The sequence below is a fragment of the Salmo trutta genome, chromosome 15 (assembly GCF_901001165.1).
Source record: "Salmo trutta chromosome 15, fSalTru1.1, whole genome shotgun sequence".
Taxonomy (NCBI): domain Eukaryota; kingdom Metazoa; phylum Chordata; class Actinopteri; order Salmoniformes; family Salmonidae; genus Salmo; species Salmo trutta.
The window spans coordinates 54,988,091-55,060,179 of NC_042971.1; the positions used below are offsets into that span (position 1 = coordinate 54,988,091).

General features: G+C 42.9%; 1 protein-coding gene across 1 annotated transcript; it reads right to left on the bottom strand.

Moving 5' to 3' along the window:
• Window positions 1–25,530: 25,530 nt before the first annotated feature.
• Window positions 25,531–41,691, bottom strand: LOC115149371 (uncharacterized). The gene is made up of 5 exons (XM_029692185.1): window positions 41,650–41,691; window positions 40,850–41,012; window positions 37,857–38,095; window positions 34,294–34,438; window positions 25,531–26,860 (listed from the first exon to the last, which is right to left on the bottom strand). Exons 2-5 carry the CDS (start codon window positions 41,002–41,004, stop codon window positions 26,746–26,748), a joined length of 654 nt encoding a protein of 217 aa, XP_029548045.1. The 5' UTR covers window positions 41,005–41,012; window positions 41,650–41,691; the 3' UTR covers window positions 25,531–26,745.
• Window positions 41,692–72,089: the final 30,398 nt, after the last annotated feature.

Here is a 72,089-nt window from a genome sequence, read left to right on the forward strand (position 1 = left end):
ACAGTAAAGGGAATAGGGTGCCCCTTGGGACTTGACACATGTGTGTCAGCAGCACACCTCTTAGCGGTTTGGCTGTGTGCCATCCAGTGCCCCATTCTCTGCTCCTACAGGCCTCTTAAGTCTGTTTCCTCGGAGGAGAAGACTATCACTTACATAACTGGATACCTTTTAGAGGTGGACCCCTCACTCTATGTGTTTCACCCAGTCATCTTAGTAGCTCCCTCCCTAGCTCCATCTCTCCACTATACTTCAGTCGCTCTCTCTCGCTCCATCTCTCCACCATTCTTCAGTCTCCCTCGCTCCATCTCCACCATTCTTCAGCCCCCCCGCTCCATCTCTCCACCATTCTTCAGTCTCTCTCCCTCCCTCCATCTCTCCACTATACTACAGTCTCCCTCCTGTTATCTCTCCACCATTCTTCAGTCTCCCTCATTCTGTCTTTCCCCCATTCTTCAGTCTCCCTCGCTCGGTCTTTCCCCCATTCTTCCGTCTCACTCGCTCTATCCCTCCACCATTCTTCAGTCTCTCTCCCTCCCTCTCTCTCCACCATTCTTCAGTCTCCACCATTCTTCAGTCTCTCTCCCTCCCTCTATCTCTCCCCCATTCTTGTGTCTCCCTCGCTCTCTCTCCCCCAATCTTCAGTCTCCCTTGCTCTATCTCTCCCCCATTCTTCAGTCTCCCTCACTCTATCTCTCCCCATTCTTCAGTCTCACTCCCTCCCTCCATCTCTCCACTATACTATAGTCTCCTTAACTCTCTCTCCACCATTCTTCAGTCTCCCTCCCTCCATCTCTCCACTATACTACAGCGTTATCTCTCCACCATTGTTCAGTCTCCTTCCTTCACTCTACCTCTCCATCATTCTTCATTACAAAGTCTTACAAATGAATGAAAAGGGGCAGTTGTGAACTTTTGAACCTGGATGCGATACCTTAATCCATCCTTTTTCTAACACCATGCAAGAAATTCTGACAAACAATAGACTGAAAATAATACAAATTAAACTTAATAGGCTGCCCAGTTTTTACTTAATTAAATCAAAATATCATTGTAAAATGGTATGACTAAGATTAACTAGTGTTGAGAGAACTCAGAATGTCAGTTCTAAGTTGTCTGGCACCCTAAAGTGAAGATAGCTGAATGTGAAAGCTCACAGATTGAACCAGCCAGATGAATTAGCACTAAAGACTGCGTGGGGGTTATCTGCAGTGCAAAGAGCAGGCAGAGGTGTTTTTCAGTGTCTTTTGAACCGTCTGCGTATATGAATAATTTTGGGTAGTTCTATGACTTCAGTATCCAGATCAGTTCTGCATTGATACAGACTGAGACTGAGACTGTCATTTATTTTCCCCCACAATAACAACATGGATATTAGTCACGAAGAAGGACATTAATTTCCTCTGACATAAACATTTCTTATGATTTCTGTCATTTTCAAAAAAGAAACCTGAATTGAAATGAACGCCAGGTCTGCTGTTGATAGTGAGAATGGATGAGCGAAACAAATTGAAGAAATTAACATATTAAGCTTATTGTACATGATCGTTTATTAGTTTTGAGCTATATGGGCAGAAAGCATTCTTATTCATAGATAGATAGAAAAGCTTTCTGATTGTTTGAATCAATTTATTCCCAGATAGAAAAGCTATTCTGATTCTTTGAATCAATTTCTTCCCAGTTTAAATGCAGGGAAAGAAAGGTTAATTGGGAGTGCCCAGTCAAATAGAAAATGAACAGGTGGAAAAGAATAATCTCCCATTTTACTAATCTGAAATGTGCAATGAGCTATTGTTGCTCTGGGGTGGTAAACTATTAATGAGCTTATAGAGTGTATAGACAGATAACTCCATAATGTTAGGCCAATACCACTACCAGATGACAATTCATGCATTTCACAAAAACGATCTGCATAAAATGATTGATCTAAAATGAGAATGTCTCGTTGAGGATGGAGCAGGGAGTTTTTCCTGAAGTAACATGGTCAGGGAAAACTCTGAGCCCCTCTCATGATGTAGTGCGAATGGAAGACCAGAGGGTCATGACTTCTCTTGACACCAGGACATCAACAACAGCCATATGTTAGAAGCCATTTTGGGAAAAAAAACGGTATTTCAATCGGATCTTTTTGACTTGGTCCATGCTATCCCGAATCCCTGGGACATCCCTACCCCAATGAAGTTACATTTTAAAATGGTTAAGATAAGGGTTAAGGTTAGGGTTAGGTAAAGGTTAGGGTTCATGTTAAGGTAAGGGTAGCGGTAAAGGTTAAGGTTTAGGGGTAGGGACGTCCCAAGGACCCTTATAGCACTGACCTTTTTGACTCTGTACATGTTCCGTTTCACCTTGTAATTCAGAGTCACCTTGTAATACAAAGTCTCTTTGTATTCTAAGCTGCTAAACAACAGCCCATTGATCAAGTCTCTTTGTATTCTAAGCTGCTAAACAACAGTCCATTGATCAAGTCTCTTTGTATTCTAAGCTGCTAAACAACAGTCCATTGATCAAGTCTCTTTGTATTCTAAGCTGCTAAACAACAGTCCATTGATCAAGTCTCTTTGTATTATAAGCTGCTAAACAACAGCCCATTGATCACATCGCTTTGTTGTCTAAGCTGCTAAACAGTTAATTTATCAAGTGTCTTTGTATTCTAAGCTTCTAAACAACAGTCCATTTATCAAGTGTCTTTGTTGTCTAAGCTGCTAAACAGCAGGCCTTGATTGTCTGTTCGAAGCTTTTCTGCACCAGCACCCAGGCCCCGCCTCTTAGAACTGTGCTAAAAATTATTTTAGGTATAACAACAACAAAAAAGTACAAACAATTATCATCTACCTAGAGCAGTACACGAAACCATTCTGTATTCCAGCATTTACCAAACTCGGTCCTCGAGACCCCAAGGGGTGCATGTTTAGGTTTTTGCGCTAGTACTACACAGCTGATTCAAATAATCAACGATTCATCAAGCTTTGATCATTTGAATCAGTGTAGTGTTAGAGAATTTTTTTTAAAAACGTGCCCCCCTTGCTGTCCCGAGGACCAAGTTTGGGAAAATCTTCTCTATTCTCTTTATGACCCCTGGGGGAAAAGCTGTCCTGCCTGAAAAATTACAACTGTACATACTGCAATGCTGGTTCATTTGGATTAATCCCAATATTTTACAGCTACCGTAGTGCAATGGACAGAACCCTCGTTGGGATAGACCTAGCCTCGTCCCCAGGCTCAACTGCTACCGCATAGAGCTGGCTGGTGGACAAGATTAGGATAGGCCTACTGTATATCACTGTAAAACACATGCAGATGGAGCACGGTATGATGTCGTCAGTACACTGCTGTGACCATTACAGCAGCGTAGAAAATGCTGAGCCTGTTATTAGCAGAGTCGTTAAAAATGTAATAGCAAGTTTTGGTCTGTGGGCAAAAAATTATCAAATTACACTTGTGACAAGAAATTATTCAATTTTTCTAGTGTCTGTCTCCAATGCAAGCATGCAAGAAAATGTTTTGGAAATGAATACTGTAATCACATTAAGGATAATCTAATTATAGGCACCCCGTGGCTAAGTGTGAATTAATGCTCCAGGAATGGAGATACTGGGGAAGCAGTGCAGTTAACATACACACCTTTTGGACTAGGAGATGGACTGTATGAAATAGGTCTACCTACAAGTGCTTTGTTCTCAGGGTTATACTTGATTTATGTTGTGTGCAAATGCTTTGTGGAAAGTAAGGAAACATTCCAAAATGGTGTGGTTGCTGTTCAATTCTCCCAAAGTGTGTGACACATTTGATTTCAGTGGGTCACCGTGCTCAAGCATGGTGCTGGTGTTGGGGCTCTGGCCAGTCAGAGCTGGTTCTGTGTGATGTGAGACAGCAGGCGGGGCAGGAGGGAACATTCGATAGAGTGGAGGAACGGTGGGAACAGAACAGATCTGAGTGGAGTGGAGGAACGGTGGGAACAGAACAGATCTGAGTGGGGTGGAGGAACGATGGGAACAGAAAACAACAGATTTGAGTGAAGTGGAGGGATGTGGGAGTCTAGGAGAGATCTAACATGGAACTGTCAGATAGAATGATAGAGAAAGCTAACATGGAACTGTAGGATAGAAGGAGGATAGATGGGTAGAGGGAGAGATGTTACCGCAAGGTGTCTATGCTGCTTGAACACACTGGGATGACTCGTTAGGAGGATTCACAGAGACCGATCCGGCTGACAGAAACAGCTAGCGGGCAGGTGGACCCACTTTAAAGACAGGTAGCCTTCTTCTCTTCACAGGACACTTAAAGGGAAAGATCATTAAAATGCCTCTTGAACATGTCCAAAGCAGTGCTTGACATCCAGAATTCTCTTTCTTTTACAGACTTAAACATATCTATCAGAAGTACTGGTTGGGACTGATAGAAGTACAATAGGAAGCATATCTCTTTTGTTCTGTTGCTGGGTAAAAAGAAACAGAAAAGTCCTTGTATCTTTGATATTTTAGTCTGCTCTCTTGCACCTTTATTTTTAGGCCATGTTATATAGGTTTGGTTGGTTCTGATGATCTGGTTGCATGGAACAGGCACAGTGAGCAGGTACATTGAAGCCAGGGTCTATTTTAGGGCTACATTTTCTGGAACTATGCTGTTCAGCTTAGGGGTGCACAATATCACATTCAATGAACAGATTTTCCAATCTGGTGAACAACAGTGTGTACCAGCCCTGGGTAAACACACAAAAAATATTAAACTTTTATATTTTTGTTACTACCTGCAGTTTTGTGTTTACCCAGAGCTGGTATACATTGCTGTTCAGAATGAACAAGTAGTGCAACTTTTTTGGAAGCAAAAAAACTGCCAATGCAGATTTTTTTACAAAAGTACATTTTTTTATCCTAGCTCTTTCAAGCTTTTCTATGTTCTCTTCAATAACGTCCAATCTTCTGAGAGGCAATACAAGCTCTTCAATAACATCCAATCTTCTGAGAGGCAATACGAGCTCTTCAATAACATCCAATCTTCTGAGAGGCAATACGAGCTCTTCAATAATGTCCGATCTTCTGAGAGGCAATACGAGCTCTTCAATAACGTCCAATCTTCTGAGAGGCAGTACTAGCTCTTCAGTAACGTCCAATCTTCTGAGAGGCAACGAGAGAGCTAATCAGCAGTTTTGTAGTTCCAAGCACAGCTGTCGCAAAACTTAACGACTCTCTGATTGTTTCATTAGAACCCTACATGACATCAGTTCAAGGGTATATTTTAAAGAAGAGTCACAACTCAGCAGAAACATCTGATGTGAGGGATGCTGCATTTTCAGGCTCCTCCGTTTACGATCCGTAGATCAAGAGGAAAAAGATTATCTTTTCAAGTCAACGCTGCAAGGGAGTCTCTTATCATCTCTTAGCTTTTAAGTGGGTTTAGAAGCATCCCACACACTATGTTTTGGCCTCAATACCCAAGTGGCTGATTGCAACTTTGCTGTGGACATAATTTTTTTCTTGTCTCTGACAGACCCTGTCAAACAGTATACACTTGAAATTAGGACATAATTTGATGTCGGATTTAATTGCACCGAGATAGATGAACACACACACGCACAGACAGACACACATACAAAAACATAATAACAGTCCCACCCACATCGTTTTTCCCCACATAGAAGAATATACAGGAACATAAATTCAGAGACAACCTCAGTCTCCTCTGGTACAATACAGCCTCCTGGGGCATCAGTTCAGTTAACTACTTCCCATGGTGCGCCAACATTACTGTCATATAATGACCTGAACTGTAGGCTACTGTGAACTATCACATGAAAAACATTGAGAAAATATGGAAAGAAGGTGGGGGAGAACCTTTAAGGTATTTCAGAGAAATGCAAGGTATTTTCAGGGTATTTCAGAGAATATTGTATTTATGGAGGATATAGTTCTTTTTGGGATTCACCGGCCTACATTCTCTGCCATTTCATTTTGTAGGCAGTGCAAATTGATGTAGAACTGGGACACAAAGGCTATGGATTGTTCTTTGCTTTGTTCTCTGATGTAGACATATTCAGTACATCCTCATTGTTTGGTCTATTTCACCATCTAGACCTCTGCAGTAGGTTGATTTTATTTTAAAGCTGTGGTTCGTAAGGGATTCACATCAAATCATAAAAATGCATTGGCACTGCCATGTGTTCATGCAGACAGACAGATGTATTTGTGTGAACTGTGAGAGGATTGACAGCCTGTTTACCTACACTTCCTCAGCACCCAAAAAAACGCAGGGGTCCGTGCAGAGCGGAGACAGTAACACTTCTTATCTTTCCTGCTACACCCCGTCTCCCCTCTACCTCCTGTCTCCCCCCATCCCTCCATCTCTCCCACAGCAGCCTTTGTGTTCATCTGATTTCAGGCCCCGCTCTCTCTCTCTCTCTCTTCTCTCTCTCGGCTCTCTCTGTCTGTCCCCTGACACTCGGAGCCGCAGCACATGGAGGAATTCTCTTCCTCTCAGACGACAAATGAGAGTAGAGGCTGCTTCACCTTCTCCCAGTCTCTTCCTCTCAGACGACAGATGAGAGTAGAGTCTGCTGGACCTTCTCCCAGTCTCTTCCTCAGACGGCAGATGAGAGTAGAAGCTGCTGCACCTTTTCCCAGTCTCTTCCTCTCAGACGGCAGATGAGAGTAGAGTCTGCTTCACCTTCTCCCAGTCTCTTCCTCTCAGACGGCAGATGAGAGTAGAAGCTGCTGCACCTTTTCCCAGTCTCTTCCTCTCAGACGGCAGATGAGAGTAGAGGCTGCTGGATCTTCCCCCAGTCTCTTCCTCTCAGATTGTGGTGGATGAGAGGAGAGGCAGCTGCTACTTCTACCAGTCCCCATGCAGTGCTGATCTGAGATAGTTCTGCCAAAACACCTGATATTGGCACTGAGGAAGACAAACTCTCTTCCCGAAGCTCTCCTCTCCTCCTCTCCTCTCCTTTCTCAGTGAAGGAATCAGGCCTGAAAAAAGCTCCTCTATAAATCTCTCTGGAGACAACCATGTATTCTCTGTGGCTATGGCTCCTTTTCCTGCCTGTAGAGACATTTCCTCCTGTTTTGTAGAGGAAATAGACTGTAGAAATTAGACAGCGAGAAGAAGATTGGTAGAATTTGTTTCTGTAAACAAAGTGCTTGTGGAGACGACTGATATTTGTTACCACAAGGTACTGTCTGTGTTTGCTGTCAAGCTCTCTATGGTGTTGTCTGGAAACAGCAGGCACCTCAGGGAAAGGAAAATGCTTGGTTGGCTTTACATGGACACTGCTATATTGACTGTACGTCACTCTGAATAAGACCGCCTGCTAAATGACTAAAATCAAAATGTAAAATGACCATATTGGGGTCTCTGAAATGCTTGTGTAACCGCGTCCACTGTGGAAAGGCAGCTACAGTGATAAAAGTGGATTTGTGGACTGATACAGCATCTTAATATTGAATTATTCCATCTCACTCTAACAACTCATTATACAGTCATTCAAGCAATCTACGTGATGATACTGCTGTCAGTTTACTATCCAATTTAAATACACCACTGAGAGCCAACATCTCTGGTTTCCCCGGTATATATCCAGTATAAATTGACCACTGAAGACCAGAGAGTCAACATCTCTGGTTTCCGGGGTATATATCCAGTTTAAATACACCACTGAGGACCAGAGAGTCAACATCTCTGTTTTCCCCGGTATAAATCTGTAGCTGAAAAAGACATTGCTCACTGATTAAACACATCATATAAAGCTGTTGAGAAATATTTGCAGGCTCAGTGGGCTTCTACTGTAAATGGATGGGAAAAAGTCCCATTTTGTATGATGGTCTGCAGTTTTGTTGTACGAATGTCAGCCAGCAGTTATTAAATCATGGTAATGGCAGTGACCTGGAATTGATGTAGTCTGTTAGGCCAAATGGTAGGCATTTCTGCAACATATCAGACGTCTGCTTTCTCCCAGATGCAGATTTGCCCCCTATAATAATGTCACCATATTTTTGATCAGCTAGCATGGCACACCGCGTGAATGCCTCTCTGAAGTAATGGATATCTAAATCCAAAATGATTACTACGCCACACCAAAGCCACTGTCAGAGTCAAACTCAATATTTGTTTTCTGCTTAGCTATTACATATAACTGCCCATTTGTAATGTAGCATTCTCTTTGGGAATGTGACAGAAAACATTTAACACAGAAAACTCATCAGAAGTGAATTGTACGTACTGTAGCCTGTTCAATGCAGGGGACAAAGACTCACATACACCAATCTAAGCCAGCCTTGAACCACACAGCTGTACAAAAGCAAGTGACTTTATTGTACATAGCCCTGTTGTCGTTTCCCATGTTTAACTAATTATATAGTCTAATTATAAATGATAATCAAACCTGATGCTTTCAGATGGCCAACGTATTATATGAATGACCTATTGTTTAAATCCAGAGTAAACCAGCTGGTGTGTGGGTTACACTACTGGTACTGTGGTACTGCAGTGGGTTAAATATATTATACATGTATATATTCCTCACCTGGTCTCAAATTCAGACTATGTTATTTGCAAATTATCTGATTCCATAAAGATAAATAGCAATGTGCAAGAGGACTATTGTTGAGTTAAAAGAATAGGGTATCAAGAAAGGTCTGAGAATTGTATATTTAATTACACTGTAAAATGTATGAATTCACATATAAGGCATAAAGCTTAAGTTACAAGGCATTACTGTTATATTATTCTAGGTGTATAGATCGGAATCTTACAAGGCATAGGATGAACACAGAGAGGCCTCCTCAGGCCTATTCAGGCCTACTCACAAGGGATACTTATGGATTTTGGCTATGAGGATACCATTTCTATGTCTTTGCGTGCAGTTTCAAGGAAGTTGGTAACTAGTGCTAGAGCAATTGTTATTTAGCATTAGTGCAGTTACTGGAAGCTATGGTATCTGCTAGCATGATACCATAGACTCAATGGTATCTTGCTAGCAGTTATAATAGAGTTCCAGTCATTGCGCTAACGCTAGTTAGCATTAGCACGTGAAACTACCTATAACTAATTGCCAAAATCCCGAAGTATCTGTTATGTCCTGACCAGTGAAGGGGTTATTTGTTATTGTAGTTTGGTCAGGACGTGGCAGGGGGTGTTTGTTTTATGTGTTTCGGGGTTTGTTGGTTAATGTTCTATGTTAGTATATTTCTATGTTCGTTCTAATTTTTCTATTTCTATGTTTAGTTTATTGGGATGACCTTCAATTGGAGGCAGCTGTTCCTCGTTGCCTCTAATTGAATGTACTATTTAGTAGGGGTGTTTTTTCATGGGTTTTTGTGGGTAGTTGTTCCCGGTATAGTGTTGTGCCTTACAGGACTGTTAGCGTCTTCGTCATTGTTTGTTATTTAGTTTTTTCGGTGTTCACGTTTTCTTGTCAATAAATAAGAAGACGAGTTTACACATTCCCGCTGCGTTTTGGTCTAATCCTTACGACGAACGTGACAGAACTACCCACCACCAACGGACCAAGCAGCGGGGTAAGGAGCACGGTGAAGAAGGATGAACATATCCAGGGCTATGGAGGATTTAAGGAAGACCGAGAGGCATCCCCACACACGGGGAGTTGGGCAGAGTGAGGATGGAGACCTGAGCCAACTCCCTGTGCTTATTATGGGGAGCGACGAATGAAGAAGGCACCGAGCTATGCAGAAATGCGCACTGTATTACAAAGAAGCATTCAGAGGCCGGTGCGATCAATAGAAGCTCCTCAACGTGGCCAGGCTATATTGAGCACTCAGCCAGGAAGGGTTGTGCAGGCCGTACGCTCCAGACCTCCAATACGTCTTCAGGGTCCGGTTTACCCTGTTCCTGCTCCTCGTACTAGCCTTAAGGTGCGTGTCCCTAGTCTGGTGCCTCCAAAGCCAGCACCACGCACCAGGCCTCCAGTGCGTCAGCCCAGTCCAGTACGTCCTCTTCCCGCTCCTCGCACTAGCCTTGTGGTGCGTGTCTCCAGTCTGGTACCTCCAGTACCAGCCCCACGCACCAGGCCTCTAGTGCCACAGCCCAGTCCAGTACGTCCTGCTCCTGCTCCTCACACTGGCCTTGAGGTGCGTGTTACCAGTCTGGCGCCTCCAAAGCCAGCCCCACGCACCAGGCCTGTAGTGCGCCTGTCCAGTCCAAAGCTTCCGGAGACAGTTCCCCGTCCAGAGCTTCCGGAGACAGTTCCCCGTCCAGAGCTTCCAGCGACAGTTCCCCGTCCAGAGCTTCCAGCGACAGTTACCCGTCTAGAGCTTCCGGCGACAGTTCCCCGTCCAGTGCTTCCGGCGACATCCTACAGTCCGGAGCCTGCAAAGACGGCCCACAGTCCGGAACCGACAGAGATGGCCCACACTCCGGAACCGACAGAGACGGCCCACAGTCCGGAACCGACAGAGACAGCCCACAGTCCGGAACCGCCAAAGACGGCCCACAGTCCGGAGCCTGCAGAGTCGGCCCACAGTCCGGAGCCTGCAGAGATGGCCTACAGTCCGGAACCGGCGCAGCCAGAATCGCCCTACAGTCCGGAACCGGCTCAGCCAGAGTCGCCCTTCAGTCCGGAACTCCCAGAGTCGCCCTTCAGTCCGGAGCTCCCAGAGTCACCCTTCCGTCCGGAGCTCCCAGAGTGGCCCTTCAGTCCGGAGCTCCCAGAATTGCCCTTCAGTCCGGAGCTCCCAGAGTCGCCCTCCAGTCCGGAGCTCCCAGAGTCGCCCTCCAGTCCGCAGGCTTTTAAATTAGCCACACATTTGTGAATCATTGCATTAATCAGGTGTGAAACACTATGTGCAATATAGTTAGATGAGAAGCTCCTGTATAGTTTGAATTGCTATGCTTATTTTGTTTGTCTATATAGTATGGTATGTACGGTATGCTAATAGCTGCACTCACATGAAGCAGGAATGTGCCTTTGGCCACACCACATCCAAGGCTAGTGTAAACAGAAAATGTGTAAATTTGATGTTGAAGAAAGATAGATCTCACTGGACATATTTTACTAATGTAAATCCACCCTTAGCTTCAGCCCGGCTGGTGTGCAACCATGACAAAATTGGTTTGACTTTGGATAGCCTATCTCCGGGGCTAGTTGTGGCATACCTTTTGGTTCTCATTATATGCTGTCAATATTTTCAGGCCTATATGAATTTCTACAACTTATAATTGGTTCGAGGTTGTCAAGTCATTGAAATTTGGAGCTATTGGAATTTTAACATTTACATTTACGTCATTTAGCAGACGCTCTTATCCAGAGCGACTTACAAATTGGTGCATTCACCTTATGATATCCAATGGAACAACCACTTTACAATAGTACATCGATATCTTTTTTGGGGGGGGGGTGGGTTAGAAGGATTACTTTATCCTATCCCAGGTATTCCTTAAAGAGGTGGGGTTTCAGGTGTCTCCGGAAGGTGGTGATTGACTCCGCTGTCCTGGCATCGTGAGGGAGCTTGTTCCACCATTGTGGTGCCAGAGGTGGATGAACGCAGTGCCCTTGTTTGGGTGAAGGGACTGATCAGAGCCTGAAGGTACGGAGGTGCTGTTCCCCTCACAGCTCCGTAGGCAAGCACCATGGTCTTGTAGCAGATGCGAGCTTCAACTGGAAGCCAGTGGAGTGTGCGGAGGAGCGGGGTGACGTGAGAGAACTTTGGATGGTTGAACACCAGACGGGCTGCGGCATTCTGGATGAGTTGTAGGGGTTTAATGGCACAGGCAGAGAGCCCCGCCAACAGCGAGTTGCAGTAATCCAGACGGGAGATGACAAGTGCCTGGATTAGGACCTGCGCCGCTTCCTGTGTAAGGCAGGGTCGTACTCTGCGAATATTGTAGAGCATGAACCTACAGGATCGGGTCACCGCCTTGATGTTAGTGGAGAATGACAGGGTGTTGTCCAGGGTCACGCCAAGGCTCTTAGCACTCTGGGAGGAGGACACAATGGAGTTGTCAACCGTGATGGCGAGATCATGGAACGGGCAGTCCTTCCCCGAGAGGAAGAGCAGCTCCGTCTTGCCGAGGTTCAGCTTGAGGTGGTGATCCGTCATCCACACTGATATGTCTGCCAGACATGCAGAGATGCGATTCGCCACCTGGTTATCAGAAGGGGGAAAGAAGAAGATTAATTGTGTGTCGTCTGCGTAGCAATGATAGGAGAGACCATGTGAGGATATGACAGAGCCAAGTGACTTGGTGTATAGCGAGAATAGGAGAGGGCCTAGAACTGAGCCCTGGGGGACACCAGTGGTGAGAACACGTGGTGCGGAGACGGATTCTCGCCACGCCACCTGATAGGAGCGACCTGTCAGTTAGGAGGCAATCCAAGAGTGAGCTGCGCCGGAGATGCCCAACTCGGAGAGGGTGGAGAGGATGATCTGATGGTTCACAGTATCAAAGGCAGCAGATAGGTCTAGAAGGATGAGAGCAGAGGAGAGAGAGTTAGCTTTAGCAGTGCGGAGAGCCTCCGTGACACAGAGAAGAGCAGTCTCAGTTGAATGACCAGTCTTGAAACCTTCTCAACCTTCTTTTGAAAATGGTTGACGAAGTCATCCGCAGAGAGGGGGGGGGATTCAGGAGGGAGGAGAAGGTGGCAAAGAGCTTCCTAGGGTTAGAGGCAGATGCTTGGAATTTAGAGTGGTAGAAAGTGGCTTTAGCAGCAGAAACAGAGGAAGAAAATGTAGAGAGGAGGGAGTGAAAAGATCCCAGGTCCGCAGGGAGGCTAGTTTTCCTCCATTTCCGCTCGGCTGCCCGGAGCCCTGTTCTGTGAGCTGTTCTGTGAGCTCCCATGTACATTGTGTAATTTACCGACGGTTCCTAACTAGCCTTATAGGGATATCCAAAGTCAACCCAAATTTACCACAGGCATTACGATCGGGTTGCTTGCAACTGCCATCCAAATTGATAATTACTTGTATGTTGCTAGCTGTGGGCATGTGGGCAGGAATGAAACAAACACAAACTTAATTTACGTTGTGATGCAGTCACAATCACAAGTCTCACAAAACTCTGTTTTGGTCGAAACTGACTTTATGACCAAAATGACCCTATTTCCACTGGAATTTTGACAGTAGAATAAATGCTTCTGACTCATATTGATGCTACATAGGCTTTTTCTAAATGAAAAGTTGGTTTTAGTGGCAGTTGCTCTTTAAGAGTAAATTCTGCAGAGTGGATAGCAGGACAAGAGAGAGAACAAAGACTTGTCATTCTATTTATATGATTTTTAACCCACTACAGTCCTATACATTGTTGTGTTGATTATTTTTTGAAGGGCTCAACAGTACAGTATGACCTTACCCTGCATGTATGAAGCTCTGTAATGCCATCCATCGCTTTCTAGTTCGTCCAACACTTCCTCATCCACACACAGTGTATTTTCCTAACAAAGGCTAATATGCTGTTTCATCCATCCACAGTTCATTTTCTTAACACAGGCCAATGTGCTATCCAATCTCCATTAGCAATTTTATGGACACATTGCCCTTTTAACCAAATAAGAACTCGCAAGCTTTCCATTGGGATATTTTGCCTTTACCCTTTACATTGTGATGGGGTTAGCTTTAAATTAATCATTTGAATTAGTTTAAAGAAAGGTTAATAACTAATTAGATGGAGCATTGATTGTGCTAACTATAAAGAGATTGGGGAATAAACTAAAGGTAGATGGACTAACACAAGACGAGAGATTGCAATTAGTAGCATTTAAAAGATTTCAGCAGATTATCGCAAACAAACAATTGCCTATTTTAAGCTCAACGCTGTGACTCCGCAAGGGGGCTTCACTTTCAACCCACTTACTTTGTACTGCTGTGACATCCATTGAAAATCACTTTTTTCCTTTTTGTATGAAGTCTCTGAGTCTTCTACTGTTTGATAAGACGTGCCGTTTCTGGAGGGAAATACTTCAATCCTTTTTATACGACTCTTAACATTTTTCTCAGCATGTATGCGTGATTAGGGGACTGATAAAAGTGAATATGGCAGCAGGGTGAACATTCCAAGCTTCACTCACCAGACAGCACATGACAAGCTGTGAAGAAATTGGGCAAAATGAGAGGAAACTGTTTAGGGAGGCGGGATGCGTTACAAATGGCATCCTATTCCTTACATAGTGCACTACCTTTGATCAGAGCACTGTCCAATGCAGTGCACTATGTAGGGAATAGGTTGCCATTTGTGAAACCGACTAAGTCAGTGGGGTTAAAAGGAGTGAAATATATGTTGAACGTGACTTCCAAAATGACGCCCTGAGATGTGCCGCCGTCCTCGTCTTCGTTAACCTAATTCCTAATGTCTACTGATAAAGAAATGATTCATGCTTTACAGGGGGAATATTTTTACAGCGACACCCTAATCCAGTTATACATTTGCTCAGCAGAGAAACCTTTATGCATTGGACAAAATGGCAGTTGAAAGAATATTAAATATGGAATAGGGATGATGTACTACCAAATATTATTTCCCTAAAAGGCATTTAAAGTAGCTCTTAGACATTTCTTAATATTTGTTAATATTAACATTAATATTTCCTCATATTAAAAAAGCTCAGGATATTATCATACAAAGAACCAAATGTCCAAATTACCTTACTTTGCTTTTTTTATCCAGTTTCAGGTTCCTTATGAGTCATCTAAAGACTGCTCTAGGTTCAGTGGATGGCCATGGGGTGGAAGAGGAAGGAAGGCTACATCTGCTAACAGAAAGAAGGAGCTAAGGAATAAAGGAGGGTGGAAACGTCCAATCAGGGAGGGACTGGTGTGGAAAGTGCTCAGCCACCAAAGAGGATAAAGAGAGACACTGTTTTAGCCAGTGTCATATGTGCCCTTGTCAAAAGGAGTGCACTGTAAAGGGAATAGGGTGACATTTGAGACAAACACACACACTTCATAGGCCTCAATGAAGACCAAAAAATGTATGGGATCAATAGCCTTCAAAGGCTCTTTAGAGGTATATGCAGCTGGATAGGAGCGAGTTTCATGATGTGTAACATGCAGAGGAAGGGATATAACTACACAGAGCATCACCCAGCCAGAATAATGACTCAGAAAGGAGTCATCCCTCTCGCCCGCTGTGTGGGCACAGACGTCATTTCAACGTCTAGTCCAGGTTGGTTCAACGTAATTTAATTGAAATGACGTGGGGAAAACGTTGAATCAACCAGTGTGTGCCCAGTGGGTTGCTTCCAGAGAGGGGTTAGTTGGAGCGCGATCAAGATGTTCCCCTTTTAACCTAGGGATGTCAGTATTGTAAGATCTTATAAATACCTTTCTTTTGCTACAGCTGGGCAGACAAGACAGATTACAGATAATATAACCTTCACATTAATAGCAGCAGTTGCCACAACAGTCATATGTTAACCTTCAAGTCCTTAACCCAAGTTAAATAGTGCTAAAAGGTTAATGTGGATTTAGTACTGCAGTACATCAAGCGACTGCTAAGTGCATTTTTTCGCCGTTGTGATTTCTATTCAGCTCTAGTCTACACATTTCCATTCATTCTTGTAGCAGTTGTAAAGTATCCTTTACTGGGAGATCCACTGGCTACGCTGCCACTCGGCATCTAGGCCTTTCTAGGCTTTGCCACATACAGTACAGACAAACATAGAGCTTGCGTCATCTAATACCAGACTGGCTATATTTAAGATCCATTGATCACTTTGCTGAAAGCTGGTAATCAAATAGGAGTCTGTCCCACTGGTGTAATGGTGTAATCTCAGAACTCACAAGGTAGGCACAAGATGCTCCAGTCAACAGCAGTACATTTGAGCCCCTCATCTCTGCCTTTAATACAATCACTTTGTGTCACCAGTGTGTTTGAGAAAGTCGCTGACAACCACAGATCTGTGCGAAGCACGCACCATACTCTCAGTAGTAGATCATACCACACATTTCAATTAAGGAACTCATTCTGGTCCTTCAAATTGATCGGGATCAGTACTGAACATCTTAACCTAAGCCAATAATGTAATTTCAAATAATTTTGCCCACTGGGTGTACTTATTCAACAAACACACCCCAAAAATTGCATAAATTATCACTTATAGGTATGTCCACTACAAGTCAGTCTACACTCTAATTTTTCTTGTTTTATTTGCTGGAGTCGATTCTCCTCAGGTAATTAGACATAATCACTTGAACATAATGAGAAAGGTGTGGTTCAGAGAAGCGGTAGAGAACTAATAGAGATTCATATGGGAATCAGGGCTTTCTCCTATAGAGCTCAATTTTTATGGAATGGTCTGCCTACCCATGTGAGAGACGCAGACTCCGTCTCAACCTTTAAGTCATTATTGAAGACTCATCTCTTCAGTAGGTCCTATGATTGAGTGTAGTCTGGCCCAAGAGTGTGAAGGTGAACGGAAAGGCACTGGAGCAACGAACCACCCTTGCTGTCTCTGCCTGGCCGGTTCCCCTCTCTCCACTGGGATTCTCTGCCTCTAACCCTATTACAGGGGCTGAGTCACTGGCTTACTGGTGCTCTTCCATGCCGTCCCTTGGAGGGGTGCGTCACTTGAGTGGGTTGAGTCACTGATGTGGTCTTCCTGTCTGGGTTGGCGCCCCTCCTTGGGTTGTGCCGTGGCGGAGATCTTTGTGGGCTATACTCGGCCTTGTCTCAAGATGGTAACTTGGTGGTTGAAGATATCCCTCTAGTGGTGTGGGGGCTGTGCTTTGGCAAAGTGGGTGGGGTTATATCCTGCCGTTTGGCCCTGTCCGGGGGTATCGTCTGACGGGGCCACAGTGTCTCCCGACCCCTCCTGTCTCAGCCTCCAGTATTTATGTGTCGGGGGGCTAGGGTCAGTCTGTTATACCTGGAATATTTCTCCTGTCTTATCCGGTGTCCTGTGTGAATTTAAGTATGCTCTCTCTAATTCTCTCTCTTTTTCCCTCTCTCTCTCAGAGGACCTGAGCCCTCGGACCATGCCTCAGGACTACCTGGCCTGATGACTCCTTGCTGTCCCCAGGCCACCTGGTCGTGCTGCTGCTCCAGTTTCAACTGTTCTGCCTGCGGCTATGGAACCCTGACCTGTTCACCAGACATGCTACCTGTCCCAGACCTGCTGTTTTCAACTCTCTAGAGACAGCAGGATTGGTAGAGATACTATGAAAAGCCAACTGACATTTACTCCTGAGGTGCTGACCTGTTGCACCCTCGACAACCACTGTGATTATTATTATTTGACCCTGCTGGTCATCTATGAACATTTGAACATGTTCTGTTATAATCTACCCCCAACACAGCCAGAAGAGGACTGGCCACCACACATAGACTGGTTCATTTACATTTTAGTCATTTAGCAGACACTCTTATCCAGAGCAACTTACAATAGTGAATGCATACATTTAATTTCATGCATTTTTATTTTTTTGTACTGGCCCCCTGTGGGAATCGAACCCACAACCCTGGCGTTGCACACACCATGCTGGCGTTGCAAACACCATGCTCTACCAACTGAGCCACAGGGAAGACAGGTTTCTTCCTAGGTTCTGGCCTTTCTAGGGAGTTTTTCCTAGCCACCGTGCTTCTACACCTGCATTGCTTGCTGTTTGGGATTTTAGGCTGGGTTTCTGTACAGCACTTTGTGACATCAGCTGATGTAAGAAGGGCTTTATAAATACATTTGATTTGATTTGAATCTACTACTCTTTCATAGGGGGAAACAATGTGGTCACCAGCCAGATGGTCCCGCTTTAAATGATGTACAGCTTATAAAGGCTTCATAAAGCCATCGTAAAGCCTTTATAAACACTACATAAATGTGTTACAAATCATCTATAACCGTATGTCATGCTTTATAAAGGGTTCATAAATGTCGCATAACTGTGTGACATAACCACCAATGTCAAATGTGACATAACCCACTATGTCAAATATTATGACATAAACCTGTGCTTTATAAAGGGTGACATGTGGAATAAGCCCCCGCTTAATAAAGGCCTTATAAATCATATTAAATTGAGGCTCCACAAATAATATATAACCCTGCCATGCAACTTGGTAGAGAATTGCAACAGCAGGATATTGGGTTCGATTCCCGGGACCACCCATAAGAAACATTTTATATATATTATATTATATTTCACGAAAACAATTATGGAATGGCCCAACCTCTTTCCCTCTCCCTCATAGTCAATATTGGACCTCAACTTCTCCCAAAATGCTGTGCTGCAGGATGACACACACTCTAAAGCAAAAAACGTTGGTAGGGCCTTTCATTTTTTTGTTGTCGTTTTTTCAAATTCTGTTTTCTTGGTTTTGCTTTTCCAGATTTTCGTATTTCCCCCATTTTTCTGATTTATCTCATTTTTTTACAAATTTGTATTAAAAAAACAACAAGATTGTATTTTCTGTGTTTACAACAATGCTTAAACCACATCAGGGGATTACTTTTGAGGTCTGGGAAAAATCGAAGGAACTTAGATTTTTTTGTGTAGTTCCCTTTAATTCAGCATACTGTTGTTTGGTTATCGAGTTTTCTGTAGTGCAGTAAGCGCATGTGATATGATTCGGCGGCCAATGGAATGTGTGGAGTAAAAGTCCAACAACACTCCATATTATTCAGAGCCCCATGAAATGACACCATATATACATTCTACAGACCCTACTGAGTATGCCTTACAATACCTTTACTGTGGCACCCAGAATAGTTCTTGCTCTAAGCCAATATGTATTCCATATACAGTGATTTGCATTGGGGCATTTATTTGACCTTGGAACATGTTTTAATATCGACATTTAAAGGAAATGTCACCTAAATATGAACAAATATGAATCATTGTTAATGTTCAGATAATTATTTTTCTTTCATAGTGAATGGCTATTGACACCTTTCTACTATTACCTGGGGGAATTTTATTTTAAACACTTTTTTTGTGTTGCTGACTTGATGCTGATCATGTGATGAGTTCTTCTGCTACTAAATACAAATCCCCCTAGAATCAGCCATGTCTCATAGTCATGTCATGAGATTTTTAAATAAAAGAAGAATATAAATAAGAAGAATTTAATGGAGTTTCCCATCTCCCCATTTAGAGTTTCTGGCGCAGCACAGAATTGCCCTTTGCCTTCTTCTTAACAGACCTGCTAACTTTCTTTGTTGTTACTTTTAAGGTTGGAACCAACATGCAGTACGTCCAGCAGGAAGAGAGGCAAGAACAATTTGTCCACCAGCTCAGGGACAAGCCACACTATTCACAGCCCTGTGTAACGTTCAATGTAATTGCATTGCTGGACTTTTTGAAACATCATGTATTTGTATTGTTTTAAAAATAAACAACTAAAATGGAATGTATGGTTTAAACATATCTTTAATGTTTATTTGTTTTAGCTGTGTTTACATCACTAAGCCTTAATGTATGTGTTATGAATGACCAAAGACATCTGACTGTCACGCCTTGACCTTAGAGATCCTTTAAATTCTCTATTTCACAGGTCAGGTTGTGACTAGGGTGGGAAATCTATGTTTATATTTCTTTAATGGTTCCCAATCAGAGGCAGCTGTCTATCGTTGTCTCTGATTGGGGATCATACTTAGGCAGCCCTTTTTCCCACTTTCAGTTGGGGGATCTTGTCTTTTGTGTTGCATGTGTTTGCACTCCTAGCTTTACGTTCGTTGTATTGTTTATTGTTTTTTGGTGGTACATTTAAAATTAAGAAAATGTACACCTACCACGCTGCACCTTGGTCTTCATTGAACGACGGGCGTTACAGAAGATCCCACCACCAACGGACCAAGCAGCGTGGTCAGGAGGACTGGATCTGGGAGGAAATCCTGGAGGGAGCAGGACCCTGGACAAGGCCCGGGGAATATCGGCGTCCAAGGGAGGAGATAGAGGCAGCAAAGGAGGAATGGCGACGCTACGAGGAACTAGCACGGCAACAACGGAAGCCCGAGAGGCAGCCCCCAAAAAATAAATTGGGGGGGCACACGGGGAGATTGGTAGAGTCAGGGTTTAGACCTGAGCCAACTCCCTGTGCTTACCATGGGGAGCATGTGACCAGTCAGGCACCTTGTTATGCTGTGATGCGCACTATATCTCCAGTGCGCATTCATAGCCCAGTGCGCTCTGTGCCTGCACCCCGCATTTGCCGTGCTAGAGTGGGCATTCAGCCAGGACGGATTGTGCCGGCTCAGCGCTCCTGGTCTCCAGTACGCCTCCTTGGCCCAGGATATCCTGTGCCAGCTCTACGCACTGTGTCGCCAGTGTGCCTTCACAGCCCAGTTCGTCCTGTGCCAGCGCCCCGCACTTGCTGGGCTAAAGTGAGCATCCAGCCAGGACGGGCTGTGCCAGCCCTACGCTCCAGACCTCCATTGCGCCTCCACGGCCCAGTATATCCTGTGCTAGCTCCGCGCACCCGGTCTCCAGTGCGTCTCCCCAGTCCGGTGAGACCTGTTCCGGCTCCACGTACGAAGCCTCTAGTGATGATCCATGGTCCGAAGCCTCCTGTGATGATCCATGGCACGAAGCCTCCAGTGATGATCCATGGCCCGGAGCCTCCAGTGATGCTCCATGGCCCGGAGCCTGTAGTGATGATCCATGGCACAAAGTCTCCAGTGATAATCCATGGCACGAAGCCTCTGGTGATGATCCATGGCCCGGAGCCTGTAGTGATGATCCATGGCATGAAGCCTCCTGTGATAATCCATGGCCCGGAGCCTCCAGTGATAATCCATGACACGAAGCCTCCAGTGATGATCCATGGCCCGGAGCCTGTAGTGATGATCCATGGCACATAGCCTCCAGTGATAATCCATGGCCAGGAGCCTCCAGTGATAATCCATGGCACAAAGCCTCCAGTGATGATCCATGGCCCGGAGCCTCCAGTGATGATCCATGGCACGAAGCCTCCAGTGATGATCCATGGCGCGGACCCTGTAGCGACGATCCATGGCACTGAGCCTGCAGCGAGCCTGCAACGGTCCCCTGTCCGGAGCCTGCAGCGACGGTCCCCTGTCCGCATCCTGCAGCGACGGTCCCCAGTCCGGAGCCTGCAGCGACGGTCCCCAGTCCGGAGCCTGCAGCGACGGTCCCCAGTCCGGAGCCTGCAGCGACGGTCTCCAGTCCGGAGCCTGCAGCTACGGTCCCCAGTCCGGAGCCTCCAGCGACGGTCCCCAGTCCGGAGCCTGCAGCGACGGTCCCCAGTCCGGAACCTGCAGCGACGGTCCCCAGTCCGGAGCCTGCAGCGACGGTCCCCAGTCCGGAGCCTGCAGCGACGGTCCCCAGTCCGGAGCCTCCAGCGACGGTCCCCAGTCCGGAGCCTCCAGCGACGGTCCCCAGTCCGGCGCCTCCAGCGACGGTCGGCAGTCCGGAGCCTCCAGCGACGGTCGGCAGTCCGGAGCCTCCAGCGACGGTCAGCAGTTCAGAGCCTCCAGCGGGGGTTCCCAGTCCAGAGCCTCCGGCGACGATCTACGTTCCAGTTCCTCCGGCAACGATTCAGGATCCGGAGCCTCCGGCGACGATCCACAGTCCGGTTCCACGGAAGTGGGAGGAGCCGCAAGCAGAGCGGGGGCTACGTCCCGAACCGGAGCCGCCACCGAGGGAGTAGATGCCTTCCCGGACCCTCCCCTATAGGTTCAGGTTTGTGGCCGGGAGTCCGCACCTTTGGGGGGGGGGGGGGGGTACTGTCACGCCCTGACCTTAGAGATCCTTTAAATTCTCTATTTGGTAGGTCAGGGTGTGACTAGGGTGGGAAATCTATGTTTATATTTCTTTGTTGGCCGAGTATGGTTCCCAATCAGAGGCAGCTGTCTATCGTTGTCTCTGATTGGGGATCATACTTAGGCAGCCCTTTTTCCCACCTTCAGTTGTGGGATCTTGTCTTTTGTGTTGCATGTGTTTGCACTCCTAGCTTTACGTTCATTGTATTGTTTTTTGGTGATAGATTTAAAATTAAAGAAAATGTAGGCCTACTACGCTGCACCTTGGTCTTCATTGAACGACGGGTGTTACACTGACTTCATAGTAAAGACTGTTGGAAAAGCATTCCAGGTGAAGCTGGTTGAGAGAATGCCAAGAGTGTGCAAAGCTGTCATCAAGGCAAAGGGTGGCTACTTTACAAAATCTCAAATATAAAATATATTTTGATTTGTTTAACTTTTTTGGTTACTACATTATTCAATATGTGTTATTTCATAGTTTTACAATGTACAGTGGCTTGCGAAAGTATTCACCCCCTTGGCATTTTTACTATTTTGTTGTCTTACAACCTGGAATTAAAATAGATTTTTGGGGGGTTTGTATCATTTGATTTACACAACATGCTTACCACTTTCAAGATGCAAAATATTTTTTATTGTGATACAAACAAGAAATAAGACATAAAACTGAAAACTTGCATAAGCGTGCATAACTATTCACCACCCCGAAGTCAATACTTTGCAGAGACACCTTTTGCAGCAATGACAGCTGCAAGTCTCTTGGGGTATGTCTCTATAAGCTTGGCACATCTAGCCACTGGGATTTTTGACCATTCTTCAAGGCAAAACTGCTCTATCTCCTTCAAGTTGGATGGGTTCCGCTGGTGTACAGCAATCTTTAAGTCATACCACAGATTCTCAATTGGATTGCAGTCTGGGCTTTGACTAGGCCATTCCAAGACATTTAAATGTTTCCCCTTAAACCACTTGAGTGTTGCTTTAGCAGTATGCTTAGCGTCATTGTCCTGCTGGAAGGTACATCTCCATCCCAGTCTCAAATCTCTGGAAGACTGAAACAGGTTTCCCTCAAGAATTTCCATGTATTTAGTGCCATCCATCATTCCGTCAATTCTGACCAGTTTCCCAATCCCTGCCGATGAAAAACATCCCCACAGCATGATGCTGCCACCACCATTCTTCACTGTGGGGATAGTGTTCTCGGGGTGATGAGAGGTGTTGGGTTTGCGCCAGACATTGCGTTTTCCATGATGGCCAAAAAGTTCTCATCACCCCGAGTACCTTCTTCCATATGTGTGTGGAGTCTCCCACATGCCTTTTGGTGAACACCAAACGTGTTTGCTTATTTTTTTCATTAGGCAATGGGTTTTTCTGGCCACTCTTCCGTAAAGCCCAGCTGTGTGGAGTATACGGCTTAAAGTGGTCCTATGGACAGATACTCCAATCTCCGCTGTGGAGCTTTGCAGTTCCTTCAGGGTTATCTTTGGTCTCTTTGTTGCCTCTCTGATTAATGTCCTCCTTAATAATAATGGGTTTAATGGTGTTCCATGGGATGTTCAAAGTTTCAGATATTTTTTTATAACTCAATCCTGATCTGTACTTCTCCACAACTTTGTCCCTAACCTGTTTGGAGAGCTCCTTGGTCTTCATGGTGCCGCTTGCTTGATGGTGCCCCTTGCTCAGTGGTGTTGCAGGCTCTGGGGCCTTTCAGAACAGGTGTATATATATACTGAGATCATGTGACAGATCATGTGACACTTAGATTGCACACAGGTGGACTTTATTTAACTAATTATGTGACCTCTGATGGTAATTGGTTGCACCAGATCTTATTTAGGGGCTTCATAGCAAAGGGGGTGAATACATATGCACGCACCACTTTTCCGTTTTTTTGAAACAAGTCATTTTATTTATTTAACTATTTTGTATGTCTATTACATGAAATCCAAATAAAAATCAATTTAAATTACAGGTTGTAATGCAACAAAATAGGAAAAACACCAAGGGGGATGAATACTTTTGCAAGGCACTGTATCTATATCTATCTATCTATCTATCTATCTCTCTCTCTCTTTCTCTATCTCTCTAATCTCTCTTTCTCTATCTCACTAATCTCTCTCTCTATCTAATAACTCTCTCTCTCTTTCTCTATCTAATATCTCTCTCTCTCTCTCTTTCACTCTTTCCACCTACAATTCATCAGACACTGTTACTGTTAACTGGTTGTTATAAACTCATTTATTTACTATAATTCATTTTAGGAAAAAAATAACAAATCTCATTCCTCAACCCTCATGAAATTACCTTGACTATGACTTTTTAATTGGCAGTGTAGGAATGGTATCAAAGAAAAATAATTGAAAACCGGGATCTCATATACGACATTCCATGTAATGTAATTTTAACCGTACTGAGATATTGCATTCTGTTAAAATGGAACCTTTGCCTATTCTATGAAAAAGCAATATGGTTTGGAGAGGTTTGTTTTGTTCTTTTTGCGTACTACCCTCTGTGCCTCACTGGCCACTCTGTGCTTTTCAGAGCAGTGGACCACCGAGTGTAGGTGACTTACAGAACCTCTCATACCAGAAATCTAGACAAGCCTGAGAAAACAGTGAAAAGCAACAGGATTAGCTAACCTTTCACACCCTGTAATCCACTGAGTGAAGATATCCACGGCTCTGAGGACGTGGCACTGAGGACGTGTGCAAACATTTTGAGATGTGGAATGGGGGCTTGGGAGCCTAACATTTGACAAGACCATTCTTAGCTGGATAGTGTTCATGTAATTAAGGCACAGGATCAAGGACATTCAGGTTTGCCATGGGCCTGGGAGTCAAATCTCAAATATTTGTACTCTAACAAAAACTAACAGAAAGTGAGGTTTGGCAAGGCCATTCATAGCAGGAAATAGTTTGTTGACAGATGCACACTGCTATGAATCATAATCACAAAGGAAACAAAGGAAAAATCACACCAATAAATCTGAAAGTCCTTGGCATTCTGCTTTTGCTTGCTTGTATTCCTCTGGCTAATTATGTTAGCACAGGAGTGAAGGACTCCTGTGGAGAGAGCTGACTGGTGATTAGCCTCATTAACAAACAGCTCCTGTAGCTTCAGACCAGGGAGACAGAAAGACAAAACAGTCACGCTTATTATCAGTCTTCATATTGCTAGCTATTAGAGAGAGAGAGAGAGAGGGGAAGGAGAGAGAGAGAGAGAGGGGGGAAGGAAAGATAGAGAAAAGGGAGAGAGAGAGAGAGAGAGAGAGAGAGCGAGAGAGGAAGGAAAAAGAAAGGGAGGGAAGAAGGAGAGAAAGGGGAAGGAGAGAGGGTGAGAGTGAGAGACAAAGAGGTAGAGAGAGGGGGAAGAAGGAGAGAGAGGGGGAAAGAGAGAGAAAGTGGGAAGAAGGGGACAAAGAGAGAGGGGGAGAAAGAGAGGGGGAGAGAAAGAGCAGGAGAGTGGGAGGCAGAGAGCGTGGGAGAGAGAGAGAGAGAGAGAGCGAGAGAGAGAGAGAGAGAGAGAGAGTGGGATTTTTTTTTTAAATCATCACCAGAGAGACATTGTCCTTAACTAATTTATTGAAAGACAATAACATTCACAAACAAATGAGTGGAATGACTGCACCATTAAAAGGTAATGTAGAGCATGCTACAGCAAACAGTAAATACACACAGGCATAAGTGGCACCAAAGTAGCATGGAGCCGTGGATACGTCCTCAGAGCCGTGGATACGTCCTCAGAGCCGTGGATACGTCCTCAGAGCTGGAGATACGTCCTCAGAGCCGTGGATACGTCCTCAGAGCCGTGGACACGTCCTCAGAGCCGTGGATACGTCCTCAGAGCCGTGGATACGTCCTCAGAGTTGGAGATACGTCCTCAGAGCTGGAGATACGTCCTCAGAGCCGTGGATACGTCCTCAGAGCTGGAGATACGTCCTCAGAGCTGGAGATACGTCCTTAGAGCCGTGGATACGTCCTCAGAGCCGTGGACACGTCCTCAGAGCTGGAGATACGTCCTCAGAGCCGTGGATACGTCCTCAGAGCTGGAGATACGTCCTCAGAGCCGTGGATACGTCCTCAGAGCTGGAGATACGTCCTCAGAGACGTGGATATGTCCTCAGAGCCGTGGATACGTCCTCAGAGCCGTGGATACGTCCTCAGAGCCGTGGATACGTCCTCAGAGCCGTGGATACGTCCTCAGAGCGGTGGATACGTCCTCAGATTCGTGGATACGTCCTCAGAGCTGGAGATACGTCCTCAGAGCCATGGATATGTCTTCAGAGCTAGAGATACATCCTCAGAGCCGCGGCTACGTCCTCAGAGCCATGGCTACATCCTCAGAGCCATGGATATGTCCTCGGAGTGGTGGATACGTCCTCAGAGACATGGATATGTCCTCAGAGCTAGAGATACATCCTCAGAGCCACGGCTACGTCCTCAGAGCCATGGCTACATCCTCAGAGCCGTGGATATGTCCTCGGAGTGGTGGATAAGTCCTCAGAGACGTGGATATGTCCTCAGAGCTAAAGATACATCCTCAGAGCCGCGGCTACGTCCTCGGAGTGGTGGATACGTCCTCAGAGACGTGGATACATCCTCAGAGCCATGGCTACATCCTCAGAGCCGTGGATATGTCCTCAGAGCCATGGCTACATCCTCAGAGCCGTGGATATGTCCTCAGAGCCATGGCTACATCCTCAGAGCCGTGGATATGTCCTCAGAGCTAGAGATACATCCTCAGAGCCGCGGCTACGTCCTCGGAGTGGTGGATACGTCCTCAGAGACGTGGATACATCCTCAGAGCCATGGCTACATCCTCAGAGCCATGGATATGTCCTCAGAGTGGTGGATACATCCTCAGAGCCATGGCTACATCCTCAGAGCCGTGGATACATCCTCAGAGCCGTGGATACATCCACAGAGCCGTGGCTACATCCTCAGAGCCGTGGATATGTCCTCAGAGCCATGGCTACATCCTCAGAGCCGTGGACACCTCCTCAGTGCCGTGGATACATCCTCAGAGCCGTGGATACATCCTCAGAGCCGTGGATACATCCTCAGAGCCGTGGACACATCCTCAGTGCCGTGGATACATCCTCAGAGCTGTGGATACATCCTCAGAGCCGTGGCTACATCCTCAGAGCCGTGGATACATCCTTTAGTCTCACAGTGTGGCCTCTCTGCTTGCCTGCTGGGGACGGGTCTCTGAACCCTGGAGGGAAACAGAGGTATTTTTACCTCTCAGTTGTTCATCACATTATTAACCTCATGGTGGCTTTCATAATTCTATGTTGCTGCCAATCACAGGAAGCAGAGAACTGTGAATAGCTGATGAAGTCATAAGCAGTGCTGGTTGTTTGATTCTACGCCTCTCTGATTTTAAAATGACACGTCAAAAGGTCAGGTTGACAAAGGTTCTGTTTGTGATATGTTTTTCTTGTTTACAGCCTAGTTTAGATACAGTAGGACTATTTACACCTGCTTAACCATGTTCATGATTACCAGTACCATAGTGCATGCAAGCCAAAGCTTTTATTTAAATCATTTATAAAACCACCTATCACAGTTTTATTTAATTCATAATTTTGACAAAAATTTGACAGCACCTGTCTTTCCCACTCATTTGGGATAGAGGCATATAACTGGATCCCCCGATATGGGACATGGACTCTTCTCAACTCGCTCAGGCTCTGGCTTGAAAAGTGGCAGCTAGATCCTAAAATGGGAATGTGCGTATTAGCAGGCATGCATGGCAGGCTAATACACATTCCCATCTTGTAACTTCTTCACTGTGCTGCTGTATCTTAGAGACTGCTAATATTTCTCTAGAGGTAGATGAGAAAGAGAGTGGAGTAAGGCTTCATTTATCCTCAATCTCACACCTTTTTCTCTCTCGCTCTCACTCTTTGTCGTTCTCTCTCTCTCTCAGCCAGCTGGCGTACGTCTGGCCTGAACAGGCCATTAGTTTCAGGTGAATATTGAGGCATGCAGGGTTGCTGAAAGTTCACACCCCTTGCTAAGTGATAATTATTGCAACTTATCACTTCTTAGCACATCTTACACTCCCATTGGATCATTCTCTCATATGCAGGCTATATGACTAACGAATGTTTTTGCTGTTAGTGACGTCATCAACATGATCACCCTTTTCATCGTTGTTGTCATTATCATAATCATAATCATAATTATCATCAGCATCATTATCATGTGTCGTCTCTTAGCCCATACTGTAGGTTTTACTATTTGGTGTCCTCAAACTATCCCAAAGACAAGTCTGAAGTTAATCTTAAAGCCTACTTCCCAATTCCCTCAAAACTTCAACAACAAAAAATCTAAGCAATATACAATAGAGCACTGTACGTCAAATTGAGATTTCGATTTGTCTCCCATTGTGTCGCATGCCTTCAAGCGTCTGCGACACAGGATATGGACTTCACAGGATGATTTCCCAGTTTTTCTCCCTTGAACTTTCGCTCCAGCCTCTTTCATGGCTTTATGCAGCCATCAGCAGTCTCTTCTTTTTGATGCCCTGCTCTGCTCTGCTCGCTGTTCTGTGCATTTTACTGTGTGCATATGAAATCAAATGTGGCGTCTCTTCAAGTGAGCCTCCATAATCCCTAAGTGCATTATGGGAACACTGCAGTGAGACATGCAAAGTGACAGTGGTGGCTCTGAATATTGTACGCTTTATCTAGTTCCCCTCGGTGGCCTTCTTCCTCCTTCACACTTCCAGATGTACTTAACCTATTTCCACCCCACAATCCTCCTGCATATGAATTCCATTACAGTTAGTTTAATGTTCAAGAGCACATCTTTTTAATTTTCAAAGTCATATTGCTGCCGATTTTATATTACCTGGTCTTATTTAAAAAGTTTTGGTAAGAAATGAAAAAGTGGAAATGGTGCGGAACAGAATGATGCAGATTTACCCATGAGGTATTACATATTACTTTAAGTTTCAGAAGCTGACTGTATAAATATTGTATTGCCTACTTGCCAGCATCCAGTTTAGAGCAAAGTGTAACCCAAATAAAACTATGCAAATAAAATGAAGCCACAAGTCCTATTTCGCCTGAGACTGACACAATTGCAACACTGAGCACAAGTGCATTTTATAATTTAGGAGTGACATTTCATTTATTTGTTTGTAGACCTCAATCTGATTTTTCATAAACTCCATTTTCCCCTAATGGGCATAGCTCATCCCATGCTTCAAACTTTTGATTATTTTCAATTTGCAAAAGCCATATTGTGTTCAGAGGCAAATTAAACAACCATAAAAAAACATTGACATTTGTAAAATAAAATGTTTCACTTTGTTGTTGAACTCCAACCCATCAAGGTGAGGTTAAGAACCATGGCCCAGAGTCTCCAAGGCACTAAAGTTTCTCTGTATTGATGGTTTGGTTTAGTTTTATCAAACTTTGGGTAAAATGTGGGTAATCTTGACATGTTTGACATTGCCCTCCTGTGGATGCTAAGGACTGGCTATTCAGTATTCCATTTATTTTACACCTAGGGTGTCTCTGGGATCTATTTATGCATAGCAGTGGTGGAAAAAGTACCCAATTGTCATACTTGAGTAAAATGTATAGAAAATGACTCAAGTGATGTAGTGAAGTAAAAGTAAAAGTTGTCAAAAATAGAAATAGTAAAGTACAGATACCCCAAAAAACAACTTAAGTAATACTTAAGTATTTTTACTTAGTGTAAGTACTTTATACCACTGTGCAGATGATTGGTTTTGTCATTATGCCCCGCTTTCCCATGGAACTACATATGACACATGTTCAATGTTTTCTCATGTTACATGAAGATGTGTTGCATAATAATAGCCTGGAACAGAAAAATGTCAAAAGGTGAACACCAAAGGTTTGCCCAAATGCCAGATGAGCTGGTCCATCTTTAGCCCAGTGGTCCTGTCTAAATGGTTGTTTTTGGACAGAATGTTGATTATTTTGTTTTTTGTGTTAGAAATGCCTGTCCCGAATTCAGATCTGTCACGTGTGCTCCCTCTCCGGCCTCTAGATAACCAGGCTGCTCGTTATGGCGCCAGACTTACCTAGAATCCATCACCTCCTTGATTACCTGCCCTATATGTGTCACTCCCTTTGGTTCCTTCCCCAGGTGTCATTGTTTCTGTTCCAGTGTCATGTCTGTACGTTGTGCATGTTTCTTGTTTTGTATGAAGTTATTTATTTAAACACTCACTCCCTGAACTTGCTTCCCGACTCTCAGCGCACATCGTTATAAGATCCCAGTTCAGTCCTGGTGAATGCTCTGGCAATTTGAGAGAAACCTTCAACATTGACGATACTTTAGCAATTAATATGATAATTAAATATATTTATTAATCCAAGATGGATAAAGTGTTCGTCAATCAAGCATTAATTTAGTCACAAAGACAACCAGCAACAATAGAAGTAGCAAAAACAGCCGATAGAAAACAACAAAATTTAGTCAATAGGATAGAAGTAATTAGATTAGGTTGAGATTAGGTTAGGTTTAAAGTTTTCAACAGCTATGCAAACCACGCATTATACACTTCATTCACCCCAACCTCCTCTCTGCAGCAGAGAATTCTGCTTGTCACACTCCAATGTGTCCAGTAATAAGACATTTAACATGTATGTATATTGACATTAAGTATAAATAGTATAGGATCAAATACACATCTGATCATTTGACGTACATATTATAATGTTCTACTGTATGTCTGTTTTCTTCTTCGTGTTAGGATCCAGTGTCTGACTTGAGGTATTGCCAGGAGTTGCTCCATTCTGCCTGGGGCAGTTCAACCTCGTGGAGTTGCATGTGGTGTTTGGGGCCGTTGTGTATGAGAGGCTCTGTGCCCTGGTTAAGCTGATGTGGGTGATTTGGGTTTGAGAGTCTCCATGATTGTTTCCACCGGTCTAGTGATACTGAGTTGTTGGATTCTGGGGCGACAGATAACCTCCAAGACTCTGCCCAGTCCTCCAACTGCTGCTGGTGCTGCTGCTGTGTCTTCCAACATTCAGACCATTCATTCTGAGGCATGCTGTCTTCAGCATGATCGACACCCAGGCACTTGTAAGTCTTATGCTTATTGGACAAAAACACAACATCATTTTGGGCTTTTGTGTTGTTTTTGGACAGATTCGGACAATATATCTTCCAGGAACGATTCCATTCTCTCTGTTGTTTTTCGCCTTCACTTTCTGCAGTTGACACTTTCCAAGACTGGTGCCAGTCTGAGAAAGGTGTGTTAATCTTGTGGAACTGAAAATGCAGTGGCACATCGAGCATATCTATCTCTGATTCAATTTCTTCGGACTCTGACTGGGACTGAGGTTGATTTTTCAAAGATTTCCAGGACTCTACCCCTTCTGGTGAGGACGTAATGTTTTCATCAAGCTGGGAGATCAACAGATCATTGGACAGCTTGTGTTTTAGTGATACTGGGAGATACTGCCGATTCTGGGAGTCTATAGAGGCTCTGTATGAGTGATGTTCATGACAAAAACTCCAGGACTCACGCCAATCCTTCAGATATGGATTGTTGTTTTGGACATTGTTACCTGCGACCTTCCAAGATTCTATCCAACCTGGCAAGAAGCCATCGGGCTGTACTCTTTCTGTAATCATCTTGTTCTCAGCATGCTGCTTGTGTAAAGGCTTGAGTGTCTTCCAAGCATCCTCCCACTCCAGAAGGTTTACTTTGTTATCCAAAGGCTTAGCATTCAGTAGTTTGTTGCTTTGTTCCCGGCTGAACGCTGGCCATCCCTGCTGCCAGGATGTTGTTTGTGTGTGCAGTAAGCGACTGAATAGCAGTGGTCGACACTTGAAGGGCTTTGCCCATTCATTGAAAGGTAGGTTTCTGTCCTGCTTAAACGCCCTCCACCATTTTTTCTCAGATGGGACTTCCTTCTGTGGGGGCTTCAGGATTTTCCAGGAATCACCCCAGCTTGCCTGGTTAAGATTGTATTTGTAAGGCTGAGGAGGTGATGGTGTGCTGGCTTTCAGCATCTCCTCCTCTGGTTTTGGGGCTAGGGGCTGTGCCGTCTTGGGTGAGGTGGGGCTCTCGTCCTCTGGCTTGAACCTCCATGATTCTGCCCAATCATTCAAAGGAATCTCTATTAGATGTGACAAATTTTTTGAGGAATCAGAATGGCTATCTTTTTCCTCCTCCTCCTCCTGTGTCTCAGTGTATTGGGTAGGCTTGATGGTCTTCCAGCATTCAGACCATTCATTCTGGACCATACAGTCAACACTCAAGAAACATTCAGTCTTATGCCTTGAGAAAAATACAACATCCTTTTGGGGTTTTAAGTCATTTTTATTTAGATTCGTCCAAGATATCTTCCAGGAATCAGTCCATTCTGTTGAAGGATGTTCTTGTTCGTCTTTACCTGCTACAGCTTGCAGAGTTGACACTTTCCAAGACTCATGCCAGTTTGAGAAAGGTGTGTTAAGCTTGTAAAACTGAAGATGCAGTGGCACATGGGACATATCCAACTCTGATTCAGTTTCTTCTGAATCTGATTGGGACTGAGGATAAGGTTTCACAGATTTCCAGGACTCTATCCACTCATATGAAGATGGGATCTCCTCATCAAGCTGGGAGCTCAACAGCTCATTAGTCAGCAAGCATTTTGACATCATCATAGCATGATGGCAGTACTGGGAGTCCATAAAGGACTTGCAAAAGTGGTGTTCTTGGCATAAACTCCAGGACTCATGCCAATCCTTCCAATATGAATTGCTGTTTTGTTTCCAAGATTCTTTCCAACCTGGCAAGAAAGTATGTTGGGGAGGCATGGGGGTCTTCCAGGATTTAGACCATTCACTCTGAGGCATGCTGTCGACACCCCGCAACCTTTGGGTCTTGTACTTATTTGAGAATAACACAACATCTCTTTGGGCTTTTGTGTTATTTTGATTTTGATTCTGACTATATATTTTCCAGGAACCTTTCCATCCATCTTCAATTGCTTCGTTATTTGCAGTTGACACTTTCCAAGACTCGTGCCAGTTTGAGAAAGGTGTGTTAAGCTTGTGGAACTGGAGATGCAGTGGCACATGGGACATTTCTACCTCTAATTCAGTCCCTTTGGGCTCTGACTGGGACTCTTGGGACTGGGGCTGAGATTTCACAGATTTCCAGGACTCTATCCAATCTGATGAAGATGGGATCTCCTCATCAAGCTGGGAGATCAACAACTCATCGGAGAACACATGTTTTGACATCAACTGGGAGTCTATGGGGGCCTTGCACCAGTGGTGTTCTTGGCACAAACTCCAGGACTCGTGCCAATCCCTCAGATATCGGCCACTGTTTTGGACATTTTCACCTGCGACCTTCCAAGATTCTGTCCAGCCTGGGAAGAAGGCTTTGGGCCGTACTGTTTCTGTAATCATCTTGTTCTCAATGTGTTGCTTGGATAAAGATCTGGATGTCTTCCAAGCGTCCTCCCACCCTGGAAGGTTTACTTCGACATCCAAAGTCTTAGCTTTCAATAGTTTGTTGCTTTGTTCCCGGCTGAACACTGGCCATCCTCGCTGCCACCACTCTGTTTGCTGGTGAAGGATGAAACTGAATAACAGTGGTCGACACTTGAAGGGCCTTGCCCATTCGCTGAGAGGTAGGTATCTATCTGGCTTAAAATCCCTCCACCATTTTTCCTCAGGTTGGACTTCCTGCTCTGGGGGCTTCAGGCTTTTCCATGACTCATCCCAGCCCCCGGCTGGTTTGAGAACTTGGGGCTTTGCCCTCTTGGGTGGTTTCTTTTTGGGTGGTGGTGGTGGGGATGGAGCAGGTTTGGGAATCTTTGGTGGTGGTACCACCTTAAACATGGCTCCTTTGATGTCAGCATCAATGTCTGGGATCACCGCAACCTTTCTGAAGTCAGATATGTCGCTGCCCTTTCCTTTCTTCTCCGCTGCCGTAGGGGTTCCATTTTTGTTCGCCAGGCAAGACTGCCACTTTTTGTAAAGCCTGTGGAAGACAGCACCACAGCAGGGTACATTTTTTTATAATAACACAATAATATTAAACTGCCCTTATACTGTAGGTTGTTATTCAATAGTCACTTTTTAAAAACAATTAAATAGTTTTTTTAATCAAAGCCAGCATGAAATGTTATAATGCATTGCGGTGTCTTACATATTACAAACTGGTTGGTTCGAGCCCTGAATGCTGATTGGCTGACAGCCGTGGTATATCAGACCGTATATCACGGGTATGACAAAACATTTATACTGCTCTAATTGCATTGGTAACCAGTGTATAATAGCAATAAGGCACCTCAGAGGTTTGCGGTAAATGGGCTGTTAAGACGCATTGCGTCTTGCTTAATAGCCCTTAGACGTGGTATATTGGTCATATACCACACCCCCTCAGGTCTTATTGCTTAATTGCACATGCATTATCAAGGTGTTATGGCTGACAAAGCTGATCCTATAGGTCCCTGGGTATTCAAAGATTGACATGCTTTAAGAAATAGAGTGGATAATGATATGATGCCATGATGCCACACTGTCTTAAAAAATATGCATTTGAATCCAAACCATGAATATAGTTGATGTACTTTGAAGTGATAGTTCACTTTTTGGAAGAAAATTAATTTTGAGAAAGGTTCATGTGAGTCATTGTATTTTCAGTCTTACCCATTCAAGGCACTCTTTCCTTGTCTTTCCTTTTCCAGTTGTCCCTTCTGACTGAACTGCTTAGCTCTGTTCTCCCATTGGTTCATGAGCTGGAAGCTGTCGTACACTGTCCCTTTATCCCTGTCTGACGACATCATGCCACCTCCTGACAGGAAAACACATAGCGTGTATAACACCATTTTAGTGTAGCCCAGAGACAATGGTATGAATGAATGAGATAAATATTAAGGCTTGTATAAGTTCAAGAGTATAAGAGTTCAGGTTCAAGAGTTTTTATTTTCCACAAAATAAAGGCATGTCACCCGGTGCAAACACAATACAGAAATAAAAATTACCATTTTAAAGCTCCAAATTCATCAAATACGTTTATACAGTCAAAGTGCAGTGTAAGTGCCCATAAAAGATGCAGCTATTTTTGGGAGAGCAACAGCTGTTCCATGGACACCATAAACAGCCACTAAGGCTAATACAAGCTAGCAAGTTGGAATAACAGAAAATAACTGGTTTTGAATTTCACTAACTTCATGATCCGTAACAAAGATTAGCTAGCTCTTACTTCTTGGCCAGGGCTCCCGTGAAAAAAATAGATTCCTTTCCCAATGTCACTGGTCTGGATAAAGAACGATAAATATATAGAATCTTCCTCCCTTGCTCCTTTACTGTGTGTACAGCGCACTGTTTCTTGTCTGTGTGACTTGCCAAACTGACTCACCCTCTGTGCTATAATTGGCTGAGAAACTGAAGAAGCTTCAATCGTGGGCTGAATCCAATCCCAGGTTGTGGTTTATACTGTACATTCATTACGAAGACAAACAGTTCCACTGAAATATGAGAAAAGTTAAATATCATATGGCCATTCCATGAGTTCTATGTAATCTATGATTCTGAAGAAAAAGGATATTTCAAAATTCAGGAGAATTGAAATTGAATGTATTTGTTTAAATAACCTCAATCTGACTTTTCCTCACCTCCATTATTTAATTTTTCCTAATATGCTTAGCTCTTCCCATGCTACAAACTGGTATTGTATTTCAATTTGCAAAAGCATTGAGTTCAGGGGCCTTAAATAACTATGATACTGATATTTGTAGAGTAAACTCATTCATTCTGTAATCCACAATATGTTATAAATTGTAAAATCAATGTCTCTTGTCACTTGGATAAAAATGGTTTATAAATCTCTGTGTCAGGTCTGGATGGCTCTGTGCTCTATTTAAACCACGGTGACTCTGATCTATTTTTACAGGATTGGATGGTTTTGTCATGCCATCCCTATGACAAGTGCTCACTACTTATCCTGGGTTCCCTAAAACACTCCAACTTTGAGTCCATGTGGTGTGCCGTTCATGGGACAAGTGGCCCAGTAGACATTCTTGGAATTCATATCCCAGTGAACATGAACAACCTCGTCCGAACTTCGAGGCCAAATTTGCCATATTTTTCAAACAAGGAAAAGCATACATTTTTCAATTTACATTAATACATGCATAAGTTGTCTTGTCTAAAGTCTCTTCCATATGTTTTTTTTCCAAACGTTGTCACGTCCTGACCATAGAAAGCTTTTATTTTCTATGGTAGAGTAGGTCAGGGCATGACTGGGGGGTTAATCTAGTTTATATTTTCTGTGGGGTTCTAGTTTAGTTTTTCTGTTTGGGTGATTTGTATGATTCCAATTAGAGGCAGCTGGTAATTGTTGTCTCTAATTGGGGATCATACTTAAGTAGCATGTTTTCCACCTGTGGGTTATGGGATATTGTGTTTATGTGTAGTTTCATTGCCGTCACGTTTATGTATGTTGCATAGTTTCACTTTATATTAAAGATGTGGAACGCTACTCACACTGCGCCTTGGTCCGTCTATACACACACACAAACGTGAGTTATGAACAAAAATATTCAAATTATATGGAACAAATGAGAATTCCAAATAGAATGTATGATTATGTAACATGGGGGATTTAAATTATACATATAGCTGCTCCTGCTGACACCATTTAACACTTGATTCTTTTTTTTTGTTGTTAAATAAAAGGTAGCATAGAGGGAAGGTCCTCAAGGAAAACATTTAAGAATAGAGCAGTGAAAAAATAAAACACTTGACATTAGTACTGAATCATGGAAAGCGCACTACACAGTAGCACAAAATGGATTTTAATTGAATTAACTAATATTTAAAGTGCAACTGAGCGCAAGAACCCACTTCTCTGGTTGAAAATGACCTGTGCCATCGATTTCAGTCAAACATTTATTCCAGTACCAAAATCTGTAAGTAGGATAATTGGTCATAATGTCAATATATTCCAAAACAGTTTTGTAAGATTTGTGTAACTGAGGATGTCAAAACTTGAGAGTTGGGTTGTGATTTAAATCCTGCCCCCATTGGCTCACTGCATGGCAGTCTAATCACGACTGGCAGTAATCAAATCCTCAGGATAACAGCTGCCCAGTTCACGCTATCCAATCACTCACCAGAATAAACTTACAACCCACCCATTTATTTACAGGCAGCCGAACTAACCATTAGCACACAACACCTTGGAGTTGTTTAGACAATATATACCGTTTAGGATATTGTCACAAATGTTATTTTGAAAGAATATTCATGTTTTTTTTTTGGGGGGGGGGGGGTTTAAACGGCATGGGCTTTCAAACATCCTCACATTCGTGAGCTAACGTTAGCATCACAAACAATTTTCATTAAAGAGAGCTACATCCAGAATGCAGGAAATCCAGTATGCTTGAGGCTTCACCTGACCAATCATATTGGCATGCTGCATCTCACAGTTCATAAGCCAGTCGGTATGGTGGCCTGTTTGGGGCAGTGACTGAAGAGGGACAAACAAAACACACCCACATTGAACTACAACTCCAAGACACAAATCTAAATGTTCTTAATGAGTAACGAAAAATCCCAGGCGGAATCGGCAAGTTAGCGCCTCTTTAATGTTATTACAAGCAATATTTCAAGGTTACAGTTGTGTGTCTAATACAACAAGGCATTCTGTAAGACTTCAGTGTTTAAATGCAATATTCAATTAAGGCTAGTAAAAGTATGTTAAAGCACAGCAACTATAGACAGGTTGGTTGTTGTGCAACCAGCACATGCAGAGCTATGGGGCAAAACAAACGGTTGGCTTAGATTGAATAAATATAATTGATTTGTCAAAATGTTTATTGAAAACATACATTTTACACAATGAGCACTTGTCTCAAATACATTGCTACTGTTGGTTTGCTAGCTAGCAAATTTGCCAAATTAGCATTGACATGAAATCAGTCAAAACACCTCAACAAGACACAAAGAACAACATGAAACTAGTCACGATTCCCCACAGGCAGTTTGTCATTGTTGGAAGCCATCTGGCCATCCAGAATCACAACTCACCATTGAAATATGTGAATCGTTTATGACGTTATCAGCTAACCCATCTATAGTGCACACACAGCAAACTGTATTAAGTGTAACAAAAAATGCATTCATCACTCTCAAAAATGTCTGAAAGACTTTAAAGTGCTACATGCATGGTATAGCCAAGCCCACAAACACAAAAAAACAAGAATTACCTTTGCTGACTGTCTCCAAGTCCTCACAGACACTGAGCCGACAAGATGTACTCAGAATTTCACAATAAACACAGAGACTAGATATAATAATTTTCAACTGTGATTGGGAGTTCAGTCCATAGGCTAGAGCTAGTCTGAGGACTTGGAGGTAGCAGCGGCTCTTTTTTTCCTCTTCCTGGTTGGCAGGAAATGCAGCCATTTTAAGATAACAGGAGGAGACGCATGCTCCGCAGTCACACCTGCAATCAATTAAGACAAAACACAAAGAATCAGTTTGAACAGACCAATAGGAGGCATGTAACATGACTATGTTAATTAACTCAACAATATCAGCTACACCCTGTCACATCCTTGCCCACGTAAAAATAAAATGTGTCCCACATTCGCTAATATCAAACACTACATATCTGAAAAGGAAGCTTCTTCGGGTTTCTTGAAGTCAACTAGTGCAGCTCTGTCAGTTTGGGTCCTGATGGGATTAGGAACTGCCTACAGTCAGAGATGGAGGAGGAAGCGAAACATCTCACTCCTTAATTCTTTCTGGTTCATATACAGTACAGTCAATTAACTAATTATACCAGACCCGAGAGCCACTCCTTAAGTAGACCGGAACTTTGACCATTTTTTTCAATGGTAAACGTCCTGAATAAGATATCTTCATTTATCCACCATCTTTTCTAAAGTTTATCTGCTGACAAAAACATTACCCAAGGGCCCTCAGCCCACAATCCCCCCAGCCTAATCCCATCTGCATACATACACTTTACAAAATCCTTGCCATAACATCTCACTTTCTACCAGCCTTCTTTTCCTTCCCTTTCCTTTCCTATTCTTACATGTCCCATCACATACTGTTAACAGTTTTCTTCGAGTTTGGTCTTTTAAAAGTTACTTTAAGTTAATTAGGTTATAATGATAGTAATGCATGGTTGTCATTGTTTTTATGTCTTAACCTAAATGTGTTGTGTTGTTTATTTGTTTGTAATGTTTGCTTGCTTCATGGCTGTCATGGTAATTAAGTCCTATTGTCCCCAGTCCGTATTGTGTCCAAGAAAACAAAGAAACAAAAACAAAAAACAAAACAAAAAAAGCCCTCCGCCCCTTTTCCTTAGATGGGAAAAAAGTTGTTTTGACATCTGGGAGTCCATAGAAACCTTCCACCAGCGATGCTCTTGGCAGAAACTCCACGAGTCACGCCAATCCTTCAGGCTTGGAGGATTATTTTGAACATTGTCACCAGAGAGCCTCCTTGCCTCTCTCCAACCTGTCAAGGCTTTGGGCTTTACTGTCTCTGTAACCGTCAAGTCCTCAGTGTGCTGCTTGGCTAAAGGCTTGGGCGTCTTCCAAGCATCCCCCCATTCTGTAAGATTTACATTGTCATCCAAAGGCTTAGCATTCAGTCGTTTATCATTTTGTTCCTCTGTGAACTCTGGCCATTCCTGCTCCCAAGCCTCCAGAGATACTTGTTCTTTAATGTTCAACAACAGTGGTTGAGTCTTCCAGGCTTCTGACCATTTATCGACATCAAGTATGTCCGATGAAGCCTGAGTTTTTTGGGGGGCATCAAACTGCGATTTCTTGGGTGGTTCACGTTTCTTTGTGGGTGGTATGGGTGGAGGTACCACCTTGGCCTGGACTCCAAACCTGGCCTCCAAACCTGGCCTCCAAACCTGGTCTCCAAACCTGGACTCCAAATGTGCTGCTTCAATGTCAGCATCATTGTCAAGGCTCATCACGATTTTTCTGGAGTCAGACATGTCATCGCCCGTCCCTGTCTTCACAGTTTCTGCAATCATCTGATTCTCTGTGTGCTGCTTGAGTGAAGGCTTGGACGTCCTACAAACTTTCTTCCACCATGGAAGATTTACTGTGTCTTCCTGAGGAGGTGACGGTTTTCTGGCAAGCAGCTTCTTCTCCTTGGGTTGTGGGGCTGGGGGCTTTGCGCTCTTGGGTACGGTGGGCTTATTTTCCTCAGAGCTCTCCTTCCTCAGCTGAAGGAGTGGTTCATGTTTCTTCTCATGAGTTGGTGGCTCAGATTTATGTATATTTGGTGGAGGTGCCACTTTAGACCTGAAGTTAGACATGTCGCTGCTCTTTCCTTTCTTCTCCACTGCCGTAGATGTTCTATTTCTGCTGATTGCCAAGCGATTCTGCCACTCTCTGAAAGCCTTTACTTTTTCTGTAATGCCCCTGTTTTCTGTGTGCTGCTTGGGTAAAGGCCTGGACATCTTCCAAGAATCCTTCCACTCTTTAAGGTTAACTTTGTCATCCAATGGTTTAACTTTCAGTAGTTTGTTGCTTTTTTCCCGGCTGAACGTTGGCCATCCCCGCTGCCACGACAATGTTTGGTCGTAAAGGATTCTACTGAACTGCAGTGGTCGACACTTAAAGGGCTTTGACCATTCACTTGGACCATTCGGTAGTTCTCTATCCCTAATACCCCTCCACCATTTTCCCTCAGATCGTCTTTGTAAGTATTTGTAAGAGAGAATGACTTTGGGCAGAGGAGGAGGTGATGGTTTAGGTGGGGTGGGCTTCTTCTCCACTGGCTTGGGGATCTCTATCTTCACCCGTCGTGGTGATTTCTTGGGAGTGGGTGGGGGTGGGGGTGGGGGCGGGGCTGCGTCTAGTGGAGGATCAAGCCTAAACCGTTTCAGTAGAGGACAATACACCATCTTTCTGCCCTTTCCTTTCTTCTCCAATGCCATCAGTCGAATGTGCCGCTCTTTAATAAGCCTACGGATGAACACACAGAACCATAGCGAATTAGAAAAAAACAACACCATAACATTATTGAGGAGATGATCAAGAATCGTGTTGAGGATGGGGAGAAAATTAGAGGCAGACCATGAAACAGATCAGACCTCAACAACCCCCATGTCTGTCTGTCTGTCTGTCTGTCTGTCTGTCTGTCTGTCTGTCTTTCTGAAAGTCTTTCTGAAAGTCTTTCTGAAAGTCTGTGTTCATATATTACATTTGTTTTGTGATTTTACCGATTCAGGTCTCTATTTTCCTGCCCCTCCTTCTCCTGTCGTCCCTTCTCACTGATCTTCTGGGGTCTGTTCTCCCAAGGGTCTCGAAGCTGGCAGGGGTCGAACGCGATCCCTTTACCAAACACAGCCCTTTTATCCCTGTCTGACGACATCATGCCACCTCCTGACATAAAAAAAACACATAGCATGTATGACAGCATGTTAGTATTGTCCAGACACTGGCATTCATTTATTGCAGATCTGGGATGAGTGTAGTTTTAAAGGCCCAATGCAGCCATTTTATATCAATATCAAATCATTTCTGGGTAAAAATGAAGTACCTTACTGTGATTGTTTTCAATCAAAATGGTCAAAAAACAAATATGCTTCTTAGCAAAGAGCAATGCCTAACTATTATTTGGCAATAGTTTCAAATTTATCATCAAATATTTTTGACTCGTTGACAGAAGCTGTATTTTCAAATAAACTATGATGTACAATCATTTCTGGCACAGGCCTGATATATTGATATGCATGCAAGCCACTCTCCGGAATAAGTGTCCATATCTACAGCAGCTATTTTTGGTAGAGCAACAACAGCTGTTCCTTGAACACCCTAAATAGCCACTGAGGCTAACACTATCTAGCTAGCTAGTACAGAAAAACAGGCCTTATCTACTTTACAGACTTTATAATCCATTACACAGACTATCTAGCCTTTACTTCTTAGCTAGGGCTCCTATAAAACAGAGATTTATATCTCAATGGGACTATTGTTCATAACTGAATGATAAATAAATAAATAAATACAATGTCCCTACCTTGCTCCTTCACTGTGAGTGGGAACGGTGTTTGTGCTTGTCTTAGACCCGCCCCCAATGCTTCGATTGGCTAAAAAACTTACTGGCATTTGGGCTGAATCAAAATATGGATTACGCCTTTAAGATTTAAATTCAAGCATTTCCACATTATTTTCAAATATCCATAACACACCATAAATTCCATGCAGTTTATAACACTGAGTTTAAGGGTAATCTGAGTCCTCACCCATATTTTCCTCTAAAGGTTTATGGTCTTCTAACACTACTTATTTACAAAAGTTTTATTGAGTTCAGAAATTTCAGAGAGAGTTCAAATTAAACAACCTCATTGTCAATCGTAGAGTAAAATGTATATTTTTGTCGTGGAACTTTAATACTATAGTCCACTATTGCATTTAACCTGTGTTAACTTTATATCAGAGATAATACATGATAGTGTTTAGTCTTTCATTGTTTTTTCATCTTGACATTGTATTTTGCGTGTAAATTTCAATAAAATTATTGTTATATTTACATTTTACAATTGATCTCTTATTCAATTATTTGCCAGCTTGCGGTGTGGCTGTGATCTCTTAACTCTGGGCTAGGTGGAACGTTTGCGTCCCACCCTAGTCAACAGCCAGTGGAATCACGTGGCGCGAAATACAAATACCTCAAAAATGCTATAACTTCAATTTCTCAAACATTTGACTATTTTACACCATTTTAAAGACAAGACTCTCGTTAATCTAACCACATTGTCCGATTTCAAAAAGGCTTTACAGCGAAAGCAAAACATTAGATTATGTCAGGAGAGTACCCTGCCAAAAATAATCACACAAAGCAAGCATATATGTCACAAAAACCAAAAACACAGCTAAATGCAGCACTAACCTTTGATGATCTTCATCAGATGACACTCCTAGGACATTATGTTATACAATACATGCATGTTTTGTTCAATCAAGTTCATATTTATATCAAAAACCAGCTTTTACATTAGCATGTGATGTTCAGAACTAGCATACCCACCGCAAACTTCCGGTAAATTTACTAAATTACTCACGATAAACGTTCACAAAATACATAACAATTATTTTAAGAATTATAGATACAGAACTCCTTTATGCAATCGCTATGTCAGATTTTAAAATAGCATTTCGGCAAAATCACATTTTGCAATATTCTGAGTACATAGCTCGGCCATCACGGGCTAGCTAATTTGACACCCACCAAGTTTGGGCTCACTAAACTCAGAATTACTATTAGAAAAATGTGATTACCTTTGCTGTTCTTCGTCAGAATGCACTCCCAGGACTTCTACTTCAACAACAAATGTTGTTTTGGTTCCAAATAATCCATAGTTATATCCAAATACCTCCGTTTTGTTCGTGCGTTCAGGTCACTATCCGAAGGGTAACGCGTGAGTGCATTTCGTGACAAAAAAATATATTTTGTGACAAAAAAATATCAAAATATTCCATTACCGTAGTTAGAAGCATGTCAAACGCTGTTTAAAATCAATTTTTATGCTATTTTTCTCGTAAAATAGCGATAATATTCCAACCGGGCAACGTTGTATTCATTCAAAGAGAGAAAGAAAAAAATGGAGAAGTCTCGTGAACGCACATCTCAGTCTCACTGTCCCCAGGCTGACCACTTACAAACTCTGCTGCTGTACTTTGCCCAGAGACAGCAGACACCCCATTCCACTTTCTGGCGGCTTTAGAGAGCCAATGGAAGCCTTGGAAAGTGTCACGTTACAGCACAGATGCTGTATTTTCGATAGAGATGCAACAGAAGGACAACAAATTGTCAGACAGGGCACTTCCTGTATGGAATCTTCTCAGGTTTTGGCCTGCCATATGAGTTCTGTTATACTCACAGACACCATTCAAGCAGTTTTAGAAACTTTAGAGTGTTTTCTATCCAAATCTACTAATTATATGCATATTCTCATTTCTGGGCAAGAGTAGTAACCAGTTTAAATCGGGTACGTTTTTTTATCCAGCCGTGAAAATACTGCCCCCTAGCCCAGACTTAAAGTGGAACTGACAGCATTTTAGCAACATGAAATCTTATTTAAATCTGTTCATATAGATATGGTCATTCTCACATTTTCATACATTCATAGAATGTTTGGGAATTTTGGAAAATTCTAGCGCAACACAGAGTGGGAAAATGGATGTGCTTTTGGACAAATAATATACACTGCAGTAAATAAAACCTAATAAAAAGTCTACGCAGACCGGTGCGCCATACCCAATCAGGGCTACAGTAGGCCTACATGCAAATAAGTCATTTGCCAAACGGGCTTGCCATCATTCACTTTGAACTGGACTGTGTGTTAACAAGCAGTAGCAACAGCGCGACTTTAAATCAATAGAACGCATTCGCCAAAGCCACAAAATACACCTGAATGGATTTCTGCAAATATGTAAATACCACGGGAGTCCTCTTACGTTTGGGAACTTCACAATCCTATTAATTAAACAACCATGAAAAGCTAGGCTCTCTCTCCCTCAGTTGCCTATGCACATCAACAAGATCAACAACTAATGTGAGATGAGCGAAAATCTAATGAGGGAATATTAGATAAACCCTCTCAAAATTTTTCAGGTAGTTGGAGGTCAAAATTGCACTGATAAACGATGGAGAATAGTAGCCTGCTCGTCCTTCTGCAGCTTGCCTGCCAGCTTGCCTGAATTGGAACTTGCCTGCCCATTTGAATGATGCCAAATACATTTGATTGACAACTAAGAGATATGCTAACTGTGGATAACAGTCGTTCAAATTCAGCATAGCTAGCTAGCAAAGCGATTCACATTCCTTGCTAGCTAACTAAATGACACCAGCAGCATCTATAGCTGTAGCCACCACAAAATGATGAGGGGAAAAAGTCAGTCACTCACCCACTCCAATGACACGACATCCTCCCAGACAGCTAGCTAGCTAGCTAACGTTAGGCTCTGTGTTTTTAGCTTGCTAGCTAAATAAATAGCTAGTTAAATAAGTAGATACAATATCCCGGGGTGTCAAACTCAATCAGCACACGGGCCATATTGAAAAAACAACACATTCACGGGCCAGACATAGCCTATTTGTTTTTACAAAAACATGTGCAACTGCAACCCAAACTGGCAATTCTTTTGTTTTAAAAAATATGGCAATTTATAATGTCTACTTATGTACATAAGATACTGTATATAGCATTTTAACATATTAAAACAAAATAAGAGATACATTATATTTGTCCAGCCTTTGTTGCTATGCTTGCAGATGTGCAGAATATGCTTGCAGATGTGCAGAATATGCTGCGACCCTAATCAAAAAGTATTTAATAACTCAAAATAACTAAAACATTGTAAGTTGTTGTAACATGTAAACTTAAAACATGTTTTTATTTTTTTTGCACTGTATGGATCACCGGTGCAGTTGAATGCAGCATGGCTTTATGGTGCATTCAAAATGTCTTGTAGTTGAGTAGCCAGCCTAGGCTACTGCTCAAATGTTGCTGTAATAGGCCAACATGTTTCTCTTTTGCATGGTGTTTAGTTGCAGGTTTTGTTTTTTGGTTAATCATTGTCAAATTTTAAAAACTGAAGCCAGACTGCAACATTTTAGTAGCCAGCTATGACTGTGGCATGTGTCTGTACACTTTCCATCTGCTGCGCACTGTTAATGGGACACAGGAAAGCCTCAATTGAAGTTGAATTCACAGATGCCAGCGCATCAGGTTGTAATTTCATAAAGTAGATGACTCAGCTGTTGACTCATTTAGACTCACTTGAGTGTCCTATTTGGCCCACGGGCCTTGTGTTTGACACATGTGCACTAGCCTATTAGCCACGTTATGATTGACTTGTGATCATTGCCCTTGCTAGTTTGATTGTATTGACATACACAGTCTAAGTTACAGTCGTCCGTTTTTGTTCAACATTTTGAGTCATTGAAACTGCAACGGTGCAGCAAACAACGTACAAACAACAATTTACCACTTGATAGCAATATTTTTTGGACTACCAAGAAATGTATTGGGGAATCATATTAATTATGCATTGAACTGCATCCATCTATTCTTCCAACAATACCTTACTGTACATCATGTGATTTTTTTGTCAAATAGAACATATTTTTAAAACTTCTTAAAACCTGTTAGTGATCCCTTCGCGCGCCAATCGCTTTAGCGGGATCGATTTGACACCATCCAGTGAAATTGCAGAGCGCCAAATTCAAACTAGAGAAAGATCAATATTCATGAAAATATAAGTGTAATACATCAAAATAAAGCTTAACTTCTTGTTAATCCAGCCGTAGTGTTAGATTTCAAAAAGGCTTTACGGTGAAAGCAGACCATGCGATTATCTGAGGACAGCGCCCCGCATACAAACACATGAAAATCATTTTCAGGCAGGTGGCGACACAAAAGTCAGAAATAACGATATAATAAATGCCTTACCTTTGAAGATCTTTTTCTGTTGGCACTCCAAAAAGTCCCAGAAACATCACAAATGGTCCTTTTGTTCAATAATGTTCTTCTTTATATCCCCAAAATGTCCATTTATTTGGCGCGTTTGATTCAGAAATACACCGGTTCCAACTCGCCCAACATGACTACAAAGTATCTAATAAGTTACCTGTAAACTTGGTCCAAACATTTCAAACAACATTCCTAATCCAACCTCAGGTATCCTAAAACGTAAATAATCAATACAATTTAAGACGGGATAAACTGTTTCCAATACCGGATAAAAACAACCTGAAGTGCGTTCCAGTTTACTCGCACCAAACAGTAGAGTCCACATGGAGAAACACTTACAAAGAACAGCCATACTTCTTCATTTCTGAAAAGAAAAACATCAACCAATTTCTAAAGACTGTTGACATCTTGTGGAAGCCATAGGAACTGCAACCAGGTTCCTATTAAATAGGGCTTCCCATAGAAAAACATTGGGAAATACTATGACCTCAATTTTTTTTTCCCCCTGGATGTTTTGTCCTCTGGGTTTTGCCTGCCAAATCAGTTCTGTTATACTCACAGACATTATTTGAACAGTTTTAGAAACTTTAGAGTGTTTATCCAAATCTACCAATTACATGCATATCCTAGCTTCTGGGCCTGAGTGACAGGCAGTTTACTTTGGGCACGCTTTTCATCCAGAAGTGGAAATACTTACCCCTATCCCTAAGAAGTTGGTTTTGAAGCATAAACTGGGAATTTGATATTTTTGACTGATATGATTGTCTGTTTGTTTCATATCTGCAAAGTAGTTAAAACACTGTCTGTTCCACTTCAAGGCCAGCACGCAAACGCACACACACAAACACACAGAAATCAGTACCATGGACAGACATATGACACTGTATTTAGAAACATTGATTGGACCATTTTTTTGGTATCTTTAAGTTTGTTAAACAACTTGCAGACTTGTTTACGTGCTGCTGTGCGTTTTGTTGTCAATCTTACTTTGCTAGCTGACTACTTCACGGTTTTTACTTTTTCATTACCATATATTTTTAGTTTTTCCCTCACTCAACTTTTTTCATTCAACTTTTTCACCCCGGAGGTTTTATCTGGACATGGTTCGTCAGGACTTCAAACAGCCGAAGCTAAGTAACATTAACACAATGCCTTCTAATTGCAGTCGTTGTACTTATAATATACAGGAGAACGATTGCCTTACGGCGAGGATAGCTGTGCTGCAAGCCCAGCTTCAGACGCAATCGTTAGGCAAGGGCAATTTCAGTGTAGGAAAGGATGAAACAGCGTCTGTGCCACCAGTAAGTACTCCATTACCCGCAGTATTAGACTTAAAACGAATCATCCAGCGATCATACACTGTTTACCAGGGGGCAGGGCTACCGACGTTAAGGCTAATCTAAAGACGGTGCTGGCTAAAGCTAAAATTAGCAAGTGTAGAGAGTATAGAGATATTGTTATCCACGTCGGCACCAACGATGTTAGGATGAAACAGTCAGAGGTCACCAAGCGCAACATAGCTTCAGCGTGTAAATCAGCTAGAAAGATGTGTCAGCATCGAGTAATTGTCTCTGGCCCCCTCCCAGTTAGGGGGAGTGATGAGCTCTACAGCAGAGTCTCACAACTCAATCGCTGGTTGAAAATTGTTTTCTGCCCCTCCCAAAAGATAGAATTTGTAGATAATTGGCCCTCTTTCTGGGACTCACCCACAAACAGGACCAAGCATGGCCTGTTGAGGAGTGACGGACTCCATCCTAGCTGGAGGGGTGCTCTCATCTTATCTACGAACATAGACCGGGCTCTAACTCCTCTAGCTCCACAATGAAATAGGGTGCAGGCCAGGCAGCAGGCTGTTAGTCAGCCTGCCAGCTTAGTGGAGTCTGCCACTAGCACAGTCAGTGTAGTCAGCTCAGCTATCCCCATTGAGACCGTGTCTGTGCCTCGACCTAGGTTGGGCAAAATTAAAGATGGCGGTGTTTGCCTTAGCAATCTCACTAGAATAAAGACCTCCTCCATTCCTGTCATTATTGAAAGAGATCGTGATACCTCACATCTCAAAATAGGGCTACTTAATGTTAGATCCCTCACTTCAAAGGCAGTTATAGTCAATGAACTTATCACTGATCATAATCTTGATGTGATTGGCCTGACTGAAACATGGCTTAAGCCTGATGAATTTACTGTGTTAAATGAGGCATCACCCCCTGGTTACACTAGTGACCATATCCCCCGCGCATCCCGCAAAGGCGGAGGTGTTGCTAACATTTACGATAGCAAATTTCAATTTACCAAAAAAAAACTACGAGCTTCTAGTCATGAAATCTATGCAGCCTACTCAATCACTTTTTATAGCTACTGTTTACAGGCCTCCTGGGCCATATGCCGCGTTCCTCACTGAGTTCCCTGAATTCCTATCGGACCTTGTAGTCATCGCAGATAATATTCAAATTTTTGGTGACTTTAATATTCACATGGAAAAGTCCACAGACCCACTCCAAAAGGCTTTCGTCGACTCAGTGGGTTTTGTCCAACATGTCTCTGGACCTACTCACTGCCACAGTCATACTCTGGACCTAGTTTTGTCCCATGGAATAAATGTTGTGGATCTTAATGTTTTTCCTCATAATCCTGGACCATTGGACCACCATTTTATTACGTTTGCAATCGCAACAAATAATCTGCTCAGACCCCAACCAAGAAGCATTAAAAGTCATGCTATAAATTCTCAGACAACCCAAAGATTCCTTGATGCCCTTCCAGACTCCCTCTGCCTGCCCAAGGATGTCAGAGGACAAAAATCAGTTAACCACCTAACCGAGGAACTCAATTTAACCTTGCGCAATACCCTAGATGCAGTTGCACCCCTAAAAACTAAAAACATTTGTCATAAGAAACTAGCTCCCTTGTATACAGAAAATACACGAGCTCTGAAGCAAGCTTCCAGAAAATTGGAACGGAAATGGCGCCACACCAAACTGGAAGTCTTCCGACTAGCTTGGAAAGACAGTACCGTGCAGTATCGAAGAGCCCTCACTGCTGCTCGATCATCCTATTTTTCCAACTTATTTGAGGAAAATAAGAACAATCCGAAATGTCTTTTTGATACTGTCGCAAAGTTAACTAAAAAGCAGCATTCCCCAAGAGAGGATGGCTCTCACTTCAGCAGTAATGAATTCATGAACTTCTTTGAGGAAAAGATCATGATCGTTAGAAAGCAAATTACGGACTCCTCTTTAAATCTGCGTATTCCTCCAAAGCTCAGTTGACCTGAGTCTGCACAACCCTGCCAGGACCTAGGATCAAGGGAGACACTAAAGTGTTTTAGTACTATATCTCTTGACACAATGATGAAAATAATCATGGCCTCTAAACCTTCAAGCTGCATACTGGACCCTATTCCAACTAAACTACTGAAAGAGCTGCTTCCTGTGCTTGGCCCTCCTATGTTGAACATAATAAATGGCTCTCTATCCACCGGACGTGTACCAAACTCACTAAAAGTGGCAGTAATAAAGCCTCTCTTGAAAAAGCCAAATCTTGACCCAGAAATTATAAAAAACTATCGGCCTATATCGAATCTTCCATTCCTCTCAAAAAATTTTGAAAAAGCTGTTGCGCAGCAACTCACTGCCTTCCTGAAGACAAACAATGTATACGAAAAGCTTCAGTCTGGTTTTAGACCCCATCATAGCACTGAGACTGCACTTGTGAAGGTGGTAAATGACCTTTTAATGACGTCAGACCGAGGCTCTGCATCTGTCCTCGTGCTCCTAGATCTTAGTGCTGCTTTTGATACCATCGATCACTACATTCTTTTGGAGAGATTGGAAACCCAAATTGGTCTACATGGACAAGTTCTGGCCTGGTTTAGATCTTATCTGTCGGAAAGATATCAGTTTGTCTCTGTGAATGGTTTGTCCTCTGACAAATCAACTGTAAATTTCGGTGTTCCTCAAGGTTCTGTTTTAGGAACACTATTGTTTTCACTATATATTTTACCTCTTGGGGATGTCATTCGAAAACATAATGTTAAGTTTCACTGCTATGCGGATGACACACAGCTGTACATTTCAATGAAACATGGTGAAGCCCCAAAATTGCCCTCGCTAGAAGCCTGTGTCTCAGACATAAGGAAGTGGATGGCTGCAAACTTTCTACTTTTAAACTCAGACAAAACAGAGATGCTTGTTCTAGGTCCCAAGAAACAAATAGATCTTCTGTTGAATCTGACAATTCATCTGGATGGTTTTATAGCCGTCTCAAATAAAACTGTGAAGGACCTCGGCATTACTTTGGTCCCTGATCTCTCTTTTGAAGAACATATCAAGACTGTTTCAAGGACAGCTTTTTTCCATCTACGTAACATTGCAAAAATCTGAAACTTTCTGTCCAAAAATGACGCAGAAAAATTAATCCATGCCTTTGTTACTTCTAGGTTGGACTACTGCAATGCTCTACTTTCCGGCTACCCGGATAAAGCACTAAATAAACTTCAGTTAGTGCTAAATACGGCTGCTAGAATCCTGACTAGAACCCAAAAATTTGATCATATTACTCCAGTGCTAGCCTCCCTACACTGGCTTCCTGTTAAGGCAAGGGCTGATTTCAAGGTTTTACTGCTAACCTACAAAGCATTACATGGGCTTGCTCCTACCTATCTTTCCGATTTGGTCCCGCCGTACGTACACTACGGTCACAAGACGCGGGCCTCCTAATTGTTCCTAAAATTACTAAGCAAACAGCTGGAGGCAAGGCTTTCTCCTATAGAGCTCAATTTTTATGGAATAGTCTGCCTACCCATGTGAGAGACGCAGACTCAGTCTCAACCTTTAAGTCTTTACTGAAGACACATCTCTTCAGTAGGTCCTATGATTAAGTGTAGTCTGGCCCAGGGGTGTGAAGGTGAATGGAAAGGCTGGAGCTACGAACCACCCTTGCTGTCTCTGCCTGGCCGGTTTCTCCTCTTTCCACTGGTATTCTCTGCCTCTACCCCTATTACAGGGGCTGAGTCCCTGGCTTACTGGTGTTCTTCCATGCCGTCCCTGGGAGGGGTGCGTCACTTGAGTGGGTTGAGTCACTGACGTGATCTTCCTGTCTGGGTTGGCGCCCCCCCCCCCCCCCCCCCCTTGGGTTGTGCCGTGGCGGAGATCTTTGTGGGGTATACTTGGCCTTGTCCCGGGATGGTATGTTGGTGGTTGGAGATATCCCTCTAGTGGTGTGGGGGCTGTGCTTTGGCAAAGTGGGTGGGGTTATATCCTGCCTGTTTGGCCCTGTCTGGGGGTTTCATCGGATTGAGCTACACTGTCTCCTGACCCCTCCTGTCTCAGCCTCCAGTATTTATGCTGCAGTAGTTTATGTGTCAGGGGGCTAGGGTCAGTCTGTCACATATGGGGTATTTCTCTTGTCTTTTCCGGTGTCCTGTGTGAATTTAAATATGCTCTCTCTAATTCTCTCTTTCTCTCTTTCTTTCTTTCTCTCTCTCTGAGGACCTGAGCCCTAGGGCCATGCCTCAGGACTACCTGGCTTGATGACTCCTTGCTGTCCCCAGTCCACCTGGCCGTGCTGCTGCTCCAGTTCCAACTGTTCTGCCTGCAGCTATGGAACTCTGACCTGTTCACCGGACGTGCTACCTGTCCCAGACCTGCTGTCCCAGACCTGCTGGAACCCTGACCTGTTCACCGGACGTGCTACCTGTCCCAGACCTCTTGTTTTCAACTCTCTAGAGACAGCAGGAGCGGTAGAGATACTCTCAAATATCGGCTATGAAAAATCCAACTGACACTTACTCTTGTGTTACTGACTTGTTGCACCCTCGACAACTACTATGATTATTATTATTTGACCATGCTGGTCATTTATGAACATTTGAACATCTTGGCCATGTTCTGTTATAATCTCCACCTGGCACAGCCAGAAGAAGACTGGCCACCTCTCATAGCCTGGTTCCTCTCTAGGTTTCTTCCTAGGTTTTGGCCTTTCTAGGGAGTTTTTCCTAGCCACCGTGCTTCTACACCTGCATTGCTTGCTGTTTGGGGCTTTAGGCTGGGTTTCTGTACAGCACTTTGAGATATCAGCTGATGTAAGAAGGGCTATATAAATACATTTGATTTGATTTGAAGGCCTAGGTGCCTCTGTGGCTTATTTTTGCCTAACAGATTTATGGTTTTGTCATAAACGGTTTTGTCATGTGGCTCCCTGTAACAGGAGCTTTGTTACATAATGATTGCATAGACCAGAAAAAAATTCAAAAGGTGAACATTATATTTTTTTTATTCTAAAAAATGTATACACTGCTGTTCAAAAGTTTGGGGTCACTTTGAAATGTCCTTGTTTTTGAAAGAAAAGCACATTTTTTGTACATTAAATTAACATCAAATTGATCAGAAATACAGTGTAGACATAATTTTGAAAATGACTATTGTAGCTGGAAACGTCAGATATTTTATGGAATATCTACATAGGTGTACGGAGGCCCATTATCAGCAACCATCACCCCTGTGTTCCAATGGCACGTTGTGTTAGCTAATCCAAGTTAGCTAATACAGACTTCTGGACAGACTTCTCCCTATCTTAGCTACTGTTGTATTTGTAACGCCCTGGCCATAGAGAGGGGTTTTTGTTCTTTATTTTGGTTAGGCCAGGGTGTTACATTGGGTGGGCGTTCTATGTTCTTTTTTCTAGGTTGGTTTGTTTCGTTGATTTTGGCCGTGTGGCTTCCAATCAGGCACAGCTGTAGTTTGTTGTTGCTGATTGGGAGTCACACATAAGTAGCCTGTTTTTCCTTTGGGTTTTTGTGGGTGATTGTTTCTGTCTAGTGTTTTCTATTTCGTTCATTTTTGACCAGACAGGACTGTTTGCTGTCGTTGCTGTTTAGTGTTTTGTTTATAGTGGTTCATTTTATTAAATATTCAAAATGAATACACATCCTCCTCTGCACCTTGTTTTTATTACGATGACAGCCCTTACAGTATTAATGTTTTGACCATGACAGTTTTACAATCCAGGGTTACTCCAAGTAGTTTAGTAACCTCAACATGCTCAATTCCCACAATATTCATTACGAGACGTAGTTGAGGTTTAGGGTTTAGTGAATGATTTGTCCCAAATTGAATGCTTTTAGTTTAGGAAATATTTAGGACCAGCTTATTTCTTGCTACCCATTCCGAAACTAACTGCAGATCTTTGTTAAGTGTTGCGGTCATTTCAGTTGCTGTAGTAGCTGACGTGTACTGTTGACTAACCCCATTCCGTACAAATTTGCGCAACCGCGACATTCAAACAAAGCTGCAATGAAAACTAATGGGACTGTAGCGACTGTGTTGGCATCAAAATCTGGGGTGTGAACTACAATTCTATTCAAGCATTGATTGGCATGGTAATGGCCCGATAGTATTGGAGAAAAGACCCCTCTGACACTGTACGTTAAATTGTGATGTGTCATGACGTAACGTACAGCACGCAAAACGCAACTCATTCTGTGTCGTACAACCTCTCTCCACCAGGTGTAGCGCTTCTCTCGCAGAATAAAAACAAGAAAGGGACAGGGTAAGGGGGGATACCTAGTCAATTGTACAACTGAATGCATTCATTTTTTGCATCATCACTGCAAGCCATCGTGACTCTCAAAAGCTGCGACAGCCGCTGTTTACTTCTGAAGATAACTTTAGCGCCGCCATAAAAACCCGATTCAAATTCGACACAAACCTTCAAATAGGTATGCAATGACACATTATATAAACTCTTTTAAGTGTTTTATTTACATTTTAGAGGTGATAAGTTGGACAGATCAGAAGAAAAAAAAGTTTCCCCAAACAGCTCATCTCCCACTTTCCATATCACGCAGTAGGTTTCGCTTCCCCATCCGCCATTTTAAAAAGACCCAACGGAGCTCATTGCCTTCTTCAATCATGCAGAGACGGGTAGCATGAAGGTCTCGTCATTGATTTTGCTGGAAAGGGGAGAAATTGTGCTTTACAATAATATTCATATTACTGTTGACCTGGAAGTATTATGTTTTTGGGGCTCTAAAATAAGGTCAATTGTACGTTACAGTGCGATGTACAAAAGTGCGTTAGCTAACTATACAGTGTTGAGTCATCCGCATACATAGACACACTGGCCTTACTCAAAGCCAGGGGCATGTTGTTAGTAAAGATTGAAAAAGCAAGGGGCCTTAACAGCTACCCTGGGGAATTCCTGATTCTACCTGGATTATGTTTGAGAGGCTTCCATTAAAGAACACCCTCTGTGTTCTGTTAGTGTAACTCTTTATCCACATTATAGCAGGGGGTGTAAAGCCATAACACATACATTTTTCCAGCAGCAGACAATGATCGATAATGTCAAAAGCTGCACTGAAGTCTAGCAATCATAATTTTATCATAAATTTTTCTCAGCCAATCATCAGTAATTTGTGTAAGTACTGTCTTGTTGAGTGTCCTTTCCTATAAGCGTGCTGAAAGTCTGTTTGTTTACCGTAAAATAGCATTGTATCTGGTCAAACACAATTTTTTTCAAAAGTTTACTAAGGGTTGGTAACAGGCTGATTGGTCGGCTATAGATCCACTCTCTTTACTATTCTTGTGTAGCGGAATGACTTTAGCTTCCCTCCAGACCTGAGGCCACATACCTTCTAGTAGGCTTAAACTAAAGATGTGGCAAATAGGTGTGGCAATATAGTCTGCTATTATCCTCAGTCATTTTCCATCCAGATTCCAGTGGCTTGTCATTGTTGATAGACAACAATAATTTTTTAATCCTCTTCCACTCTGACTTTACTGAATTCAAAAGTACAATTCTTGTCTTTCATAATTTGGTCTGATATACTTGGATGTATAGTGTCAGCATTTGTTGTTGGCATGTCATCCCTAAATTTGCTTATCTTGCCAATGAAAAAGTCAGGAATTAACTGAGCTGGTCTTGGATCATTAATAAGTAATTGTTTCATCGCAGCTTCAAAATGCGTGGACAGAGTCCAGGAGCCAAGATGATTTAGATGGACTCCATCATTCCTGTAGAGTATCTTCTGTCTCCAAAAGGTGGCAAAGTTATCAATAAAAGTGACTCCGGCAGAGCTACAGTAATCTGTCCTTCAGTTTGTTGTCCGTTGCCGTGCCATTTCTGACTGGAAAGCTATAATTCCACTCTTGAAAAAGCCTATGGAGCACACAGAACAATGGCCAGTTAGAACTTTTATTTTTATTGGAATCACATATGGATTTTTTTTTGTTTTGGACTGATGCCTGACTAAGCATTCTGCTCAATGCATCATCAATGAAGATTTCATCAAAAGTCCATTACAGTGTTTGGAAATACAATGACATTCAAAAAGGAGGCAAATAATTAGTAGGAAAACCAAATTTTGGTGTCACCAGATTGACTTTAGATGCAGTATAATGTCAGCTAGCTGGCTAAGATTGAGAGGAGGCCACCGGATTTTAGCTAGCTAACATTAGCATCGCTAGCTATTTTTGACAAACTGTGCTAGCTAATGACAACATTGCCATCTGTCTAAAGTACGTTTTACAATGCTGGCAAAGTTGTTTCCTACTAAATATTTGACTACTTTAGCAATGTCATCGTATTTCCAGGCACTATAGTGTAATTTAGACTAAACAATAGTTAGCCTCGGTCCAGAATGACTGGGCTGATCACCACATTAGGGCACCACTATGGCGCCACCGGTATAGGGTGGCTTGAGAACGTTCATATCAATGGCATGATATGACGGAGGTGCAACCTATTTGTTTTGGGTTTTTTTACCTTTATTTAGCTAGACAAGTCAGTTAAGAACAAATTCTTATTTCCAATGACAGCCTAACCCGTCCAAACCCTAAACCGGACGATGCTGGGCCAATTGTGCACCGCCCTATGGGACTCCCAATCATGGCTGGTTGTAATACAGCTTGGAATCAGTGATGCCTCTAGCACTGAGATGCAGTGCCTTCGACCACTGCGCCACTCGGGAGCCCATAATCAATAGGTGTCATTTGAAGGAAGAAAAGCACTGGGTTACAATTGAATGCCAGCCCTTAAATGAACTCATGAGAGGGAAAGGAATATCCCAGAAAATCAAGAGCACTGTCTGAATAGAAGATCATAACAATTACTTCAGGAGGTAGTATGTTTCTGTATGAAAATATTAAAAATAATCATCTCAAAGTTTTGGAGGGAAACGAGAAAGAGTGCATGCATCAAACAGACCCCCAACCACCCCTCCCCTCTCACAGTGCAGTCGTCAGAAGGGCCCGTACTGGGATTGGAGACCTGTGCTCTGCGGTGTGACAAGCCATCAAGAGCACATTAAAACCCCTCACAAATAGATAGCTGTGGCCATCTAAATCAGCCATCTTTACACCCCCAAGCTCCTCACTTTGTAGCCCTTCTTAGAAAAACAGGAATCCTTTGTAGAAAAACATCTTATTGTAAGGACAGATGCTGGGAGACGAGAAGCAAATACAGGGGGTGAATATTTCATTAATAAACAGACAGGAAACAAAACACGAACAGAATCTGGACAAGGGACACATAACGACATTAATGTTGACTCAGGAAAGAAACTAAGGAAGTGACAGATATAGGGGAGCGAATTAATAATGTGATGGAGTCCAGGTGAGTCCGATGAAGCGCTGATGCGCGTAACGATGGTGACAGGTGTGCGTAATGATAGGCAGCCTGGCGACCTCGGCGCCAGAGAGAATACTGTAAATTATGGTCAATCACTTCAAAAGCACCATGTTGTGTGTGTGTTCATATACTAAGTCTGTATTTGTTGGTGAATGTTAGTCTTTTTAAATTCAGATGACATCTTATCCATTCAGGGCACTCTTTTGCCACTTCTGCTGCTCTTGTTTTTCTATATCATTGAACTTCTTGGGTCTGTTCTCCCATCTGTTTCGGAGGTGTTGTCGTACACAGTATTTTCATTGTCCCTTGTGTGACATGATGCCACCTCCTGACAGAAAAAGCACATGACATGTATGGAACATGTCAGTACTGTGCAGACACTGGCATGCAAGTATAAAGTCACACTCCGTCAAATCTGCTGCAGCTATTTGTGGTACAGCAACAGCAGCTGTACCATTAGCACTTAAAAAGAGACCACTTTTGCACAATTGATTTCTAGTTAAGATTTCAAATCTCAATTAGCCTTTCCTGTTTAAATAAAGGTTTAATAAAATAAAGAAAAGTAGTGTTTTAACTCCCTACATTTGGTGCACAGAATAATTGAACATGCTCACTCAGATTATTTCCCCAAAGTTGTTTTGAATCACATCTATCGTCATCCATTTACCTGGAGCACAGAGCCTATAGTTATCAATTTAGTTGATGCAGAAAATATGAAATATGACATGACATTCGCATGCAATAAACAGTAATAGAAAAACCTAATCACTTCCCACATGACTGTCAGTCAAAATCAAACAACTGGTCCCTATACCCCATTCCAGTATGCATACCTGCATATTAATGCGTGGATCTAAACTGGCTTAGCTGTCCTGGCTGCAGTCTACCACTGAGGCTCAGTCAAAGTTCAGCTGCTGTGTGTCTGATTGTTCTTCCACCGTGTGTTAACAGTGGTAGCTCTGTGCATGACATATAATATATGTATAATATATACTGTGCCCTGTCGAGAGGGTGATGTTGGCCATTATGACCGTCCTTCATGCTTTAGGGCTATTTTTATCAATATGAGGGCTGATATGTCCATGTTGTATGCAAAGAGCACAGAGTTACACTGTAGAGTGATCCCTGGCCATTATTTGTGTCTCATTACTGTACAGCGTGTGATTGGAAGGAAGATGTAACAATTTATAAATCATAGTCATATCCATAATATCCTAATACAGAAAGCTATTGGGAATAAAGAACATAATGAATTGTGCCTGGTCATTTTCAGTGGTGTTAATAAGCTTCTGAAATGTCCAGAGCACAGAGAGTGGTGACTGTTCAGCATTGCAGCGGACTCTCTCCCTCTCTCTCCTCTCTCTTCTCTCTCTCTCCTCTCTCTCTCCTCTTTCCTCTCTCTCTCCTCTCTTCTCTCTCTCCTCTGTCTCATCTCTCTCTCCTCTCGCTCTCTCCTCTTTTTCTCTCGCTCCCCTCTCTCTCTCTCTCCTCTCTCTCACCTTTGTCTCATCTCTCTCTCCTCTCTCTCTCACCTTTGTCTCATCTCTCTCTCTCTTCTTTCTCTCTCGCCCCCCTCTCTCTCCTCTCTCTTTCTCTCTCTCCTCTCTCTTTCTCTCTCTCCTCTTTCTCTGTTGCTCCCCTCTCTCTCCTCTCTCCACTCTCTTCTCTGGAAAGCCGTGTCACAGATAGGTGAATGTGTGGCCCCAGCTGCTGTGTATTACCCCTATTTTACTGATACTGTAAATAAGACTGGCTGGATGTGGTTCTCTGACAGCAACTCTCTCAAATTGGCTTTAAGAAAACATCCAATATTCTGGTGTCTGGGTGCCGGGAGGACCCCAAGCACCGAGCCAGGTTTACTGAACAGGCAAGTCTGTACGGGGCTTTGAGGTAGTCAGTCGGGTCCCCTTGTCCGAGGGAGCCCAAAATGTGGTGCCATCATTACCGGCATGCCCGACACTCGGCTCAAAGTGGCATGTTTTGTGTGTGCGTGTATATGTGTGTCGCTCAAAGGGAGATACTGGGAGAGGAGAACCTATAGAAAGTAAACATACGACAGCAATGGGAAGGATCCAAAAGACATGCATGCCCCACTGCGCACGTACACGCACACACACATTGTAATGAGCACTTTGTTGTTTAGGAGTAGGGTGTTTTTACATTTGGCAGTACACTAGTCCTTTTTGGCACGCAACCCCATTTTGATATAAATATATGGGAAAAAATGCAAACCCCACCATACAAAAAAGGTGATGTAATCAACGGCCAATGTTCACTTTTTCATTGGGGATCTTGACAGTCTATTACAAATCAGTCTGACAGCTGAAGGAAGTATGGTTTGAAGTGACTGAAATGCATCAGAAAGGTATTGGGTTCAGAAGATTATCAAGCAATAATTTTGTATGTAGAAAAGAACAGCATCATTCTGTTCTAATGAGGCTTCTCTTGTGACCCCATTTTCAAATAAGGCACAATCCCTAGTTTGGGAAAATGCTGGTGTAATGTAATCAACTAAGCAATGCCAGCCTCCCATAAACACGTCCAATACGTACAGTTCTATTTTAAGCAATGAAAACCAATAGGTTACCAAGAAACCCATAATCGAATGTAGCCTATGTATTTCCATAATGAAGACATACAGATATATAGCTATACTCAGGGGCAGCATTTGGGTTCTTGCATTGGAACTATATGGAATTCTGTTTATATCACGGTATACCACAATAAACATAAAAGTACAAAAAATACTTTTGTCCATGAAGTGACATGTTCCCTTGCACAAAATCTAGCTGCTCTCTATCAGCACCATGGACAGCGCCCTACACACTAAAGCAAGATTTTCATCAAAACCAACCAGCTAGATTTTTTCAATCTTGTCTTTTCAAAAGAGTTGCAGCTTCCTTGATGCTCTGTCGAATTTGCTGAGTAATCGATTATTCCATTCTTCCTGAAATCTTCTTGTAAAATCCCCCTAAAATGCCAGTTAGATCAGTTGATATATACTGCTCAAAAAAATAAAGGGAACACTTAAACAACACAATGTAACTCCAAGTCAATCACACTTCTGTGAAATCAAACTGTCCACTTAGGAAGCAACACTGATTGACAATAAATTTCACATGCTGTTGTGCAAATGGAATAGACAACAGGTGGAAATTATAGGCAATTAGCAAGACACCCCCAATAAAGGAGTGGTTCGGCAGGTGGTGACCACAGACCACTTCTCAGTTCTTATGCTTCCTGGCTGATGTTTTGGTCACTTTTGAATGCTGGCGGTGCTTTCACTCTAGTGGTAGCATGAGACGGAGTCTACAACCCACACACGTGGCTCAGGTAGTGCAGCTCATCCAGGATGGCACATCAATGCGAGCTGTGGCAAGAAGATTTGCTGTGTCTGTCAGCGTAGTGTCCAGAGCATGGAGGCGCTACCAGGAGACAGGCCAGTACATCAGGAGACGTGGAGGAGGCCGTAGGAAGGCAACAACCCAGCAGCAGGACCGCTACCTCCACCTTTGTGCAAGGAGGAGCACTGCCAGAGCCCTGCAAAATGACCTCCAGCAGGCCACAAATGTGCATGTGTCTGCTTAAACAGTCAGAAACAGACTCCATGAGGGTGGTATGAGGGCCCGACGTCCACAGGTGGGGGTTGTGCTTACAGCCCAACACCGTGCAGGACGTTTGGCATTTGCCAGAGAACACCAAGATTGGCAAATTCGCCACTGGCGCCCTGTGCTCTTCACAGATGAAGCAGGTTCACACTGAGCACATGTGACAGACGTGACAGAGTCTGGAGACGCTGTGGAGAACGTTCTGCTGCCTGCAACGTCCTCCAGCATGACCGGTTTGGCGGTGGGTCAGTCATGGTGTGGGGTGGCATTTCTTTGGGGGGCCGCACAGCCCTCCATGTGCTCGCCAGAGGTAGCCTGACTGCCATTAGGTACCGAGATGAGATCCTCAGACCCCTTGTGAGACCATATGCTGGTGCGGTTGGCCCTGGGTTCCTCCTAATGCAAGACAATGCTAGACCTCATGTGGCTGGAGTGTGTCAGCAGTTCCTGCAAGAGGAAGGCATTGATGCTATGGACTGGCCCGCCCGTTCCCCAGACCTGAATCCAATTGAGTACATCTGGGACATCATGTCTCGCTCCATCCATCAACGCCACGTTGCACCACAGACTGTCCAGGAGTTGGCGGATGCTTTAGTCCAGGTCTGGGAGGAGATCCCTCAGGAGACCATCCGCCACCTCATCAGGAGCATGCCCAGGCATTGTAGGGAAGTCATACAGGCACGTGGAGGCCACACACACTACTGAGCCTCATTTTGACTTGTTTTAAGGACATTACATCAAAGTTGGATCAGCCTGTAGTGTGGTTTTCCACTTTAATTTTGAGTGTGACTCCAAATCCAGACCTCCATGGGTTGATAAATTGGATTTCCATTGATTATTTTTGTGTGATTTTGTTGTCAGCACATTCAACTATGTAAAGAAAAAAGTATTTAATAAGATTATTTCTTTCATTCAGATCTAGGATGTGTTGTTTAAGTGTTCCCTTTATTTTTTTGAGCAGTGTATATATGTCCTAACCGACTTGCCAAAACTATAGTTTGTTAACAAGAAATTTGTGGAGCGGTTGAAAAACAAGTTTTATGACTTCAACCTAAGTGTATGTAAACTTCCGACTTCAACTGTATTTATATATATTTGTGGGCAGAACTGAAAAAGCATATGCGAGCAAGGATGCCTACAAACCTGACTCAGTTACACCAGCTTTGTCAGGGGGAATGGGCCAAAATTCACCAAACTTATTGTGGGAAGCTTGTGGAAGGCTACCCGAAACATTTGACCCAAGTTAAACAATTTAAAGGCAATGCTACCAAATACTAATTGAGTGTATGTAAACTTCTGACCCACTGGGAATGTGATGAAAGAAATAAAAGCTGAAAAATATCATTCTCTCTACTATTATTCTGACATTTCACATTCTTAAAATAAAGTGGTGATCCTAACTGACCTAAAACAGGGCCTTTTTACTAGGATTAAATGTCAGGAATTGTGAAAAACTGAGTTTAAATGTATTTGGCTAAGGTGTATGTAAACTTCTGACTTCAACTCTATATATATATACAGTATGTAGGCTGTAATTGTAAATAATAATTTGTTCTTAACTGACTTGCCTAGTTAAATAAAGGTAAAAAATATGTAAATGTACCAAAGGCGCTAAAGAGGGTAGTGCGAACAGCCCAGTACATCACTGGGGCCAAGCTTCCTGCCATCCAGGACCTATATAATAGGCGGTGTCAGAGGAAATCCCATAAAGGCCATAAAATTATCAGAGACTCCAGTCACCCATGTGATAAACTGTTTTCTCTGCTACCGCACGGCAAGCGTACCGGCGCACCAAGTCTAGGACCAAAAGGCTCCTCAACAGCTTCTACCCCCAAGCCATAAGACTGCAGAACAATTCATAAAATCGCCACCGGACAATTTACATTGACCCCTCCTTCTCCCTCCTCCCTCCCTTTTGGACACTGCAGCTACTCACTGTTTGTTTGTTACATATGCATAGTCACTTTGCCCCAATCTACATGTACAGATTACCTCAACTAGCCTGTACCCCCGCACACTGACTCGGTACCACAAGCATTTCGCTACACTCGCATTAACATCTGCTAACCATGTGTATGTGACAAATAAAATGTGATTTGATTTGATTTTACCAGTGCCCCCTGTATATAGCCTCGTTATTGTTATTCTTATTGTGTTACTTTTTATTATTACTTTTTATTTTAGTCTACTTGGTAAATATTTTCTTCTTCTTGAACTGCACTGTTGGTTAAGGGCTTGTAAGTAAGCATTTCACGGTAAAGTCTACACTTGTATTCGGCGCATGTAACAAATACAGTTTGATTTGATTTGAATTTTTTTTAAATTCAGTTGAGCTTTTCCTCGGATGTATCATGCTTCTTCTTCGCTAACTGAACACGCTTTTCAAAGTGGATGAAAATTTGTTCTCGCATGTAGTTGTGGACAGACTAAAAGTCAGTCCATGTTTCAGTGAAGTAAGCACCTTCATAGCGGAGAGAGGCCCATAGAATCGTTGCAGGATATCAAGTGTGGTCTATTTGTCCTCACTGGAGCCAGAGCGGGCGATTTCAGTCTGCAAAAACCAATCAAGCGACACTAAACTCAGCTTCCACCAAATCTGTTTTGCTCAGATCCAGCAGTGCTTCCACCTTTTCACATCTAGAAAGTCATGGCTCTCTGGGTCAAGGGCACACAGGGCCTCCACCAGTTGTCTGTTGCGTTCTATCCTGCTGTTCTACTATACTGTCCACCACGTATTGCTGGAGATTTGTACTTACAGTACATAACGTCATCGTTTGCTTGGAGCGGGTGGCGCGTCAGCTTCTTGACGCTCTCCAACGTACTACGGTACACTTTGACTCCAGTGTAACCATCCGTTGCTTTTACCTTGAGTAATGTGTTTGGAGGATTCAGAAGACTTCTGTGCACCATGGTGGTTGTAAACTTAAAGCCGGGGTCCTTCACCAGCTTCAGCAGCCCTGCAACCTCGTCTTACTTCTTTGTTTTTTCCTGCTTTTTATGGAAACCTAAAGAAGTCATACCTAACCACCCACTGGCTTTCCATAGCCCCCCTACACATACCACAGAGGGCCCTGTCCATTGTTCTGACACGGCGCAGCGGAGATATAGATTTTTTGGGGGGGTCAAACTGTCACTCAATTATTTTAAGTTTATTGTTATTTTATATAGGGACATAAAACTAAGCAGAAAGGAACATTTCAACCTTGATTGAGTGACAAACATGTATAACAAATACATGTTTTATTGAGCTGTCTCTGTTATTTCCAGCTTTATAAGAAGCCTTTGCAAAACGTTGTGTCCTTCCAATATCCCTGGGATTTTCAGAAAATAACACATCAACTCTTGGGCGAAGCTATTAATATTGGTGCTAAAAAAATAAATACAAATTAAGTGAGATTATTTGGATTTAACTCTCACAAGGAGCAGTGAAATCTAAAGCGTTGATTGTAATATCCAAGGATATGAGAGGTTCTGGTACGTGGAACCCCCAGGGGAAGAAATTGTGAGGAGTTTGCCCGCTGCATGTATAATTACAGGTGCGTCGAAGTGTGACATGGATTATGCTAATGTGGGTTGATAGCTAATGAGTGTTATCGCAGGTGGTTGCACCTAAGGGAGTTTGATGGTAGGATTATTTTAAGGCCCAGCATGAACCAGTCACCCCACCCCAAAAGTTAAAAAAAACATCAGAATATTAAAGGTTGACTGCACTTCCTGATTTGGCCTTGTTTTGAAGATTGCTCATTAAGAAATACTAGCATGGGCCTCCAGAGTGGCGCAGCGGTCTAACGCTCTGCATTGCAGTGCTAGAGACGTCACTAAAGATCTGGGTTTGATGCCAGGCTGTGTCGTAGCTGACCACGACCAGTAGACCCATGAGGCGGCGCACAACTGGCCCAGAGTCGTCTGGGTTAGGGGAGAGTTTGGCCAGCCGGGATGTCCTTGTTCTATCGCACTCTAGCGACTCCTGTTGTGTACAGGATGCACACTGACACGGTCGCCAGTCTTTGCGAAGCATTGGAAAATCTCATTGGTCTTTGTGGTTGAATCTGGGTTTGAAATTCACTGCTTGACTGAGGGACCTTACAATTATTTGTATGTGTGTCCATGCAACTTATTATGTGACTTGTTAAACAATTTTTTTTACTCCTGAACTTATTTAGGCTTGCCATAACAAAGGGGTTTCCTCCGACACATTGGTGCGGCTGGTGTTCGGGTTAAGCGAGCAGTGTGTCAAGAAGCAGTGAGGCTTGGCAGGGTCGTGTTTTGGAGGACGCATGGCTTTCGACCTTCGCCTCTCCCAGTTCCATACGATGGGACAAGACTGTCACTACCAATTGGATATCACAAATTGGGGAGAAAAAGTGGTAAACAGTACAACAACAAAAAATAATAATAATGCCTGCAGCCATGACAGAAGTCAAACGAGAGTTGTCTTGGGGGTGTGGTTTGATGTGGGTGTGTTATGTTTTGCGTATCTTACCCTGGCACGTACTGTTGTTTGTCCCTTCTGAGTCACTGTATCAACAACATAGCCACTTCCTCAAAATAGTCCCTTCCTTAAAATATTCAGAATTAGATTAATAAAGAAATCTGTCATTATTTAGACTGAGGAGGTCTTACTCACGTCATTTTACATCTAGCTGAGGTGTTTGTTGCAGTATTTCTCAAGTAAAAATTTGGGACTGATTGCTGAGAACAATAACATATCTACAACTTCATAATCTGCAAGCTGTCAAACTATTGTAAACAAAGCACAAGCTAAATGTTAATCAGTGCCCAAAATCCCTTGCTTGGAAGCTAAGTTCCAACTTTGTGTTTGTCAATGAAGCTAGCAACTAGTAGTGTAGCTAGCAGGCACATTGAGTAGCCTGGCAACAATCAGCTTATCAAGTCACTGGCGAATGGCTAGTGGCGACGTGTGTTCTTCGGTGCCATTTTGTTTTTTACAACTTTCTCACTCTCTCTCTCACAGATTCATAAAGATTAAATCAAATCAAATTTTATTTCTCATATGCCCTGAATACAACTGGTATAGACTTTACTGTGAAATGCTTGCTTACGAGGACTTCCCAACAATACAGAGTAAAAAAAAAAAAAATAGTAACACCAGGAATAAAATAAAATACACAATAATGGAGCTATATACAGGGAATGCCAGTACCAGATCAATGTGCAGAGGTATGAGATATTTGAGGTAGATACAATGCCTTCAGAAAGTATTCACACCCCTTGACTTTTTCCACATTTTGTTGTGTTACAGCCTGAATTTAAAATGGATGAAATCTAGATTTTTTTGGTCACTGGCCTACACACAATATCCCATAATGTCAAAGTGGAATTATGTTTTTCGAAATGTGTCATTAGGTGGGTGTAGCTGGTGTATGAAGTCAGGTGCAGGAGAGCAGAATGATTGAGCAACGTACATTACTCAAAATAAAGGCACAAGGTAACAATACACTTGACCAACAATAAACGGTAATCAATTACGCACGGGTGAAACAGTACCCCTCGAAAACCAGCCATAACATACCGAATGACCATAGAAACAATCACGCACAAAAACATGGGGGAAACAGAGGGTTAAATACATTAACATGTAATTGGGGAATGAAACCAGGTGTGTAGAAAACAAAGACAAAACAAATGGAAAATGAAAGGTGGATCGGCGATGGCTAGAAGACCGGTGACGTCGACCGCCGAACGCCGCCCGAACAAGGAGAGGGACCGACTTCGGCGGAAGTCGTGACACAATGTTTACAAATTAATAAAAAATGAAAAGCTGAAATGTCTTGAATCTATGAGTATTCAACCCCTTTGTTATGGCAAGCCTAAATAAGTTCAGGAGTAAAAAAAATTGTTTAACAAGTCACATAATAAGTTGCATGGACACACATACAAATAATTGTAAGGTCCCTCAGTCAAGCAGTGAATTTCAAACCCAGATTCAACCACAAAGACCAATGAGATTTTCCAATGCTTCGCAAAGAAGAACACCAATGCGTAGATTGGTAGAAATAAAAAAAACAGACATTGAATATCCCTTTGAGCATGGTGAAGTTATTAATTACACTTTGGAGGGTGTATCAATACTACCAGTCACTACAAAGATACAGGCATCCTTCCTAACTCAGTTACCGGAGAGAAAGGAAACCGCTCAGGGATTTCACTTATGAGGCCAATAGTGACTTTAAAACAGTTATGGAGTTTAATGTCTGTGATAGGAGAAAACTGAGGATGGGTCAACATTGTAGCTACTCCACATAACTAACCTAATTGACAGAGTGAAAAGAAGGAAGCCTGTACAGAATACAAATATTTAAAAACATGCATCCTTTTTACAGCAAGGCACTAAAGAAATACTGCAAAAATGTGGCAAAGCAATTCACTTTTTGTCCTGAATACAAAGTATTATGTTTGGGGCAAATCCATTACAACATATTACTGAGTACCACTCTCCAGATCTTCAAGCATAGTGATGTCTGCATCATGTTATGGGTATAATTGCAATCGTTAAGGACTGGGAAGTTTTTCCCTGATTGGAGCTAAGCACAGGCAAATTCCTAGAGGAAAAGCTGGTTCGGCCTGCTTTCCACCAGACACTAGGATATGAATTAACCTTTCAGCAGGACAATAACCTAAAATAAAAAGGCCAAATATACACTGGAGTTGCTTACCAAGAAGACAGTGAATGTTCCTGAGTGGCCGAGGTTACAGTTTTGACTTAAATATACTTGAAGATCTATGTCAAGACCTGAAAACGGTTGTATAGTAATGATCAACAATCAATTTGACAGAGCTTGAAGTGTGGAAAGCTCTTAGAACGACTCACAGTTGTACACGCTGCCAAAGATGCTTCTATAGAGTATTGACTCAGGGGTGTGAATACTTATGGAAATTAGATTTCCTTTCCAATACATTTGCAAAAATGTTTTAAACATTTTTTTTCCCCACTTTGTCATTGTGGGGTATTGTGTGTAGATGGATGAGAGAAAACATTTTTTTTATCCATTTTGAATTCTGGCTGTAACACAACAAAATGTGGAATAAGTGAAGGGGTATGAATACTTTCTGAAGGCACTGTGTGTACATAAAGGCAGGTTAAAGTGACTAGACATCCAGATAGATAATAATATGAGTAAAATAATTAACAGAGCAGCAGCAGCAAATGAAGAGTGTAAACGTGTGTGTGTGTGTGTGTGTGTGTGTGTAATGTGTGTGCGTGTACAGTACCACATTAAGAATACATATACAGTACCCTTCAAAAGTTTGGACACACCTACTCATTCAAGGGTTTATTCTTTATTTTTACTATTTTCTACATTGTAGAGTAATAGTGAAGACATCAAAACTATGAAATAACACACATGGAATCATGCAGTAACCAAAAAAGTTTTAAACAAATCAAATAAATGTTACATTGGAGATTCTTCACTTAGCCACCCTTTGCCTTAATGACAGCTTTGCACACTCTCTGCATTCTTTCAACCAGCTTCATGACAAGGATAAGGATAGATAGAAAATGTCTGTGAAGACACTTGCCAGCTGGTATGCGCACCCTGGTATTCCATCTGGCCCGGCGGCCTTGTGATTGTTAACCTGTTTAAACGTTTTGCTCACACAGTAATCCGGAAAAACAGGGCCTTTCAGATGGTCTACACTATCAACAAATCAACAGCAAAAAAATGTCAATGTTTTCAACATGTTATAGACTTGCAATGTGTCAACACATGATATTGTACTTTATTGTACTTTCAACACACACACACACACACTCACACTGACAAACAGACACAAAAACAGACATACCCCACACAGAGAGAGAGAGAGAGACTTGAAACTCCAGCCAAACCACCTGGTCAATACACATTCCATAAAAATGACTATGCCAAGCAATTGAATTGGCCTGATGGGATCAGAGTTTAAAGATAGAGTCATGAGAGCTGTATGAATGATCTGAAAATTGGTTTGACCCCACAGACAGCACAGCTTTTTTTAAACATCCCAGATGGGAGAAACAGGAGACAGTGTTGAAGTGTGAGAATCCACTTGATGGATAAGATATAGGGTACATGTTCTTTGTGGTCCCATGCGGCAACTACATGTGTATACAGAAATATGCTCATGTACTTCTGCGTTTGTGTGTGTGCGTGTGTGTGTGTGTGTGTGTGTCCGTGTGAATGTATGAAGTATGGTATTTGTTTGTCAACAGGTGCAAGGCCATCTCCCTGGGCTATAATCTATTTGTACATTGCAGTATTATCCATATTATCTCAGTAGGTCTGCCAGCTACTGACTAATCTGAAAGCATTATTTAAATGAATTGCATTCCATGTGTGAGTCACACAGGTCATATGGGAGGTCTAGTGTTGTTGGCCGCTGCTCCTTGACAGTTGGCAGCTTATCAACATAATAAGGGGTTGTGATCTAGGATGTCTGTTACATGTGCCCAGGGCATAGATTCTCAATAGCAAATACAGCTTACATTTTAATGTAACTTTTATTTAACTAGACAAGTCAGTTAAGAACAAATTCTTATTTTACAGTGACGGCCTGCCCCGGCCAAACCCTCCCCTAACCCGGACGACACTGGGCCAATTGTGCGCTGCCCTACGGGAGTCCTGATCACGGCCGGTTGTGATACAGCCCTGGATCGAACCTCTAGCATTGAGATGCAGTGCTTTAGACCGCTGCGCCACTCGGGAGCCCCTAAATGCAGTGTCACTCTATTTTAATTATATGTTGCCGGGGTAACAGCTGCCAGTTTCCTAGGCTCCCAGGTTCCCAGGCTCCCAGTCTCACAAGCTCCAAGTCTCCCAGGCCTCCAGGCTCCCAGTCTTCAGTCATGTTGATCACCTGGGACCGACAGCGGTTAGGAGGTACACCTTGAAACCACAACATCTATGTCTGAAGTGCATGATGACACATATAGAAACAGAATTAGCTCTACGCCTGGTCTTGAATATGAGTTATTGTTATGTAAGGAGCTAGAGTTCCTTCATGTTCAATGCAGACGTTATTCTATTTTATCATGTGAAGTGAATTCCAACACTCTGCACCCCCCCACTCCTAGGAATGGTTTGTATGAGATGATAAATAATTAAGTATAAATTATAATGGTTAAGTCAAAGATTGTTTGTCTCGTGGGGAGTCTGGTACAATGACACTCTTTAATTAACGTTAACCTTTAAACTATGTCTTACACCTGCATACGCTACATTAGTGTATGTATATAGCTTACATAGCTTAGCGTATTATACTGTGGTCTGACTGATCTGTGTACCATGCAGCAGTGGTTCCCAACCTTTTTGGGTTACTGTACCACCAACTGAATTTTGCTCTGCCCGGAGTACCCCTGAAGTACCCCCTCATGTGCATTATAGCAGTAGGCCTATGGTCTCATGAGTCTTCTCAAGTACCCCCTGTGGATAGACCAAGTACCCCCAGGGGTCCAAGTAATCCTGGTTGGGACTCTGGACCTCAAAGCCAGTTCCACTGCTTTTTTTTCTTCATTGTTCCCCTCCAATCAGGGACTGATTTAGACCTGGGACACCAGGTGTGTGTGCAATTAATTATCAGGTAGGGCAGAAAACCAGCAGGCTCTGGGCCTCGTAGCCCAGCATTTCCCAAACTCGGTCCTTGGGACCCCAAGGGCTGCACATTTTGGTTTTTGCCCCAACACTGCACAGCTGATTCAAATGATCAAAGCTTGAGGATTAGTTTATTATTTAAATCAGATGTGTAGTGCTAGGGCAAAAATATTATTATAAATTGGGTGGCTCGAGCTGTGAATGCTCATTGGATGACAGCTGTGGTATACCGTTCGCTTCAGCCTGCCTGCAGTGCCAGGTGGATGGGGTTTTGGGACTTTCGAATGGTCCCATAGCAACAGGCAAGCTCAGATACCGTATTTAAAATGGTGTAAAATGGTAATTGATCACAGATCTGCTCTGCTATGCCTATTTCAGTCACAACGGTGTGACCCTTGGTGGCTAATTTGTGTTATGGCACTATTTGACAGTTAGTGAATGGCAATCACACTATAAAAACATTCATTACTTGTTTCTTTGTGATTCATTAAAATAGTGAGTATGCCTTCAATGAGCACTGAAAAACAGATTGTTCAAGTTTCTAAATATGGCTGAAGGTTCAGGCAGGTGGGCGTAATGTCAAGGCAGGCAAGAGGTTTTAACCGGGAGGACTAGAAAGAACAGAGACTAGGAAAACCAGGAACACGGAAAACACGCTGGTAAGCTTGACAAGACGAACTGGCAACAGACAAACAGAGAACACAGGTATAAATACACTGAGGATAATGGGAAAGATGGGTGACACCTGGAGGAGGTGGAGACAAGCACAAAGACAGGTGAAACAGATCAGGATGTGACAGTTTTGTTCCTTCATAGGCCCTTTCCCTGCAGCTCTACCATAGGCCCTCCCTCACAACTCCACTGTGGGACACTACAGCTCCGCCATAAAGCCTTTGCTCGCAGCTCCACTGTGGCACCCTCTACAGCTTCACTGTGGGACCCTCTACAGCTCCACTTATAAGCCTTTCCTTGTAGCGCCACTGTGGGACACTCTACAGCTCCGTCATAGGCCCTTCATCTCAGCTCCACTGTGGGACCCTCTACAGCTCTACCATTGGCTCTTCCCTGCTGCTCCTCCACTTCACATATGCATGGTAAGGGTGCTGTGTGGCTGTCTTCAGTGTGCCAATTTAAAACATATAATATAGCCTTCATTTCATTAACAGAACATTTCTTATTACCTTTTTTGTAATATTTTGCATCCAACATGGCACCCTATTCTCTATATAGTGCACTTGAACAGAGCCTTATGGGCCCTAGGGAAAAGGGTGCCATTTCAGACACATAAAGCCATAGTATTTTCCTTTTGATCATTTGCTTACAGAGAGAGAGAGACCACAAAATTAGGTGGAAACTGAGCTACACTTCCTAACCTCCTGCCAAATGTATGACCATATTAGAGACACATATTTCCCTCAGAATACACAGACACACAAAGAATTTGAAAACAAATCCAAATTTTGATAACTCCCATATCTATTGGGTGAAATAGATGTGCAATCACAGCGGCAAGATGTGTGACCTGTTGCCACAAGAAAAGGGCAACCAGTGAAGATCAAATACCATTGTAAATACAACCCATATTTATTTATTTTCCCTTTTGTACTTTAACTATTTGCACATTGCTACAACACTGATCTGCACATTATGACATTTGAGATGTCTTTATTATTTTGGAACTTGTTTGAGTGTAATATTTACTGTTAATTTTGTATTGCTTATTTCCCTTTTGTTTATCCATTTCACTTGCTTTGGCAATGTAAACATATGTTTCCCTTGTCAATAAAGCCCCTTGAATTGAGAAACAGAGAGAGAGCGAGAGAGAGATTGAGTTTTAAATACCCTTTATTGGGTCTGGGAACCCACAACACAAACACTCAAACAAAACCATGGTTACACATCAATTAAAAACACAACACCAAATCATCCCCCACAGTAACTAAACACAACAGCCTCTGAATATCCCATATAGTCATAAACAGATCAATGTTGTTAACCATTTTGTAATAGGCAAACTCAACCCTCAGTCTCGCTGCCAACATTCCCTCCAGCATTCCCACCACCTCCACAGACCCCTGTCCCCGAATACTGTCCTTTCGGGTCTTCCATATTGCTAATTTAGCTGCCCCTGACACAAAATTAAGCAAAATAACTACA

Coding starts and splice junctions, on each gene's coding strand:
- LOC115149371 (XM_029692185.1), bottom strand. CDS start 41,004: ATGATGTCGTCAGACAGGGATAAAAGGGCTGTGTTTGGTAAAGGGATC. Junction 38,096..40,849: donor GAAAATAGAGACCTGAATCG/GTAAAATCACAA, acceptor AATTGATTGCAG/GTGTGACTGCGGAGCATGCG. Junction 34,439..37,856: donor CTTGGAGACAGTCAGCAAAG/GTAATTCTTGTT, acceptor TTTTCCTGTCAG/GAGGTGGCATGATGTCGTCA.